General features: G+C 39.3%; 2 protein-coding genes across 2 annotated transcripts; one reads left to right on the top strand and one right to left on the bottom strand.

Moving 5' to 3' along the window:
• Positions 1 to 831: 831 nt before the first annotated feature.
• On the top strand, positions 832 to 38,615 carry LOC134226872 (lamin Dm0-like). The gene is made up of 6 exons (XM_062707926.1): positions 832 to 1,603; positions 35,578 to 36,025; positions 36,094 to 36,552; positions 36,616 to 36,837; positions 36,905 to 37,009; positions 37,357 to 38,615. Exons 1-6 carry the CDS (start codon positions 1,200 to 1,202, stop codon positions 37,393 to 37,395), a joined length of 1,677 nt encoding a protein of 558 aa, XP_062563910.1. The 5' UTR covers positions 832 to 1,199; the 3' UTR covers positions 37,396 to 38,615.
• A 14,840-nt stretch (positions 38,616 to 53,455) lies between these two features.
• Positions 53,456 to 56,809, bottom strand: LOC134223003 (uncharacterized protein K02A2.6-like). The gene is made up of 2 exons (XM_062702142.1): positions 55,975 to 56,809; positions 53,456 to 55,914 (listed from the first exon to the last, which is right to left on the bottom strand). The coding sequence occupies exons 1-2, from the start codon at positions 56,378 to 56,380 to the stop codon at positions 53,456 to 53,458; spliced, it is 2,865 nt and encodes a 954-aa protein (XP_062558126.1). The 5' UTR covers positions 56,381 to 56,809.
• Between the last annotated feature and the right edge of the window lie 4,139 nt (positions 56,810 to 60,948).

The raw sequence follows: 60,948 nt of genomic DNA, 5'->3' as shown, positions 1-60,948 counted from the left end.
CCGAAATGTAGGCAATAAGCACTGCATTTACAACATTAATTCAAGACAAAATTTTCAAAACGACTTATCCGCTTTTGTAAACAAAGCTTCTAACGACGATTTGACGAATCTGATAGCTCTCCCACGCAAACCAACACCATCAATAGGTAGGTGATGGTTTCCGCTACTTGTTGATGGTGTTGTTTTGCTTGGGAGAGTTATCAGATTCGTCAAATCGTCGTTAGAATCTTTGTTTACAAAATCAGTTAAGTCGTTTTGAAAATTTTGTCTTGAATTCGAATTCAACATATCGAATCGAGAAAGGCATCATCACCACTTGTGGATAAATTTGGGTTTTTTTTTATTCCTTTCTTTATTTGGTAGGCACTCTGTGTTACTTAACCGCAATACCTCCGAGAAGAACAAGTTGTCAGTAGTTATCAGGCAGCCGTGACGGCGCGCACCCCAATACACCACCGCATAGGCTGCGCATCCGGCAACTGACGAGGGTTTTGGTGGAGGGACTGGGAATCGAACCCATGACCATTCGCTTCTAACTGTTTAAGCTAACTGTTTGCTTTTAACTGGTTTAAGCACTAAGCGGAGGTGAAGAAATTGGCCCTTAGACATATCAAGTTAATTAACGACATTCGACATTCTTCACACCTGTTTTGTTAAACTTTTCAATTAAAATTTAAATCCGTAATTTCTGAGTGAACCTTAACTGTGTTGGTGTGCGTGTTTATGAATAATTCGAATTCAGCGAATTCAGAAAGAGAAAGTATGTGAGAGAATCGAATAAACGAACATTCATTTTCGAGCAGTCTCCGACGATTTCCGAGGCGTGGGTTTTTCTTCAGATCTGTACTTGAGCGCGACGGTGCTGGTGTGAATTTTGCTTGCGTTCGTCGGAAGCCAATTCAAAATCTGGTGGAATTTTATCTCCTGGACCAAACTTGGTAGTTTGTTTAAAAGTGTTTTGTAAAATTCGGAAAAATAGTTTACGTTTTCAACAGTGAAAATATTGATTTTCGTTCGTTTGAGGCCATTAAGGAAGCGCGGTGGCAGACAGAAAATACAATAAACGAAGGATAACAAGAAGAAGCAGCCCGGCAGTGTATTTTTGTGCGGTGGCCCGACGACGGTTTTAGTTTGAGATAGTATTTGTGTGTAAAGTGGAGGAAACAGTGTTCAGTGGCACGAAGAAAACATAATTTGAAATGTCCCAGAAAACGAAGAGATCCGGCGTTTCGACGCCCGTCCCGGTGACGGCCAGCACCCCAGTTCAGGGAGGTTCCTCCGGCATTGGAGCGCGCCCCGCTAGCCCACTGAGCCCCACCCGGCTCACCCGGATGCAGGAGAAGGTTGATCTGATGAACCTGAATGACCGGCTGGCCTGCTACATCGACCGGGTGCGCTTCCTCGAGCAGGAAAATTCCCGCCTAACAATGGAGGTACGCACCTCGCAGGAAACCGTCACCCGGGAGGTCTCCAACATCAAGCAGATGTACGACCACGAGCTGAACGATGCTCGCAAACTGCTGGACGAGACGGCCCGCGAGAAGGCTAAACTCGAGATCGACGCCAAGCGGATATGGGAGGAGAACGAGGACCTCAAAAAAAGGTGAGATATGGATGATTTTTTTTTAAAAAGAAGATTATACTTTTATTTGGTTTAAAACCACAGTGTCGAATGGGGTTTCTTTTTCGGGCGGATGACGTCATTATTAACTGTTACCAACAAGGTTGCCAGATGCTTTGCATCCTAATTCCTATAATTTATTATTATTATGTATTATGTATTATGATTATTATGAATATTATAAATAATTTATTTTCCAATATCACGAGATACTTGAGATCTCTGTCAAAATCTAATTACCCACATTTATTTCTAAAGCGTTTTTGTTTTTGAACCTTTACTGGGAATATAGTCATAGCTTGAAATATATCTCGTTACCGTCATGTAAGTACGAGATGTATTTCTCGAACAAGCATCAATTCCCGAGGGTAAAAACGCAATCCCGTTTGGGGTCTGTTAAAAAAATCACATAATTGGTTTTTCCCTTCTCTTGTAAAATTTCGTATAAAGACCACAAACCATAAAGTTTAAGCTGATTTCCTTCCTTCCTCTACAAACTTCAATACAGTTTTGTTGGCTGATTATATTTTTAGCAGACCCGACAAACTTCGTTTCGCCTAAAATAGATTTATTCTCTGATTAGTTCTCGAGTTATGCATTTGTATGGGAGCCCCCCTTTCCAAAGGAGGGAGGGGTCTCGAACCATTGTAAAAACCTTCCCCAGCCCAAAAAAACCTCTTTATACAAATTTTCACGCCGATCGGTTCAGTAGTTTCAGAAATTAATTTTTATGTATATAGATTTGAACACTAAAATTTAAAATTTAGTTTTTCGATTTTGGAATAAGTACCTAACTAATTTGATGACAGTTTTGTCAATTATGGTATGATCAATTTCAAATTTGAGCAGAAGATGCTTCGATTTGCAAATAATGTATATGGCATGAAATATAGGGCAATATCGTCATTTTGCTTTTTATAGATCTGGAATGAAAATAAAATTATTATTGATTTTCTAATTATATTTCTTACTATGGTCTACTGAAATATCTAGATGAAATAACATTTACCTATACAAAAATTTAAAGATTTAAACACAGAAGCTATACATGGCATCCCTGTTTTTCAACCTTGCTTTTATTTACAACCGACTTGAAGGCGGTGTTTCACGTATTTTACGATGAATAAATTCCATCAACACAGTCACATAGTGAGATTTTTCACAATTCGACTAAGGCAGGTATTTGAATTAGTAAAATCAAACAAGGCATGACGAAAACCTTTGAAAACGGTACCCATGTAGTGGAGGACATAACGCACATCGCAATGGCTGTTGGATCAAAAATCTGAATGCAAACAAAACGGTGATGTCACCCGCAATCTTGTCGAGATGGTCGGTCGGACGCTTGGTTTATGACGTTTGCCTTGAACGGGGTCGTGGAGCGGGATGTTTTGGTTTCAGTGAATATCTAGAATGACGTAATCCAGTGGGAAAATGGAGTTTTAGCCAGTCAGTAGAAATAACACAAAGTCGAATCAAAGATAGCATAACACTTGGGATGAAATTCATTATCTTGAGGAACAACTCAAATAAATAACAAAGCGAATTTGAAGAAAATAGCATTTTAATAGCCCAATCCTTCAGGTAGATCTCAGATTGAAAAAAAAATCATCAGTCCAGATTTTCTTTTTTTATGTGGACTGGTGAGGGCTGGACTCATATGGTTTTGAAAACAAAACAATATTTTTTTTTTGATATTTGTTTAGTGAAAGACGGGCTTTTTATTGAGCTCAAAGTACGAATGTGTAAAGTTACAATCAAGTAGTTGAATGACATGGAATAGTATACCACCTCGTCTTACGTCATGTAATAATAACCGATGCAGTGATTCCATATCTTGATTTATCTACATTGTTCCATCGATTAGTATTTGTGATCTTGAAAATAACAATCTAATCACTTAATCAAGTGCAAAGCTGCACAAGTCCAACAGAAATGGGTATACGCATACCTAGTCGCATGGCTCGGGCCGTGTTGGTTACAACAACTGCTAAGGAACACCGGTTGAGTTGCTTGAGATAACACATCAGCTTTCATGTTGAGATTCTGCCGCCTATTGCATTCGCTCTTCCTCTCGCGCCGGAGAAGATGATATCATGCTTAACCTTCGCATATAGGCTTTGCTGCTGGTGTGTTTACATTACTGGTACCAAGCATTTCCAAGAAACCCTCCAAATTCCATATCGTTCGTTTACACTGCGTTACACGTTATTAGTTTCCAAATCAAGTCGGAATCTTATCCGGGGCTATTCGAGAATTATTATTCATGGATGTATGGATGGAACCTACCGCGTGGCAGAAAGCGAACTTCACAACGTGATGTCATCTGAATATTTTAAGGCATTGCTCTCATACCTGTTATGAGTCTGATCACGGCACTTTATGTCTGAACGGTGTCGTCATCCTACGGTCAACACTTTTTTAGTGTCATTGATCGGTGATGACGATGATCGGGAGATATGTAGATTGAGCCTAGCGGTAAGATGTACGACTACAAAGCAAGACCATGCTGGAGTTGATTGGTTTCGATTTCCGGAGGATTATTCTGGGATTGAAGATTTCTTCGCTTTTTCTGGCAATAATAGACGCCGTATTGTTATTACCTATTTAGACTACTAGCTTTATCACTAGAAATAGAATATCTTGATATAAAACTTTATATCTATGAACTTTTTGATCAAATGGGAGGGAAGGATTGATTTTCACCTTGAATTTCGGAACAAATCATCATTTCGCCAATCGAACCGTCAAAAAATAGCAGTCAATCGAGCAAGAGATCTGTCAAGCAGCCAAAGCATCGGCTCAAATATTGATAATGGCTAAATTTGATTTAATACCATTTATGAATGAACAAATTTTGAATGAATTTTACTTTTGTTATCAATAATATATGCAAATCAATGATAAATTATGAAATGCAATTGTTTTGTTTATTGGATTCTATTGTCAAGTGATGTGAAAACATTAAATAGCGATATGTAAAATATTACCTGGATAAACAATTTCTTCCTTTTCATCTGTTGTTCTTTAATGAAGAAGATTGACTGCATGGCAGAGTTACATTTTCTATCCGCGTTTCTCTTATCAAGGCCTCTAGTCCAGGGTGTCGAGAAAGTTTCCCACCCACAACCGACCGAGAATCGAAATTTCCATCTCCGAATAGGCAATCCTACGCCTTTGCTCACAAGGGTAACTGGATACCCCAATTGTGCGATTAGTGCCTAGATTAGATTGTAGAAAATTCAGTACCAAGTGAAATCCAGCAACCTCAGAGATCATTACAAGATTTCAGCACGTATTATATTCTTCAGTAGGGAATTTACGGCTGAATGCTGTTACAAAGTGGGCAGTTTCAGACGGTTTTAAAATATCTGCCGAAAAAATCTCTCATCCAGATATGTTTTGTTAATCACCGTTCACCAAAAAAGGCCGCCACAGCTCTCGGCATTCTCATACTTTTTAAAAAATCACTTTGAATCATCGGCGTACGAGTAGATCACCAACTTTCTTTTAGCGATCATTGTGACGACATCAGAAAGGAATGTCGTATAATTTTGAATCTATTGAATGTCTGTACAAGAAAGCACAACCACTCTTAAAAGTCTTCCAGGTAATCATCGAGAGCAAATTCGTAATGATTCTAACATGAAAGTTTTCTGATATTATTATTAATTTCATCTTCGAAATTAATTAACGAGCCCTGATGAATACCCTACCCGAGCAGAGAATGAAAACAAACTGAAAACTTATTTTGATATTTTGATACTTTCATTTGCAATATCAAATTTTGGTGACCCTGTGGTCGAGTTAATAGTAATCACATCAAAAGTTGAGAACTGAATGTTGTATCCAAATAAACAAAATGATAACAATTTTTGATATCACGGAAAAAAGACTTATTTTGGTATTGGGCAAATTTTCTACGGTTTACATAATGAGTTTTCATTGTGATAATGACTATATCGAGCAAAAACAAAAAATCTCAATTTGCTATTATTTTGATTCATGGATCATGAAGTGATATCAAAATACTGCAATGAGATAACAGAACTGTGCAATAAAAATCCTATTCGACTAAATGCTGATGTCATATTAGAAATTTGGAGACAGTACTCGTCGATAGCAAATCCTTCCGCACGCGATGGCATATGAGCAAGTCAAACCACCTTCCTTTTGCCAGTGGAGATATATCAGCTTCCACACTGATATTCTTCCTCCCCTTCATACGGGAGCTTGGCAGAAGGAAGGTCGTGCGATATATGCCATCACAAATATTGCCTCCGCTCGCTTTCAAATCGACTTCTATAAAACATTCTTCATGCCTGCCGTATCCTAACGGAACTATCAATTCTATACTTTCGCCTCTAATGCTATCATGAACATGTACGTCCAAGTTTGGAAGATGATATTAGCATTTCTATATCATTGTAAATCGTTTAACTTCACGTAGAAGTAACACACACGAAATCATTAATTTAGCATAAAGTGTTATCAAAATACTGATATCTTATTTAGTTACTCGTTTGATTGAATACATATTATGCAATATCAAGATTTACAAACTAGATTAGTTATCATTTAGTTATTTTCTATAAGTCTTGATATGAGAAAAATATCTAATTCAGTTTCTGTTTTGTTTTAATTTATTTGAGATGATATCAAAATAAAAATATCAAAATAAGTTTGACTTTTGGTGTTGAATCATTTTATGTCATTATTATTCAGTCTTATCAGTTATCGAGATAATAGAAAATAATTTTATCTCGATTTATTGCTTATGACGTAATTAATAAGCTTCTTGTAGTTCGAAGCCACTTTGATGGCTGCAGAATGATCGTCGTGCAGGAGATATCATAATTTATCTTTTCAATCCGTAAGAAAAATCTTCATATAACGTGTAACGGAAAATAATTTCTATTCATATAGAAGATAGGAATCGTACTTTTATTATGTATGAGATTTTTCTGGATTTTTCAACCGCCCTTTCCCAATGTTAGATTTCCTTCAATAACTTTTTTTTTGCAAATAACTTTGGGCGTCATTTTTTCGTACAGGGGGTGGGGTTAAATCGGCTGTCATTTGAGATTTCTATGAAGGCACCAAAAAAGTGAAAAAAAAAAATAAAAATTATTCTAGATCCCCCGTTAGAACATTTTAGTTTACCCACTAGGGGAAACCGCCAAATGTTGAACGGCTAATTTTGTCGCCTATTGTTGAACTCCCATAAGAAATGCACGTGCGTTCAACAATAAACGAAGAAATTAGCCGTTCAATATTTGGCGAATTACCCTATATGGAAGAGGAGAGCATATTCGGAACTGATTTGCGATTTGGGCGTAACTTATATTGTAAACAAACATTGGAAGGCGAATTTCTGCTAAAGCAAGCATTTCCTGTGAAAACCACGGTATGTATTCGACAGAATAAGCTTTCCGCTAGCAGTTATGGGAATTAGTTTTACAAAATAAGTTACGCCCAAATCGCAAATCGGTTCCGATATACTTTCGCGTGATGGGTGTTTTAGAAATACTGATTTTTGAAAAATAATATTTCCCATAGAAACTCCGTGACTCTATTTATTATTTTCAGTTATTAAAATAATATCAAAATATGATATTCGCTAGAGTACTCTGCAATTCTATATCAAAATATGTTATAGTTATGATATCAAAAACTCAATTTGTTATCACTTTGATAATATTTTGATAGCGGACTCTGCTCGGGTACCCAAACACCCGGATCGAAACGTTTTCTATGGTTCATTATTTTCAACATTTTCAACATGGGACTGAAAGACTTATTTGTATTGTTTTATCCAAATGATAAAACTCGTAGTCTGAATAGGCTATACAGCCCACAATCGCATATTTGCCCCATACGAATAGGAAATCCAACAAAAATGGGACTGATATGTGATCATAGGCAGTATACGTCCAAGCAAAACTGACTTTCAAATTCAGCCAAAATACGTGATGGATATTTCACAGACAATTGAAATGTTTCCGAGGCCTGTAATTGCATGACTTTTTATCTAGCGAAAGGAGGGGGTCCAAACTTCAGCTTATATCATTTGGGCTCCCATACATTTTCAAAGAGGGGAGGGGCCTCGAACTATCTTACGAACCTTCGCCGGCCCCAAAAACCTCTGCACACAAATTTTAACGCAGATCGGTTCAGTAGTTTCCGAGTCTATAAGAGTCAGACAGACAGAAATTCATGTTTATGTATATAGATTACGCGATCAGGGCGGGCGATGTGTTACACCGCGGGTCGGTGGCGGTCAACATATTTGCAACTGCGATGAAAATACGAGAGAAATTCGGAGACGCATAGTGGCTGGAAATCGTACGTACTTTGGACTCCGCAAGACAGAGTTCGATCGAATAGAGTTCGCCGCCGTACCAAATTGACTATCTACAAAACGCTTATTAGATCGGTAGTTCTCGATGGTCACGAGACCTGGACGGTGCTCGTGGAGGACCAACGCGCAATTGGAGCCGAATGGAGAAGACTCTTATATACCGCACAGGCCACTTCGGCCTTAGTCTGAATAAATAATAATAATAATAATGAAAATACGTCGGTGGACGTGAACGCTGGCGTTGATGGCCTGGAGATCGTCAGGAAGCAGTACTGGACTCCGCCGGCTAGTAGATGACGCACCGGTCAACTTGTATGGTCATCAGACCCGGCGATGCTACTAGGCGGGAGCTATTCGATTGCCGGGCGTTAGCTGGAATGGGAGGGGGATTGGCTCCCAAAATAGCGTTCGGGTGATGTTATTTGTAGCACGAGGTAGCCAGACGACGATGACAATGGCGGTCGTACCGTAGGTTCGATTGACGGGGATCACCCGTCAGAACCGTTAGCGAACATGAAAACTGGAGCGGTCGTCGGATGGTTCAACGGCGCCTATCTTGTCATTTTTCTGTATGCACACACTGGTTACTCAATGTAGGCTAACGGTGAACATGGACATCGTGATATTTAAAATGAGGAAGGCAAGACGGATGCTTTAAAAGAAGGCGTCATCAATTCTTTTGCCTTATCCCGAGCAATCGCGTAATATAAAAGAAAGAATGACCTTCCTTTTGCATTGCGCCGAGCAAACGAGTGCTTCAAAAGAAGGCATCAACTTTTTTGCCTTTTCCCTAGCAACCTCGTAATTTTAAAGGGAAGGAAGAGTTTGTTACTGACAAACGCACCTGGCGACAAACCTTTATCAGAAACCGAACACAATATGACAAGAATCATTTGCCTTGCATGCTCTGATATTTCCGAAAATACGATGCTAATTTTGTAATCATTGTTCGATTCTCGATTATTTCAATAAAAGCAGAAACTATGATTGCCTAAATCCAAATTTGCTTTAAAAGAAAAAAAAAAGCAAAATAACGGGATGAAAAGTTAGCAACAAGATTGTCTTCTTTTTTGTTGCTGACAAAATTTTTCGGATCTTTGTCATTATTATCTCCGACAAAAACGAAGCTTTGTCGTTGGTTCTCTTTTGTCGCTTGTTTCGCATGTGCATTCAAAAAAAAAAAATGATTCCCTGAATCTGAAAAAATTGAAATTCTTTCTGAATATGTATAGGTATGTTATTTTTAATTAATTGTGACAAAAGAATAATATGCCAAATTATTTTAGGCCAAACGAGTTCATGCCAAACGGCGTACCTTCGTTGTCGATAACTTTACAATAAGTTCCCTGAATTCCCATGCCAGTCGTATATTAAAGTAAGTAAGTAGGTTGTTCAGATGGCGTTGGGTCGCAGGCAAATCACAAATTGATCAATGATAATCTTGAAGATCATTAACGTAAAATGTGTTGGCTATTGGGTATCTACAAAGGACCAGACTCATTAAGAACTAGATTGTTTGCAATTAATTAAGGAACTTTCTCTGGAAAATAGATGCAGTAGCGGACAGAAATGACTATAAAGTCTGAGGATTGTACAAATTGATTAATATATGGTGTGATGTACGTCAATTGGAGAATGGAGTTATCGTCACTGCATAATTCATATTGAAGCAGGGGGAGTACAGAGGAGCTGCGGGATTCTGCTTCGTGTGCTTATAAAAGTACCTAGTTGGAGAGATTACATTGTATATTGACCACCCATCTATCGCGAGCAGTAGACCGTCGGATTCGCAACCACCAACCATGATTTCCAATGACGTTTCAATTGCTGTAATAATGTTTGACATTGCAAGACCAAAAGAATGACAAAGAAACGAAAAATTTTGAATCGCGAAATTGTAGAAAGGTTTTTAATGATGCTCTAAGTAACTACTGAGTCCTGGCGGATTCTACGTTTTTGAAACACAGCCATAAATGTGCCAGAATATACCAGGCGCTTAGTCTGATATTTCCAGAATCTTGTTCAAGAAATCCCACCCTCTTCCTTCCTCCAGGATCCGTCCAGGATCTTGTTAAAAAAATCCTGAAGATTTCTTCCAGGCGATAAAACTGCGTGGTTACATACAAGACTATAGTCTACTGAAGGTGTTTGGGTTTGATTCATGATATAGTGAAATTTTTTTTCGGACTTGCAGCTGAGCATCATCGAGTTAGTCTTATGACATAGGAATGCAAAAATGGTGAATAGGCAATGCCACATAACAGTGGCATCACTATTAGGTAAGGAATTCTGAGAAAGAAATCTACCAAAACACCAGTGTTGGCACGAGCTAACTCGCTTGCGATTCTGTAGGAACAGCACCGCGCTTGAGTTTCTCGGACAGAATCGCATCGCTTCGCTCACTCGCCGTATTAAGATGACTTCGCTCGAAAAAGCAATCGTGGTGTATGTTTTGTTCACATATGCATTTACAGTGTTGACCCGATTTTGTCACTCACCGATTTTGCATACCCCCAATTTTATCACGTTTTCGACTCGATTTTGTCACCCCAAAAAAATTTGAAAATTTTAGTCGTTATTTTTGTAAATAATACTGTAAACAACAAAGATTTTCAAGAAATTAATTCAACTTTTAATTTTTAATTCAACTTTTCAATATGGATCTATAAAAATGGCTCATAATCTGTAAGCCAAGGGTATGAAATAACAAAAACTCCACTTTTTATTCCATTTCGAGTCATTAAAGTAAAAGTCTATTTTTCTGTCAATCAAAAAATGGCGGGGTAAGATGGGTCAAACAGCGGGGCAAGATGGGTCACCTTTAAATACTGCAATTAATATTGTTTTTATTCCCAATATTGAATTACACACAGATAGATAGCTTTACTGCCAATGATTATATTGAATAAAAAATAATTTTGAAGCCTTGGATGAAGAAATGGCTCTACATTAAAAAATGTCTGCAAATTCTTATGAAAACAAGCCGTCTAAGTATTGCTTTCTTAAAGACAAAAAATAGATATTTTCAATAAACAAATTAACATCATTATGTCAAAAGTAACCTTAAAATGATTAAACCAGCAATGGAAAATATGTTTTGAATACGAACTATGCCCTTCAGTATGTGCTGACCCATCTTGCCCCATTTGTAAGTTCATGTTAGAATGTCTAATTTTCGATCAAATTTATTTATTTTAACGCAGTTAGTATAACATCACCTACATTACTTATAATACGTTCACTATGTTACTAAAAATGTTTAAATTTTACATTGCTCGACGAAATTACATGTTTTATAGAAAGTGTGTTTCGCATAAGAAACAATGCTGAAAAATATTTTACCTTGCCATACTCTACCAAAATAAAATTTTATCATCAAATCGAGTGATAATAATATAGAACCAAATTATTCCTCCTACAAAGTCATAATCTCCACATGAAAATGTACACGATGCTCAAAAACGGCCCTGACCCATCTTACCCCGTGACCCATCTTGCCCCGCCTAACCCTACCTGTGAAGGATTATGTAATCCGTTTAAACAAGAAATACCGGGTATCGTGTACGCATTTTGCCTTCCCAAGTCATAAATTGATTTGATCATTTGAAAATTGAAATTGATCATATCCGATTTTGTCACATGCCCTATTTTATCACCCCAAAACTCACCAAGGGGTGATAAAATCGGGACATTACTGTATTAACCATTGTATTAAGCGACAAAAGTTAATTCAATGCATTCAGCAATGAAAAACCCGTAAAAATTATGCAATGATGCACATCGCGATTTGACTCACGCATGATTTGAATCGCCGATGAGATTTGAGAGTTTGAGATTTTACCAACACTGCAAAACACTTGGATAGGAATTTCATTAGAATTCTTGGAGAAAGAACTCCCCAGAACTTTATTTAACAAGTGATAAAGCCTGTAGTTTGATTAGGCCATTAGTAATGCAAGGACCTATTTTATTATAAACAATGAAATTAGTTCTGCTTTGCCATTCAAAATATTATACGGCATACATTATTATTTTTTTTATATTGATTGATCAAAGTATCGATAGATTGAAAGCAGCAGTGTTGAATTATTGCCTTGAAATGTGATTCTACATGATAAGACCATTATTTTTGTTCGTCGCGGTTTTGTTTTTGCAGTCACGGATTTCTTTTTGTTAGTCGCGGATTTCGCGGATTGGAATTTGCTTAGTTTGTAACAGCCCTGTAAATAACAATCCGCTAGACAAGCTTTTTTAATTCAAACAATAATTGTTATTAAAAATTGTTTACATTATTTGTACTCATTATACAAAAATACTTTGTTACACACTATTATGCAATAATCAATTTTCTCCAATGCATAAATAGCTTCAATTCAAAGTTGCTCCATTCAATGATTGGAAACACGCAAACAGTAGATTTTATCACCTCTGATAGCCTTTAACTGTTGCTGCTAGTTGTTGGAGACCTGCTTGTTACAGTATGTCGGAGGGGGCGGAATCTTGCACTCCCAAGGTGAAATGTTCCCACCATTTCGTTTTCGTTCTTCACCTACCGTTCGTGGTGTGCGATACAACTGGATGACCTCATTCGAAGGAAATGATTGCGTCCCCCCGCGCAAGTATACGTTATTCAAATTCATAAGAACACGACGCTGATTAATAGCCGTCCGGCAACAACCGTTCATCAACGGGCATTTCTCACACACCCGGCATGAGGATGCGCCACGCAGATCAAATACTACGGGCCAGGGTTTCTCGGTAAAGTTTTAATTTATCAACATTTATTTTTAACAGCAATTTGAATGATAAAAATAATTGTATTGTGTTTCAATGAAATCTACCTATATGGTTTTACAAATCTGAAATTAAATGCTGAGATATTTTAAAATTTCACCTGCAAAGGTGATGATGCATGTGTATTGTACATTCTCTTTTTCAGCAGCAAATTCTTACGTTTCGTCAGACCTTTCCGAAAACTTGAGAACCACTGTTGTAAACGATCTTACTCCTCAATATTATGTCTGTGTGTAGTTGATTCGTTGACTCTCGTTTCGAATATAAACAATGAGCCAACAAATTTAACATCCATTAAACCGTTCAATGTGGCCTTATAGTCCGAGTAGGCTGCCTTACGCATATTTAATCAAATTGGTGAATCTCCCCCATCGTGCAAGTTTGACCGTTGGCAGCACGCGTTTCAAGCACCGATTTCGAGTAGTAGCGCTACTCCATCAAATTAGTTAAAACGTTAGCGTTCCTACCTACTATGCTGGTTGCACTGCACGCTACGATGGTGGCTAAAAAAATCGCCATGTGCTGCCGTAAACTAAATACTGCTTTCCTTGGAGAGATTATATCGACCACCACATGGCTACATGCGGTCTGTCTCCTTCGCCTGTAGGTTCTGAATTCCCCCTTCGTTGATGACGGTCGATGGTTGCGTTTCGACATGGTCGTTCCTGACTAACAGACGACTGTGCACATATACGTTAGGCATAGTTCTAATCTTAGTAACGATACTTTGTTTTACATATGTGTTTAATGATTTTTCATCTTGCAATGTAGTGACTAAGAATGAAGGCATTTAGCAAACCTGATATGGAGCTATCCATAAACCATGTAGGCTCTTGAAGGGGGGGGGGGGGGGGTCAAAAAAGTCTACGAAGAGGGCCATGGTATATCGAACGTAGACTTTTTATCTCATTCAATTTTTTTTAACAGTCTACAGCACCTTTGTGCGGAGTGGACGCAAACGAAATAACAGAAGTATTCGGGATTGATTGAAGACTTGTGGACTTGATTTTTATTGCGTTAATTCGTTTGACTTTTCTTAAGATTCTTTCCGGATTTTTTTGCAAGATTTTATCGGAAGAATCTTTTAAATTTCTTCATAAAATTATAATCAATTTCACTGAAGTAAGTTTGAACTTCGGTTTAAAAAGTAGAAGCATAAGTATTAGAACGCTATTTCCCATACAGCTATTGTGATCAACTTGGTTCAGACATAGTATTAACTAGGATTTTGCAAAAAGGGTTTGGTCGGTACCTTGAATGTCAAATTTATTGTTTTGGTTTGGCATGCGCTCAAGTATCAACATGGGAATCCTATGATGAAAAACATGAACATCTAATACATAATTTATGAACTTTGAAAGTGCCATCTTGAATAAAACATGTTGATCACAAGATTTGAAGCGCCACTAGCAATTTGTTTAAAACCATCATTCATAGCTTTCACCGACAAATTCTTCTGTGCTGAGCATTCTCAGTAATAGCTGAGTATTCTATAAAATACTTCGATTTTTTTTTCAAAATTTCCACAGATTGCAGATTCTACTAGAATATCTTTTGATACTTCTTTGGAAATCACAAGTAATTCTTAAGAATTTTCACGGGAAATTATGTCATAATTGAACAGAAAATTATCCAAAGGAAGCTTTTTGAAAATTTCGAGAAAAAGTCTTTGAAGTTTCCAAATGTCAGGTCAAATTATTTTAATTTCCCACCAAAAACACTTTGCGTTTCCATAATAAAACTTTACAATTTCTATAGAAAAGCTTTTGTAATTCCCATGGGAATTTCATGTTTTTTGCAGGAGACTGGGACTACGCACAAAACGGAATAAATATTATGCACAATTATGACTAGGGGGACTAGGGGCATTATGGACACCCTTAGCATTTTGGCAAGTTTCACTTATTGTAAATTAACTTACTTCTGATCAATACCATCTACATGCTTTTGTAACTAATTTGATATAAGTTAGATATGAAAACTAGTTAAAAATATACATAAATTCAATTCAAAAAGCCAACTTAAAATTTAACATTTTTGATAACGTCGTGAGATACCCGGGGTAAAATGGACACCCCCATGGGGCAGAATGGACACCTTCAAGAAAATTCAATAATACGTGCCTACCAGTGCCCAACTATCAGTGACTATTAGAGGGAATTAGTTTTGAACTAAACATACATAAAAAGTAAATTCAATTCTCTTTATTGACCAAAAAAAAAAATAACAAAGGAAAATAACAGTATTACACATCGAGTCAACTTTGGATAAAAACAAATGTGTTCACTTACAAATATGGCAATGGGCTTCATTGCAGTCATGATACCAAGTGTTACAGTCCGGGCACTTATGCCACCCTTGGCCTCCATTAGAGGTACTGAAAATTGCACCACATAATTCGCAAAGGGAATCTTGAAGAAGTTTTGCTTTTTTCATCGCTGAACCTTTTGGGCGTCCTCGAGCACGCTTTGGTGTTTCGGAAACTGTTTTGGAACGCACATTAGTTTGCTGCTGATATCCTTTTTGGAGGTCACTAATATCCTTCGCAGCCAGTGATTTTTGCAGCTCATCCCTGTATGGACTTGCTGTTATGTTGGCGGTCTTTCCCTTTCGTCTATTACGTGTGACCTTCCTGGTAGTTGTTTTTGCTAATGGAAGAATCGCTTCCGGTGACACTTTGAAAGCTTTAGTAGTCGGCGGCTGTTTGTTAGCTGTGTGACACAGATGAGGTAAGTCTTCTACTGGACGGACTTGTGATGTTGCATGTTGAATGTTTGAAGTGAACTCAACAGGTGCTTGTACAGACGGCATTCCATTCATATCATCTTCGAATCCTAAAAATGGTCCATCGGAATCACCATCATCTTCTATTGGAACATCCGTTACCATAGAAGGAGCGAAGTCGGTTTCGTTAAATATATACTTATTGAATGGCACGATGACAGTTTTTCTGAATCCGTTTATAGCAGTGGCAGGAACAGCTGTCTGTGAAAAAGCATTTCCAACCAAACTGCTGATTTCGTTCAACGTTACAACCTTTCCAGGATTCTGTTTCAAATATTTTTCAATAGATATTGAAACATTAGTTTTGAAAGGGCCCATAAAGGCCGCATCTAAAGGCTGCAGATTGTGGCTGCAGTGAGGCAGAAAACAGAGGATGGTAACATTGTTATTACGAGCTTTTTCAATAAGTGTCAAATTTTTAACGTGGGATGCATGACCGTCCAATAGAAGCAACACAGGAGCCTGTGGACTAGGACGGGTATGTGCCAAAAAATGATTAAACCATATGTTGAAATCTGCTATGGTCATCCATCCCGATCCATTACAGCTGAAAACGCTCTCCGCGGGTGCTCCTTTCTTTAACTGATCCGTTAAGCGTGATCGTGGGAAGATCAGCATGGGTGGAAGGAAATTTCCCGCTGCCGAAACGCACATACATGCAGTCGACAGAACCCCTCGATCCGCGGAAGTAATACAACCTACTTGTCTCCTTCCTTTGAGGGCGAGCACTTTCGATTTCTTAGTTTGTACCTGTAAATAGTAATTAGCAATAAGAAAACTATTATTAAATAATCTTTTTTTCAACTTACTGTCAACACGGAGGTTTCATCGACATTGTAAATACGACTCGGAGGAAATTTTCCCGATTCCAAGTGTTTCTCCAGCAGCTCGAAAAAGGAATTAACGGACACTCGATTGAATCCTTGAGCTCGGGCAGCCGATGTTGCCTTTGGTGTGCGTAATGAAAGCTCCGAATGTCGTTTTCTAAAAGATTGCAACCAGTCGGTACCTGCTAGCATTGTGGACTTGTTGAACGGATGTTTTTTATTGTTTTTCTCCGCGAGTTGATACGCCAAGCTTCTCGCATCCTTAGCAGTAATTCCGTAGCAAGTAGACTCCGCAGCAATTAAATGTTGCATCAATTCGTTTTCTTCAGCCGGCGTAAAAACAGGCCCGAAAGCTCCCAGTGCTTGTATTTCTTCCTCCCGCTGAAGGTATCGAATCAGAGTCGCACGGGGAATTCCATATGCTCGAGCAGCTCCTTTTTTTGACGTACCTTCATATTTTACCGGCTTCCAATGCAGTATTGGTCCACTTCCGGCGTTTTTGAGTCGATTTATAGTTCCGCACCATAACTATTGATTCTAACTTCAAGATTTCTCGAAGCTGAAAATATGCGACTAAATAACCGTCATTTATTTGCTAGGTCTTATTTGCTGAAATGATGAAAATTATAATTTTGTAGTGTCAAAGAAAACTTCTCGCTTAACAATTGATTAGGGCCTACAATGAAAAGTAAACAAATTCAATTTTAACACCCTTCGATAGTATTCTCTAATAGTTACTATTAGTATAAAAATATTCCGCATCTTCAATTAAATAACTTAGAAAAACTAATTTTTGATTGGGCCTATAACGTGTTATTTCCAAAATATCTGTGGTCCACCCTAAAAAACGGCCAAGCCACTCGTTTTTTTCTGTCTGGGATAAGCCTTCTCCAATTTCGGGCCGATAACGGGATTTTTTTCCGAACCGTCATCGGCCCGACCTCGGAGAGAGAAAATTTCCCCTCCCGAAAAGCCTTATCCCGTGTTTACTTTCGAAAAATGCCATAAACAAAGGGTCTATGAATGACAAGCAAATGCAGAATGACTTATCAAGAGGGCCTATTCTGGAGAAAAATATGAAAATAGACTTAAAATTTTATTTGAACGATTTCGACAAATGTTTGCATGTTTTCGATGCAATTAAGGTTATGGATGGATAGATAGTGTTTATTATGTGCTTTTGGGAGTTTTTGCTGCTTAAAATAACATAAACCTGGGAAATAGGAATAGAAATTGTGATGCATTTTTTCGAACAGCATTTTCTCAATGTTTACGTTTTGGCTGTAGGCCCTTTTCAAATGTTACGCGAGACTTGCGGATATTTTCAATAAAACTTATTGCGAGAAGATAGAAAAATTCGAACGAGGGTCCGACGGTCGACCGTCGGAAAGTTGTTCCGCAAACGTCAAATCACTTGATGCACGGAAAATAATGTTGGTTGATATTTTCGGTGTGATTGTTGATTATTGAAATCAAAGAAAATATGTAACTTTAAACGAGTGTTACATGCCGCTATATATTTTGAATAAGTTTTATGGTTCTTTTAAGGCATTTCGGAATGTATTTATGCGATTTTGAAACATTTTAGACTTCTCGAATATTCTTGATATCAAGGAATATCAACACTTTTCGCACAGTGCATGCCATTTGAAGTTTCCGACACTCAGTCTTCTTCTTCTTCTTTGCTCCGCAAAATTAGAAGTTTTCTCTGTTCTCGTAATATTGAATTATGACATATTTTAACAAGAATATGGAATAAATTAAATACTAATTAGAAAAATGAACCAGTGGCATTTAAAGTATTGTTTTTTATACATTTCAAAAGATACAAGGGGTGTCCATAATGCCCCCAGGTCCCCTATCTATCAAATGATTAACTTTTATGCATACAAACAGGAAAAATGTGTAAAACTCATGCTTTTTATATATAAAATTTAACTCCTTTTATGGGTAGTCCCATTATCCAGCAAAAAAACATACTTCTGGCTAAAAGAGCATACTTTTACCTTTGCGTGCAGAGAAAGCATGGACGAGTGTGGCATCTACCGATTTTTCCGGGATACAACCTAGAAAGGTACGTATCGTGTGGAATGCTGCCACTGAGTTCGGTACTCTTCACTGGTCCCGATCAGATGGCGTCGTAGGTTGGCATTCTGTATCAGTTTCGTGAGCATCGAGTCTGCCTTTTTGGCGACATACGGAAAATGTTCCACCGGGATTTTTACGGAAGATTGGCATTGACAGCGGCTTCTGTGGCGCACTATAGCGAGGACCTACGTCATGCAAGTAATGACCCTCAAAGCAAGCTTCTCCCCCTCTACAGCCCAGTTCATGAAGACCAGAAACGCAGAAAAATTCGTTGACGAATATCAGAAAAAAATAGCGGTGGATAGGAAACGAAACTAAGACTTTCTTAGTCATCGTGCCGTCTGAATCTGTGCGTTATATTCACATATAAGGTAGATTTAACCCATTGAATCCCAAGGTGTCTCACAATTGGATTTTGGTGTTTTTAAAGTTTTGAATAATGATATTCTATTGAAATAGAACGTATTCCACCGAAAAATTTAGATTCTATGGAGCCGTTCCGAAAAAAATCTTCAATGTTTTCTCAAAAATCATGTTATTAGACTAGACCAGAGTGCTTCTATTGACCAGAATGGGGCTACTCCGCTAGAGGTCACTTCTGAAAAGTCCATCATTGCGCTGGTTGATCTGTAGGTCTTTACTGTAAGGAGTTCTTGGCTGACCTTCAAACTTTGTGAATGAGGATAAACCATCCATCGTGCTTCTATGGACCAGAATGGGGCTACTTCACTAGAAGTCACATCTGGAAAATCGCTAGCTACGCTGGTTGATCTGTACGTGTATACTCCAAGGAGTTCTTGGATGACTTACAAACATTGGAATACAAACAATTAGAATTAACCATCCAGCGTGCTTCTATGGACCAGAATGGATCTACCTCACTAGAAGTCACAAGTGAGAAGTCCATCGTTACGCTGGTTGCTCCGTAGTCTATTCTTCAAGGACTTATTGACCTGACCTTTAAACCTTATAAATGATGATAAACCAATTAAAGTGTTTTTATGGACCAGAATGGGGCTACTCCGCTAGATGTCACACATGATAAGTGCATCATTACGCTGGTTGATCTGTAGGTCTATACTCCAAAGAGTTCTTGGATGACCCGCACACTTTGAAAATAATTATAAACCACCCAGCGTGTTTCTGTGGATCAGAATGGAGCTATTTCGCCAGAATTCGCAGGTTCGAAGTCCATCGTTATGCTGGTTGATCAGTAGGTCTATTCTTCAAGAAGTTCTTGGGTCATCTAAGCTGCCTATAAGGCTGATCTGGCCCTTATGGACACACACTCATGCAGATATTGGAATCTCATGCTTCAAATGACAGTATAACTATTGTAATGATAAATGAATCACAATAATCAATTTAACATACCTGCAAATAATTTCAATGAGACGCGTTTTTTTATGTTTGTGTGCCACCTGTTGAGTAAATTTCGAAACAAAATGACCACCGAGTTAAACGCAAGTATCTAGTGAAAACCGTATCTCGAAATATTGTTCTAAACCCGCGAAATCAACATTACAAGTATCAACATCCTATATACAGAATACTGGGACTTTAAAGCATCTGTCCTATTTTTGTTACGTTGGGATAATATGAGTTAAAATCCGTAACTGGGTTCACAACTCACCGTTGGTGCTTTCTAAAATGACTTCCGAACTAGCGAGCCAGAAAATTCTGGTCATGGAGAGGGGACGCTTAACGATGTGTTCAAGTACAGGATCTGCTGGACGAGATTTGAACCAGCGCTAGAAGTCATTGTCCTACCAAACGAGAGGCACCGATGAAATACGCCTCAATCTCACGGTTAGAGCCACAAGCCGCACTTCATGAATTTGGGGTGGTTGCCAACGTAACACAAAACCTGACGATGAACATCTCTAAGCGTACGTTTTTACAAGCGTTACAGTGCATTCGCCGGTATCAGGCCATAAGGCTGAAGGTCATTAGGACGAATAAGAAGTAAGAAATGAGGAGTGAAGAATGACAAGTTAGTAGTCATTCCTTCTTCTTTCTTTCTTCATTATTCTCCCTTTTTTCTTTTTTCATCATCCTTTTTCCTACTTCAACTTTTTTTCCTTCTTCATTCTTTCATCTTTCTTCAGTTACACTTCTGACTTCTTGCTTCTTTTTTCTTTTTATTGTTTCCTTCTTCCTTTTTTCAGTTTTACTTTGTGCTTCTGTTTTATTCCTTTTTCCCGAAATTTGATTGTTGAACATCATATAGCAGGCAAAAGCTACCGTGATATTGCCGATATTGTCCAGCTTCAGAAGGACACGGTTGCTAGGATTGTACAGATGTATAAAAAGCGTGGTTCTGTCTCACCAGCTAAGCGATCGGGGCGTCCTTCAAAAACAACTGGTCGGATTGATAGAATTATTATGAAGAAGGCAGAACCAAAAATTGCGAAACAGATTGAAAGCGAGTTTTCCATTCAACTGACGTCACAATCTGTACGAAATCGCCTTCATAAGACAGGTCTTAAGGGTAGAGTACCCGATCAGGAATACATAACAAAATTATAACTCAATTCTATCAATGGTTGTTATTTAAAACAACGTGTGTTATAATTAGATAATTCGATAAAAATGTGTCTTTGGCCAGTTTTATTTCATATCAAAATTATAACAACATTAGTTATGTATATTTACACAAAATAATTGCCTACATTTTTTGATATTGGAAAAAAGCGGAGGTAATCACCTTCAGTATAACTTGAATCAATGTTCGATGTTAATAGCTAGTACAAAGTTAATTGCCTACATTATGGATGGAAATCCGGCGTTGTAGCGTACCACATTTTTATACGTGATGTAGGCAATTACCATGAAAGTAGATTTTTGTACCTCATAATCATATCAACGGTTGTTATAATGTTGAAATGAAGGTAACAACCTCTGATATAATTATGTTACGGCTAGAGGGAATTTTGATATAATTTTTGTTATTTTAACAACTAACCAGCCAATTTTATAACACATTTTGTTACATTATTTTTCTGAAATAAATAACTCTCCTTGTTATAATTTTGTTATGCATTCTTGATCGGGATAGCACTTAAAAAGCCATGGTTGTCCGCAAAAAATATAAAAAAAATTGAAGTGGGCCCAGGATCACATTTCTTGGACCAGTGATGACAGGAATAAGGTGATTTGGTCAGACGAGACGAAAGTGATGCTAAGTGATACAAAACCTGACGATGAACATCTCTAAGCGTACGTTTTTACAAGCGTTACAGTGCATTCGTCGGTATCAGGCCATAAGGCTGAAGGTCATTAGGACGAATAAGAAGTAAGAAATGAGGAGTGAAGAATGACAAGTTAGTAGTCATTCCTTCTTCTTTCTTTCTTCATTATTCTCCCTTTTTTCTTTTTTCATCATCCTTTTTCCTACTTCAACTTTTTTTCCTTCTTCATTCTTTCATCTTTCTTCAGTTACACTTCTGACTTCTTGCTTCTTTTTTCTTTTTATTGTTTCCTTCTTCCTTTTTTCAGTTTTACTTTGTGCTTCTGTTTTATTCCTTTTTCCCGTAACTCTGGGTAGACACCTTTGCGTGGTGTGTTACGGTGTAAGATCTACCACGGTCACATTGTCAGCTACAGGCAATCCTGACCCAACGAATACCTTCCCCAATATCCATCCTCGTGGTACTTATGAGGATGTCGCTGAGTCGGGGGCCTCTCGTTAAGTAAGTACTACACTTCCTTCCCCTCCCAAGCTACGGTGAAGATGGGCGTGGCCAGGAGTGGTAATCCTCATGCTTTTGTGATTTTTATCCAAGATTGAATCAAGGAAAAACAAAACAAACAAAACAAAAGAAAAACATGAGTATCACTAGTGTCCAATCTACGAAGTACACGAAGTACGACCAGAAAATGTTTTTTCAAAACGCATATGCAATAAACTCACTCATTTTTCGGGCAATTGACCTTAACCGATCCCATTTGCTTGCATTCAGTTGCATTCGGCGGGGAATACTGCCCCATTGATTCCTAATTAAAATAGACCTAATCAAACTATGGGATTAAAACTTATGGCCATAATATTAAACTATATGGCCATCAAAACCTGTACAGGAAGAATCACTTCTCAGTAGACAATTGGACAATGAGTATTAACAAATGTGAAAAATTAGGCATATCCAGATATAAGCGTTATTTTAGACTTTAAGATATAAATACTTCTCAACCATTTTAAACGAACGAGAAAAGCGTCATCACCACTAGGTGGAATAATTTGGGTTTTTTGAATTTCTCTAACACAATCTGAAAGAGTTTATTTTTAAATCTAATCTTTTCGAAATGAAATATGATAAATATGAATATTTCATTTGGTCCTCCCGTGCAGTATACAGTATGCAAAAAAAAGTTTATCCACCCCCTATCAATTTGCATATTTTTTGTTTTTTTTTGTAGGAAATCAGTTTGTTTTGATGAGTGTTCCTCCATGATTTATCAATGGATCAATCAAGGTAACTCATTTTGCACTCACCGCATCAAAACAACGGCGACACTGTATACGCAAATTTCTATTCGTGTTGTTTTGACAGAACATGTCTACGGTGGCTCGATCTGTTCGTTTCATAGCGGCAGTTTTTGCTTATTGATTGATCCATTTGTGTTTATTTATCACGTTGCCAATCAAAATACAGCATTTATATCATTTATATATATATTATAAAAAGGGTAAACAATTACGCAAAAAAAGTTTATCCACCCCCAAACGGACATTACGATTTAAATATGATTTACAAAGTCTTAGTGTGTATTCCATAATTTATCGAATGTAAACATTGTGTCTAGCTGTCATTTAGTGCTCTTGAAGTTTTCGTGCTTGAAATCTCAGTTTTATATTTAAGGTCTTAAGGGTAGAGTAGCACTTAAAAAGCCATGGTTGTCAGCAAAAAATATTTAAAAAAATTGAAGTGGGCCCAGGATCACATTTCTTGGACCAGTGATGACAGGAATAAGGTGATTTGGTCAGACGAGACGAAAGTGATGCTATTTGGGTCTGATAGAATAACCAGGAAGTGGCGACGAACCGGTGAAAGTTTTAAGAAGGAGTGTTTGCGGCCTACAGTCAAGCATGGTGGTGAATCACTTTACCAACATTGATTTTTCAACCAACTGAGCCTGACTTAATTTTTTCCCTGCAGGTTGAGTCATGGTGTGGGGATCTATGGCTGCTTCTGGCGTTGGAGAACTTGAACTCGATGGAATCATGTCCAAGGAGGGTTATTTGGACATTTTGAAGCAAAAAGTACCAAAAGTTGGGGGGCAGATATACGTTCCAACAAGACGGAGATCCGAAGCATACCTCAAAGCTGGTTTCGCAGTGGTTCAAGGAAAAGCGTATCAAGGTTATGGAGTGGCCAGCACAGAATCCGACCTCAATCCGATCGAGCATCTCTGGTCAATTTTGAAAATTAAGGTCCAGGAGCAAAAACCAACAAGCCTCCAGCAATTGCGGCAGGTAATATCTACTGAATGGGACAAAATCACCCCGGAAACAACTGTTAAGCTCGTTGAGTCGATGCCACGACGATGCCGAGCAGTTATTGAAGCCAAAGGTGGTCACACGAAGTACTAAAACTATGTGAGTCAGAGGGGTGGATATACTTTTTTTGCGTTATTTTTTCCCTTTTTTTCAACATCATGTCTCTAATGCAAGAAAATTTGTTTTTTGTTTTGAACTCGCGTAAATTGGCTTTATTTTTACATGAATAATTATAAATTGACCAAAAATTAACCGTATTTTAATTTTCTGGTGGGTTTTTGGAAAGAAATCTAATTTTTTACTGGGGGTGGATAAACTTTTTTTGCATACTGTATCTAGGGGAAACCGCCAAATGTTGAACGGCTAATTTTGTCGCCTATTGTTGAACTCCCATAAGAAATGCACGTGCGTTCAACAATAAACGAAGAAATTAGCCGTTCAATATTTGGCGAATTATCCTATAAAAATTATAAAATAAATAAAAGATGATTATCTAATAAAATCAGCTAATATAACAATTTTAGTGTCAGTTCCACCAACCGAGAATCTGAAAATTGATTCTGAATGTGCCCTCTGTCACTTCTTACTTGTTACTATTTACTACTCTCTCCTTAGCCGTGCGGTAAGACGCGCGGCTACAAAGCAAGACATTTTCGGATTGGAAATTGTCTCGACTTCCCTGGGCATAAAAGTATCATCGTGCTAGCCTCATGATATACGAATGCAAAAAAATGGTAACCTGGCTTAGAAACCTCGCAGTTAATAACTGTGGAAGTGCTTAACTGAACACTAAGCTGCGAGGCTTCTCTGTCCCAGTGTGGGGATGTAATGCCAATAAGAAAAAGAAGAAGAAGAATTTACTACTCACGATTCACTTTTCACTTCACATTCCTTCTCATTCGGCCCAATTATCATTCGGTCTTATGATTCAGCACTCCTTTCTTTGGATCAAGAATTAGCGAAATGTTGGAATCTGCCGACATCCACGATTGGCGATAGTTCGTATCGATGTAACGATCTAATGATGGGAACACATGAAAAGATCGACCCGACCTATCTTCGGAGAGCCTGCATCTAAGGGTTTGGAGTATATGAGAGCGTTTCCCAAACGGGAGATAAACACTTGCCACGGTCCGTAGTAAATGCCAGTGGTCCAAAAATCGCAACGCCGTAGATCTTCCAGGAGCCATACTGTCCGTACGAAATCGTTCACTTATGTGGAGGTCGAATATTTTGGTTGTGGGTCGATGGTTCTTGAAAAGTGGGAGATTTCTACTAACTTGTTTGACGATAAAGACCGTCCACTTAGGGGTAGTTCATTTTTTAACAAGTTTCTGCATAACGGCATTGAGGGACTTCGCCGCACGAAAAGCTACGTCACTCAGCTTCAACAGCGATAAGGACACACATTTTGTAGGTTCCAAGCAATTTCTGCTGGAGTTCTACCAAGCGATTAACTGGACTTAGCTTATGTATGATTCACGTATTTTTTATTGATTCATGGGCATACATCAGTTTTTTTGTTATTTCTGAACACCTCAGTAGGAGTACTGAGTAGACCTACACCAAGTCAATACAGACAAGCACGAACCGGCCGGCATTTTCCTGTTGCTACTAATCTTACCACACGCGAGTTAGTTATTGCCTACTCTGGGTACACATTTATACTTGTAACCGTTTTTGCGGAGCATCCAAGTGGTTTCGCCGACACACGACTATGGGTAAAGCGCTGAGAGACGCACAAGGCAGGAGTGTTTGGAACGCGCTTATAATGTACGTGCGTATATAAACACTATCACTTTTATGTGGATGAAGGCGAAGAAGAAATGCGCGCGCATTTTCGAGCGATTTTGAACTCGCAACGGCCGAATGATCGCGTTGATTCAATGATGGTTATTGAAAGTTGTGATAGAGATGTTAGTTCCTTTTTATCATATATCGCTTGTTTGCTATAGATTTTAGAAGAAGTTTGTGATCAATAAGTGAGAGGGGTAATCTAAAATTAATATACAAACTGAAAATTATTAGCGTTTTACTTTCTTCCTATATTTAGATTTAGTCCCAGTTCAGTGAACTTAAACTGTATGTTATATTCGTAACAATCAAAAATCAAGCTCGTACCAAGCTATGCTGCCGATCATTATTTTTCTTGGTACATGCAACGCCTACAACAATAACCGCTTTTCCCCCTTATGCGTTTTTGGATAATGCACTATCGCCGCATGGGTATAATATTCCCGGGTGTTGAGCAAGTTTCTCCCACATAAACAGGTTTTACGACTTGACAGAGCGGGAAGGGAACCAACACAAGTCAGTAACGCATACCACAGAAGTTTAAAAGTAAAGAGGGGATCTTCTGTTTGTTGTTGCACACGTGCTCGTTTCCCCGTAGAAGTGCCAAACTTTTTTTTTCTCTGTATACATAATTCCAATTCGACTCTAGCGTGAAAAAGTGTCGATCATGAATCAGTGACCCCGTCCGGTCGTCACACGATCGCATTTTTCCCTTTTCCGACTATTTTATTCCCGCTCTTCTTTTTTGCCCATGCTTTCGATGTTGATTGATTTGAACACTACCAACTGCTGCGCTGTGCACTAATGCATGAATATGATGTCATTCATTGGCTTACTCCCCCGGTTCTCCGTCAATCGATGGATTCCATTCCACGCTACGTACGTATGTTTTGAGTTAGGAATGATATTTTCGCGATGACTCGTTGCCGTCAGTTGATGATACATATGCCATTCGAGATACGTCTGACCGTAAGAAATGAGAATCGCGTGTTAATGGCTTAGAATGGTAATATGGGAGTCCGTGACATTAAACTTGTTGGCGGTTGTTGTTGTTAGGGACACATTTGCGCACAGAGATAGTGTTGCCGATTGATGAGAAAGTCAGTTTATATATTTGGAGAATGAGTTCAAATAAATCTATCTACCTCGATATTGGGTGTTCAACTACGTTGCCGGAATTGGGTGATGTTTTTCCATTTTTTCCGAGAGTCATCAGATCCGCTTTTATCTTGGCCAGCCGGTGTGCTAGTCAGTGGCCTTTCACTACCTTTATCCGCTCGTTTGTTATTATTTTGCAATTTTTTTTTGTGTGATATTCGCACTAAGTGAGTCTGTCATATTTTATTTGAATCACCAAATTTAATTTTCTTTTTATATAGTTAATACAATTCGTGAAATAACATGTGTGCCACATACTAGTTTTTGGTAGTTGTTCGCATTGCTCAAAAATATCGAATCTGTATCTTTGAACGTCGAAGATTTGTGTTCGAAATCTTTTCGTATGAAGCGGAGAATTCATCAATAGAAGGCCACTGAATGCATAAGGTGTCAGGCCATTTAGCCGAATGCCATTTGGCCGAACGGGTTGTGCGTGAGAAGTGAATATTAATGAGAAGTAGGAAGTGATAAGTGAAAAGTGGAAAGAGAAAAGTGAACTGAGAACAGAGAACTTCTTCCTTCGTCCTTGTTTCTTCTTTCTTGCTTCTCTCGTCTCGTCTCGTCTTCTTCCTTGTTATTATTTTTGTCTTTATTAACGCTAGGCCAACATTTGAAAAGGGCGTAACAGCCAAAATGAATTCCTCCTGATTCTTTGTCCACATATATATATATATGTAGACGAAGAATCAGAAGGAATAAATTTTGGCTGTTACGCCCTTTTCAAATGTTGGTCAAGAACGAAATTTTCGGCCCTTAGCTTTTTCCATCTTCTTCATCTTTTTTCTTCCTTTTTCCTTATTCCTTCTTCCCTCTTTCTTCTAGGTTTTTCCTTATTTTACGTAAACTACGTCTAAGGGGAAGACTCGGATACAGGGTGACAAATGAAAATTTCCAAATTCGAAACCGTCACGAAATTAGGATAGATTTCAAACGCTAATAGCTCCTTTATCTTTCGATGGATTTTCGAGCTTTTATTATCAATCGAATCGGAAACTCTCCAGCAATTTTTGTGTCCTTTTGAACTATTGATTATTATCGTAAAAACATTGAAAATTCCCATTCTTCACAAATCCAGTAAAATTTCAGAGTTTCGTCGGAGACGAGCCAGCCTCGGGCTGAAAGTCTCTTTAATAAAGACACAAAAAAAAAGAGTTTCGTTACGGCCGCCATCTGGTGCGGTTGGTTCTTGCGCTCTACTTTTGTGCGGTGATTTGCCCAAAAACTAGAACAAAAGAACCAAAGCCATGACCGCGGTCGAAGCGAAAGAGTAATGTTTATGAAAAAGTGCTTTAGGTGCTGGACATGTTCGTGTAAGCAACGCCCTTGCTAATATTTTTTTTTTAACTATTTTTTTTGCTAATTATCTACTACATGCATTCATCTCTTAGACTAGGTGTTCCGTGTTTTCTTAACACTATCATCCTTATTTGCTATGTTACTTTTTAGTTATTATTAATACATTTCAATTGCCTCTGGCAGTTAGAATTTTTTTTCCTCTGGTTGAATTGAACCATGTAGGAATTACAATGTTTTCAACTTAAACTAAACTTAACCTATTTTATACTAAGGGTACAAGGAGTTAATCGTTGCAATAGAAGATTTGTTATTTTCATATTTTGAGTTACGTCAATTTTGTTCGAAATCAGTAACATAAGTAATAAAAGAATGCGATCGAACATGATTTAGATGTGCAGAACAGTCTCAAGACTCGCTTTATTTTGTTCTGCTGTGTGCGGTCGAAATAGTAGTTTGTGTTGTGCAACAAGTTGCAAAAAGATATTTTTTTCAGCACGAGTTAGTAATTGACCGAGGCTTGCCGAGTTGGATAAATACTTCTTCTTCTTCTTCTTATTGGCATTACATCCCCACACTGGGACAGAGCCGCCTCGCAGCTTAGTGTTCATTAAGCACTTCCACAGTTATTATAACTGCGAGGTTTCTAAGCCAGGTTACCATTTTTGCATTCGTATATCATGAGGCTAACACGATGATACTTTTATGCCCAGGGAAGTCGAGACAATTTCCAATCCGAAAATTGCCTAGACCGGCACCGGGAATCGAACCCAGCCACCCTCAGCATGGTCTTGCTTTGTAGCCGCGCGTCTTACCGCACGGCTTAGGAGACGCAGAGAATCCACTATTTGAACACTTACCCAAGCTAATTCAGCTAAATGTAGTCATGTAACTACTGTTGTTGGTTTTTCATTATAGCACACCCGAATGAGTGTTATAATGAATATTATGCAACCCATTTGAGTTGCATAGTGTTCATTAAAGCACCAATTTCGTTGATATGGAAAAGTAGGCCGTTTTATGACAACGGCGGCGAACTGTAAACCAAATATTATGATCAGGAATTGCAAAAGGTTAATTACAGTCGCCTTTCCACATCTCGATATTGAAGGGACCATAAGGAGAGATCGAGGAATGGAAGGAAAATTGAAATGGGTAGTACATGGAAAAAAAGCTCGTTGCTATGAAAAACGGTAGAAAACCAAATGTCATTTCTTGTGTTTGCCCCAAGGTTGTCTAGTAGCCTAGAAACTTGAATATATCGACATAGAGAGAGTGAATCCTGTACAAAACATGATCAGAACGCATCGAGATAGAGATACCGAGATTAGGAGGTTATCGAGATGCAGAAAGCAAAAATATATGTAGTTCGTAGGGACGCAGAAAAGGGACATAGGAAGATATATGGAGATATAGAACATCGAGATGTAGTGTCGACGGTAATAAGGTAGCATTCCAAACGATTAATGCAAGGGATGGCGTTTTTTTCAGTGGTAGTAAAATCGAAATTTCGTCACTATAAAATTACTAATCAGTGCAACCTAAGTGCAGGAGATAATCTTTTCACCTCATACTTCATTCCTTATCCCTACTTTCTTTTAAAACACCCCCTTTTCCATAAATTAGCGAAATACCTGATTTTTCCATACATTTTATCGATTTCCAACTACCATTCTTCCATGAGCTCATTGTGAAAATTGTGAAAATCTCAGAACATAGAGTAGCAGATTTCGGCACCAACATTTCAAAAGGGCGAAACTGCTTTGGTAAACAACAGCTTCTCACGTCGTTGGTGGCCTAATTTGAGCCCACCCACAACATCCAGCACCAATTGATAGAAGAGGATTCGCTGCTTCTATCAGTGGCGTTGGATTGCGTGAGTGGGCTCAAATTAGCCCACCAGCGACGTGAGAAGCTCTTGTTTACCAAAGCAGTTTCGCCCTTTTGAAATGTTGATGCCGATTTAACAAAACAGATAGGGTCGCCGGTATCGCCACTCAGTGATGAGCACCGTAAACACAGTGCACGGAAGGTTCTTGTCCACACTTTTTACGGCTGCTGCACCCTGGAAGTAAGGCTTATGCCATACTGGGAGAGAAGAGGGGCGATTAGAGGAGTTGAGAGAGAAGCGAAGCGTCCGCGTGCAAGCTACCTCAATGAGCGAGTATGGAAATCGCTAATACCTGGCATAAAGGAAGCGATTAGAAGAGGTGAGAAGCGGTAGCCAAAGAGGTGAAGCAGTTCGTAGAGTGCTTCGCCGCGCGAGATCGCAAAGGATCAATTCTGTATGTTTGTTGATTTGAGTTTACGCTCGTTCGCTCTTGTGTAAAATGACTGTGGGTGAAAATTATTGCTGGAGGAGCGAGCAACATTGTTTATTTGTTGGTTTTCAATTGATATATTCTATAAATCTTCCCAACACTTTTCTTCTTTGTGCTAAATGTGTTTCGAGAAGCAAAATATTCTCCATCTGACGAAATCCATGTTTTACACAATTGTTTGTTGTAAGGCCGACGGAGGTCCTTCGTAGCTTAGTTGGTTAAAGCACCAGTCTAGCGTACTGTAGGGTCATGGGTTCGAGTCCCATCGAAGGGAAAGTGGTTACCTGTTACCTCCAATACATTTTCTAAATCAATATCTTCCACATAACGTACATATTCACATATAAGTTTTCATAACATTGTAAATTAACGTCCAAGTCGGGTGGTTTAATCCCCGGAAATTGGCAATTAACTTTGATTGAACCCCCCACAATTGTTTTTGTTGCGAGATCAACACTCTGAAAAACGCTTTCAGTATGTCATGACTCGCTTTGATCGCCGCTTCACTTCGCTTTGCTTATCTGCAACTTCTTTGCTTCGCTTCTCTCAGCTCCCAGTATCCCCATCAGATGGCAGATGGTGAGTCTGCAAGTTGTACTCCAGGAATTTATCAAGAATCATCCGCAGGCTACACATCTGATCCGTCGTTGATCGGCCCTCATGAAAACCTGCGAAGGACTCGAAGGACCCCTCTCCTCAGTCTGTTAAACAAGATACACGACAGGATTTTGTACGCTTAGTTCAGAAGGGTGATCCCTCTCTAATTGGCACACTCTAGTCTGTGCCCTTTCTTAAAGATTTGACATATAAGGTCATCCGGCACGGCACGCAGTTCTTCATCCTCTCATATTTCTAAATAATGTGGTGGATTGGTTGATGCAGCTGCTCACTTCCGTGTTTGAGAAGCTCAACTGGGATGTCATCCTTCCCAGCAGCGTTACTGCTTTCAGCTCATTTGGAGCCTTCTTAACCTAATCCAGCGTTGGTGGTTCCAGCTTGACCGTGGCCGACTATGTCCATCCTGATCTTTAATACACCTTAATTTCCACCGTTCAACAAATCTTCAAACTGCTCCTTCGACCTGGCTGACACCATAGTCTTGTCTGTCAGCAAATTCCCTTCTCGGTCATTGCACATGGCGGACACTGGCGCAGTCTTATGCCGCGTTCCATTGACAGTTGCGTAAAACCTCCGCATATCGTTTCTATTCAAGTACTCCAGCGCTTCTGCAATCACACTCTCTTCGTGTTGCATTTTTTTTTTGCTGCGGTGGATTCGTTTCTCTTTTACCCTTGCTACACTGTACCGCTCTCTGTTGGAACGTTAAAATCTATCCTGGTGAATTACGGATGCAATCAATCAACATCTTTTGTGACCTCCAAGTGTCACAGAAACGGTCCTCCGGAAGATCCAGAAGATCCATAAAAATGGCCAGTTCCAAAAATTCATCGCAGAGCTACGCGATTTTTTTGTAACCATCCATTCTGGCAAATTCTGGGTGCAATCAATACTGAATTCTTCAGTGGCCTCTAAATGCTCCAGGAACGGTCATCCGGATATTCCGGAAAATCCGTAAAATGGCCAGTTCCGAAAATTCATCCCATAGCTTTGCGATTTTTTCGAAACCATTCATACCGACGAATTGTGTATGTAATCAATAGTGGAAGTGCTTTGAGACCAAATGCTCCCAAAACGGTGCTTCGGAAGATTCGGAACATCCGTAAGAATGACCAATTCCAAAGGTTTATCCCAGAGATTCGTATTATTTCGTATAATCCATTCTGACGAATTATGGATGCAATCAATACTGAAAGTCTTCCGTGACCCCAAACGGTCATCCTAAAGATCCAGAGCATGCACACTTAGCTCAGCTCGGCATTTTTTTTTATTCTTTTGTCGAGATCCGCACAGCCGAGCGCTCGGTTCGTTACTTTCTGCTGCACCATTTAACGTAGGGACGTTCCGATACTTCAAAATATCGATATTTGATTCGAAACGATAATCGAATCAAAGTATCGATATCACCGGTATAATATCGATATATTGGAAAATCAAATGATATTTCAAAAATGAAAATATTTAAAATATATTTGATGTGTTTATTCATTTACTATCGTATTACCGTATTACCAATTTACAATAATTATTAGAAATGACTTTTTTCTGTTACTTAATCCAATCTGCTTCTACAGTGTGCCAGTCCAACAATCATCGGCGGCACCGTGCGTCGTAATTTTAACCAGAAGAGACGGCTTTTACGGCACTTCACTGACCTCACTATTTTCCGTTTGCTAGAAAAAATCAACTGAAGTTTCGATAAATTGGCTGAATTTTTTTCTGTATTTTTCCTCGGGTTATTCTGATTTTTGACAATATTAAATTTTCTCTTCAGGATTTCCAAGGAAGTTTTATAAATTTTAAATTTAATTTTTTAAGAAAATTCAGAATTTTCCCAAGAAAATCCATTAAAATATTCTTAACTAAAAAGGAAATTCTCTTAAACTTTCACAAGAAATTATCTTTTTGTTTTACATGGAATTCTCTTGAATTTCTTCAGGAAATTCTCTTCGATTTTCACGGGCATTCCTCAAAATTAACGCAAAATTGTCATCAGGAAACCCGTAGAAATATTTAAAAGACATTCTCTTTATTTCCTACGGGGAATTATTTTGAAGGAAATTTTCATATGTTTTCCGATACTTTTTAATTCGCATTTCCACAAATCTCTTCCTAATTTCTAAAGTTAATTTATCTAACTTATCATGGGAACACGCCAAATAGAGAAGCGGGCTTGGTAGTCATATGCCTACTGCTTCTGCCTCATACGCAGGAGGTCGTGGGTTCAATCCCAGGTCCGTTCCATTCTCCTACTTTGTATCTTTCTCTTTATTTCTCATGTTCTAGCAATCGCTAGGACTGGAAATTGACTTCCATACCGTTTCCATTACTATTCCTATACCCTTCGAGTATTCTAACAGTAATCTGCTAGAATTGGAAATGAACTATAGAGCTCGTTTCCTACATCCAATTAGGGAATTCCATCAGTTACCTTATCCTATCTATCACATTGGCAGCTCGTTAACCAAGACGGACCTCTGCCTCTCCAACCTAACCCAGAAATTCCAACAAATTCCGCATGAACTCGTGGCAAGTGCAGAGGTATATTCGGCTTGCAGTGGGCGAGTGATTGCATCATCATTTCCTCCCCATTCCCTACTACTTGCATTCTGACGTGGTAGGCGCCAGTATGACCTAACAAATGAGATCACCAGTACTTGTACATTGAAGATGTGTGCTAGTCCCAAGCAAACATCTGTTGGTTCCCTGTGCGAGAACAGCTGATCTGGTCATAATGGAGTAGCAACTACGAGTAGTCAATCAAGCTCAAGCTCAAGCTCAAGCTTATCATGGGAACACGCCAAATAGATAATTGCATTCGCGAAAGGACCAGCGGCCTGACAGATGTTGCACAACGGCGCGTCAATGCAATGTGTTGAGTTGCCAAAACTATTCGTGGTGGCAGCGCACATCTTACTCCATCCGCGCTACCGAGAAAAATCCTCTAAATTATTAAAAATATCGCGTTTCAGATCCATTTTGAAAGAGGTATTTTTTCTTCACAAAATACAATACAATTATTGTTATATTTGTGTTACTACGTTCTGTCTGATTCAATATATCGATATCGAAAGTAAAAATATCGATATGACCGATATATTGAAAGCTAAATATCGATACAAAAATATTGAATATCGAAACCAAAATATCGATATTCCGATATGTCGGAAGTATCGGAACGTCCCTAATTTAACGTATTTGATTATATATGACCGTGCTCTTCTGGCTGAAAAAAATCTTAAATCAGAAGAGAAAACATGTGACTGATAAAAAGAATTGCCACGGATGTTGTCAGTGGTGTTTGTGGATGTTTTTACCTGTAAATAAGCTAAAGTTTTAGGGGTTTTCGTCGCTTTATTCAGCGAACCTAATATTTCAATGATATTGACTTGATTAAGCTTCTCTGACGATTTTCATATACTTTCTACAGTTGGTTCGCTATGAGACGCTGTGCAGCTGCCGAAAGATTTGGACAGTAGCTGGTGTGATCTATACTGCTTGTTCTTATATCTAGCTAAGATAACAAAGTTCACTTTTGTGTTATTAATTTTTCGTTTTAACCGGACACTTTTTTGAAGGAATGCTTCATTAACCCTTAAATGCGCAATGTTGTTTTAAAACAACAAACCGAAAACACGTTCAATGTTAATGATTTTAATGGTTGTTCACGTTAAACATATTTTCGTCGATTTCTAAAAAAATCGCCTTGCGCCTTTAAGGGTTAAACTTTAATTTTTGTAGCATGAATCTATAGACAAATTAAGCAGTTGGCATCACTGTTCGCGTTACGTCGATGATTGCTTCCAATCGACCGTTGGTAAATTGCATCTTTTCATTCAAATTGTTATTTTTTCAACCTTATCTATTCCCTTGCAATGACTATCAAGTGTTAAATTTTTGAATATATTTTTTAATGAATTGTAAGTAGTCGTATTTCAATTTATGCAATTTATGTAACAAATTCTATTACATCTAAAAACATTGAGACCAATGTTCATTCAAAGCAAATAAAAGCCATTCAGGCCGTGTATACAACATATGTTTAGCTTTAAAAACACCCATAAATGCGATAAGCACTAGTTTATGATCGTTGTAAACGTATGAATAGAGCCATAATGTCTTAACGTAGAGAGACGAATTAGTCAACTTTGTAATGAAATCACGTATGCCGATGTCCCATTACAATTGAACAAATCGAAATGATCAACACCATTTCCATCAGCCGTACATTGTTGATCTAATCGCAATAAAATTGAATCGATGACGCAAGCGACAGTATTTCGACTTTCACATACAAGCACAGTGGTGCACATCTCACTTAAAACCGATCTCTGTAATTAATATGCAAGTTGACGTGTGTTGGTCTACTTTATTGATTCATCCAACGTTAAACAACATTTTTTTATCTTTTCCCGCAGATTCGATCGTAAGGCAAAGGAAGCCGCCGATTACGAACGCAATGCCCGTGCCCAGGAATCCCGCGCCAATGAGCTGGCGGCCAAGTATGGCACTGCATTGTCTGAACGTAAGAAAGCCCAGGACGAGCTGAAGGAGCTGGAAAAGGAAGTGGCCCGTCTGAAGAAACAGGTCGAAACACTGCGAAAGAACCTGGAGGAGGAAACACTGGCCCGAGTCGATCTGGAAAATGCCGTCCAGAGTTTGCGCGAGGAGCTCACCTTCAAGGATCAGATTCACCAGCAGGAACTCACCGAAACCAAATCCCGCCGACAGGTCGAGATCAGCGAAATCGATGGTATGCTGTCGGAGCAGTACGAAGCCAAACTGCAGCAGACGCTACAGGAGCTACGCGATCAGTATGATGGACAGATGCGCGCCAATCGGGATGAGATTTCCGGATTGTATGAAGTAAGCATATTCTTTGGGATTTTTTGAAAATCTGACCGTTTTATGTACTAACTCAAATGTTTTTTTAGTCTCGTCTGCGCGATTTGGAGCTACAAATGAGCGCCGAACGGATGCGCCATGCCGAAGAAAAGAGTAAACTGCAGGACGAGATCGAGCGGCTGCGAAACCAGATCTCACAACAACTCCAGGAGTACCAAGATCTGATGGACATCAAAATCACACTGGATATGGAAATTGCCGCATACGACAAACTGCTTTCCTCCGAAGAAGTCCGTCTCAATATCACCCCCGGAAGCCAGACTACTATCTTCCAAACATCGTCCAGCAGTTCCAGTGGAGTACGATCTGGGGCACTGCGTCGTACACCGCAGCGTGCTGCTGCCAAGCGTAAGCGCACCATGCTGGAGGAATCAGATGAGCGCAGTGTGTCGGACTTCTCGGTCACTTCGTCTGCCAAGGGAGACATCGAGATCTCCGAAGTAGATTCGGAGGGTAAGTTCGTCAAGCTGCACAACAAATCAGCTAAGGTATGGTCACTTCTTGAAAAACATTCTCGTACAGACGTTTTATGTTGATAATTGATGTTTCAGGAAGCTCAACTTGGAGGCTGGACGTTAATTCGCAAAGTCGGAACCAACGAAACCGTTTTCAAGTTCCACCGATCGCTGAAGGTCGATGGTGGTTCTTTCGTCACTGTGTGGTCTTCGGATCTGGGGCACACTCATGAACCACCGAGCACAATAGTTATGAAGGGCCAGAAGTGGTTTGCCGGAGATAATATGACCACTCAGCTGCTGAACGGTGAAGGAGAGGTGTGTAATGAACAAAGCATGTGGTTTATTGTTGGGGTGTTAATGGCGTTATTGTTTCGCTTTTTAGGAAGTAGCAGCGTCGGAACGTGTGAAGCGTGTCTTATCCACTGCCGCGTCACGTCATCGGGAGTACCTCGGTTCTTACAGCGGAGAAGAGCTGTATCATCAACAGGTACGTTCGATTTGAATTATTTTGAAAAATAGTAGTGAAGGTATTCACTCGCAGGTCGCGAAACAACAATAAAACTTGCCTTATGGATATACGGTGGAAGCATTAACGAAGCAGACTTCCTGCAACTGTATTTCAACATAAAACTGCAAAAAAACACTACTTCATAAACACTGTTCAGATGTGCAGCTGCTAGTGGGGAGCGTAACAGAATACTGTTTATTTGATTAAATCCTACGTCACATCCACAGTTCGAAGAATTGAATCCTCTCCAATTAGCTCGGTTTCCATATTTAGAAAATTCCTATAACCGTTCAAGGCTAATAATGATTAACATCTTTTATTTCTAGGGGGAACCTAAAGGCGAAGAAAAGTGTCGTATCATGTGAAACTAAGGCGGAGTGCATGTGCCCAAAATTCGCCTTTTAGCAAGGTAGTAGAATCGCGTAGTTCACAAACCTACACAAAACGGACGGTCTGCTGTGTCATGCTCTGTTCTGTTACCCTAATCGTCGGGTTCAAAAGAGAGAGAGAGATGGACTAATGTGGACAAATAGATGTAGGAATAAGAGAAAGATAAACCCAAACTACTTCAAAAACCATGCAAACGAAATTCACCACAACTTGAAACTGGTAGAAGTAGTTCATAATTCTAGTATTTGGTTAGAAAAGCAGTTCACAAGACGAAACTACTTAACAAACGAATGTTGTCCTATGGAAGAAAAAACGGAAGCAGCACAATTACTAATATCTTACTGTTAGTACTAAATAACTTATCTGGAAATATCTTGCAATGTTTAATTGGATCTTGTAAAACCGGTCACTTATAATAGCATTTACAAAATAATATCGAATCAATAAGTAAAAATGCCATAAATTGTAAAGAGCAAGGAGGACAAAAAGTTTATTTTTTCTTTAAGTTTATCCAATTTCGGTTTGCCGAAGAATAGAATAAAGGAGAACATCAATGTTGATGTACTAATCCTGTTCGGTGGCTATTTATGCTTTACCATTAAAAACTTATTTTTTGTCAGTGTATCGTCCGTATGTAGCTTATCTATTTATGATTGTTTCCAGCGTTCCATAGTGGAACTCAAAAGAGAAAAAAGTAGCGTGTGTCTTTGAAGAAACGCGCGTTTGTTGCCTTTGTGACCATCCTACGATAACTACACAACACCAGTTAACTAATGTTTAAAAAGAACAAACAGAAACTGCATTTTTTATTTTTTTGCCGGTTTTCTTTTTGCTATTCAAAAGAGGATAGGTAAAAGAGATATATATTTTTAATACTAAGGATAAAAACTATTCAATCGTTTAGCTTCCGAATAATTGTACCATCAAATGTGTGTTGTTTTAGAATAACTCTAACATCTACCGTTTAGTTCGTAAAAGAAGAATAACCACATAGAAATCATGATTCGTCTATCAATTACCCAATGATAATTTTCCATTTTTAAATATTTGGTAGAAAGGTTTTCTAAAGATCGAATAGATTAACACAAACTGATACATTTATTTCTGTTGTCCTATATTTTCGTACCGTCATAAATGCGAGTCATGCAAACATTAAAAAAAGAATTTTAAATAAATATAAACGCCCAAAAACAAATTGTAGTAATGGCATTACATTTATCCGAAATAATGATTTAAATTTCCTTATACCGTGGTCATTTGGACCATTCATATTATTACTATTTTACCTGGTTTGTTTTATTTATGCAAAAAGTGTTCATATAGACTGTTAGATCGTTTCAAAATCTAACGTATAATGACAGGTCCGGTGGCGCATACTGTTGGATAACAATCTATACAGTTCAATGAATGAAGATAATCACACATATTCTTGTTTAAGAACGAGCTATTCAGCTATAATCAACAAACGATGCAAAGATTTCCTGTTTCCAAGTCTCATTTCCATCTGTGGTTTGCGATCTTCAAAGGAAACGGATATCAGGACCAGATTGCTCTCAAAGCTAGAATTGGATGGAGATGACGAATGTAAATTGGAAAAAAATAAAGCACTTCACCGCGATCAAGCAAAATCCATTATTGGCAGCCTCGGTCTGTGCGGTCAAGAAAAATGGTATCAAATTATATATACAGAAGTATCAATTAGGCCGTTACAAATATTTAATTAACTTTTTGTCCTACTGGTCTCCGAAAGGTTAAGGGGGGATAATAAAAAATAAATATTAAAATCAAAAAACTCCTCGGATTTGTTAAAGAATGTTTTGAAAATCCTTAAAAATATCCAAATTTTGTTTTGCTGCCCCCTCAAAATATTATTTTTTGGCAAAAAAAATCCGAGGGGGGTAGACAAAAAAAGAATTATAAATATTTGTATGGGCCTTAATAATATAAAATAAAATCTAGCTTTGAAGCTTTGCATAATGGACAATGTTGTCAAGCAGGTTTCATTCGAGCCAGAGGAAAACCATCGCACTAATGCGTATTCTGCGTCTCGTATGACTTGAGAATTGTCGATTTTGACACGTCTCACGTGAGACGACCGTGCATTTCAAATGGGAGGTTTTTCCCGGAGGTGAGCCAGCCAAGGGCTGAAAGCCTCCTTAATAAAGATATATAAAAAAATGGGAGGTATAGACAATTCTTATTTTAATCGAAACGTCTCACCACATACAAGACGTAGCATGGTATTGATTTGGGTACATGATATGTATTCAAGGAACGGTAACCTTAATTGGAGAACTATCATATCCAATCGATTTTGGAGGTGTTGTCAAAGGCGGAACCTGTTTCGTGATTGTTCATCCTAAGTTCAATTTATTTGATCTTGATTGGATTGAACTATTCGACCTCTGGCCAAGGCCTCTCTATGCGATTTGCAATGAAGTTCGTTCCACATTGTCTCCTCACATTGTTTTTGAGCCGAAGCATACAGTCACATTCACGCCAATTCCAAAAGTCAACTTGGGTCGGAGACGAGCCAGCCTAGGGCTGAAAGTCTCCTTAATAAAGACACAAAAAAAAAATCAAAATTTGTATGTCCTGTGGACATTCACCATAGCCGCCCTCTCCTAAACTGTCCACATGATATGTGGGCAGCCCTTAAGGAAGCCCAATGGAAAAGTTCGCATTTGTACTGATTATTCGACAGGATTAAATGCTGCACAAGAAGCAAATAATTACCCGCTGCCTGTTCCGGCCGATATATTTACAAAGTTGAACGGATGCAAATTTGTCAGCATCATCGATTTATCTGATGCCTATCTTCAAGTTGATGCTGATGACAAATCGAAGGAACTCCTCACAATCAATACGCATCGAGGATTTTATCGTTTCAATAGATTGATACCAGGAGTGAAGTCTGCTCCAAGAGCTTTCCAACAGTTGATGAATAACATGATAGCGGATCTCGAAGGAGTTGAATCGTTCCAGGATGACATCAAACCAGATGAAGACTTCATCATTGCCGCCGTGAAGCTCTCGCTGTTGTTTAAGAATGTGTGATGATGATAATATCATATTATCTGGATCGTTTGGTAATACCATGCCATTTTCGTCCAGGGTGTCGACTACCTGGAAAAACCTGGAAAGTCAGGGAAAGTCAGGGAATTTCAATTTGGACCTGGAATGTCAGGGAAAGTCAGGGAATTTTGATTAAGGTCAGGGAAAAAATCACAAAACCCAATATTGAAAAATTTATTGTGATTTTTTTTTAATTCGAGCAATATACTAAACTAAGGACACCTATGCACCGAGCAATATACTAATTGAGGACACTGAAACATCGGATCAGAATTAATATAGCGTTTTTGGTGGTCATCAGACTGCATGGCCAATAAACAATACTCCGAGGCAGTTACAGTCGACAACTACCTCCACTATCAAGCCTCTAAAAGGCTTTTTCTGTGTGACCGTTGGCAGTCTCTAGACTAAAAGTCTACCCTGGGCCCTTTTCATGATCCCCGTTTTAATCGAGTTTGTTTCAATTAAAGTATCTGCATCATACAAGTAACGCAATACTCCTACCTTTAAGAACCTTGTGCTCGATTGGAACTACCGATTTCACAGCAAACGCGCTGTTCTAAATTTTGACACTGCGCCTCGTTTGTTTTTATTAATCTCTAGGCGGCCACGTTGCTCAAATGGTCACTGTTTAGACCTGATCCTAATAGCTTTTTACCCTTCTTACACCCTAAGAAGGGTATAAAGATCGCTTGAAAAACCGACTTTTTATCCGAGGCTCGGAGACCCAAGTCGTATATACCAATCAACTCAGCTCGACGAACTGAGCACATGTATGTATGTGTGTGTGTGTGTGTGCGTGTGTGCGTATGTGTGTGCGTTACAAAAATCTCACATCAAGATCTCACATGTATGTATGTGTGTGTGTGTGTGTGCGTGTGTGCGTATGTGTGTGCGTTACAAAAATCTCACATCAAGATCTCAGCCGTCCGTGGACCGATTTGCACGATTTTAACACTAAACGAAAGCTATGACTTTGTCATTGTACGAGTTCAATTTTTTTTGCAATCGGACATTTGGTTCTAGAGATATGTGAGAAATACGAACATGAAGTGCATTTTCAGAAAACTAACATAATAGTGTCACATGAGGTATATGTTACGATCGTTCTGTGTCACTTCCTCTTGCAGCTTCAACACTGGTTGATGGTTTTGATTTCCTCAATATGATGCAAGGTAACTCTGAGTACAATCACCTTGGTAGAGTGCTCGATCTGGTTTACTTCTCATGTGACAATGACGTTAATGTAACGAGAGCGGTTTCTACTCTATTACCAATTGACCTACATCATCCTCCGTTAGATGTTGCGGTTACTATTCCTTCTGTAAGAAACATTCCGCTTTGTCATGATAACATTCGACGTTTAAATTATCGTCGTATCAACTTCGAAGCACTAACAGAGTATTTATCAAACATTGACTGGGCTACAATATTCCAAGACTCTAACGATGTAGACGAAATCACTGTGCGTTTCTGCGATACCTTGTGCGCGTGGCTTAATGAGAACCTACCGACGATTAGACCACCTGGTAAACCAGCTTGGGGCACCCCGGAGCTACGTAAATTGAAACGTCAGCGAAATGCCAAACAAAGGTTACTGCGAAAAAATCGGTCATATGTTAATCAACAAGCGTTTAAACTAGCTAGTGATGCATATCGTCAGATGAATGCTAACTTATATAAATCGCATGTGATGCGTATACAGTTCAGCTTGCGAAGAAATCCAAAAAGTTTTTGGAGCTTCATAAACTCGAAAAGAAAAAGCTCTTCCATCCCGTCGCACGTCTTTCTGGACGATTCTGAATCGATGTCAGCACAAGAGTCTTGTGCAATGTTTGCCAAACATTTCGCATCAGTTTTTTCTCCTCACATCACGTCCAAAACGGAAGCTAATGCGGCAGCGTCTAGTCTACCTGCTGACGCTGTTGATATTGACGTATTTTCAATTTCTGCGGATATGATCATCGCTGCCTCAAAGAAACTAAAAAACTCCTACTCGCCTGGACCAGACGGTGTACCAGCCGTTATTTTTCGTCGCTGTGCTGCTCCTTTAGCTACCCCGATGGCCTTTATCTTCAATAAATCGTTTGAGCAAAAGATGTTTCCCACAGTTTGGAAGCAAACATTCATGTTTCCTGTGCACAAGAAAGGAGATAAGCGAAACGTGAGGAACTATAGAGGAATTACCAGTCTCTCCGCAGGATCAAAACTCTTCGAAATAATAGTAACCAATGCCATGCTAAGTGCCACAAGGAGCTACATTTCATCCAATCAACACGGATTTATGCCCGGTCGTTCCGTTTCAACTAACTTGCTGGAATTTACTAATACTTGTATATCGCAGATTGAAGCCAAGGCGCAAGTGGATGCCGTGTATACGGACCTGAAAGCTGCCTTTGACGTGATACGTTTTACGCTGTGGCTGGAAAGCTATCTTTCGAATCGTGTTCTGCGCGTTAAAATCGACTCGTGTGTATCCCGTCCGTTTAGTAATAAATCAGGTGTACCACAAGGTAGCAATCTGGGTCCATTGCTATTTACGCTGTTCTTCAACGATGTTACATTGCTGCTAGGATCGAAATGTGTGCTAGTCTACGCTGATGATCTGAAGATTTACTTGGTTGTCAAGACAATAGAAGATTGTTATCGACTACAAGGGCTATTGAATACCTTTGCTGAATGGTGTAAACTGAACAAACTTGTTGTTAGCGTTGACAAATGCGTGGTGATTACGTTTCATAGACTGAGAACTCCTATCACGTTCGAATACAGCATTGACGGAAATGCCCTCGAGCGCGTCGATCAGGTCAGCGATTTGGGCGTTCTTCTGGACGCAGGACTTACATTCAATCAGCACATTTCTTCCATTATATCCAAAGCTTCACGTCAATTGGGATTCATCACGAAAGTGTCCCGTGATTTCACCGACCCTCATTGCCTCAAAGCACTTTATTGTGCATTAGTACGACCAATACTGGAAAACTCAGCTGTTGTGTGGACTCCTTACCATCTATTGTGGATTGCCAGAATTGAAAGCGTTCAACGAAGATTCATCCGCATTGCGCTAAGAGATCTACCATGGAGAGATTCGCTAAATCTTCCTCCGTACGTAGAGCGTTGTCGGCTTCTGGGACTCGATACGCTGCTTCGACGCCGAAAGATTCAGCAGGCTTCACTAGTTGCTAAAATGTTAATAGGTGAGATTGATGCTTCTGAACTCCTGTCCCACATCGAATTCCGTACCATTGGTACACAACTGCGATCTTCGTCTTTGCTGACGACCAGATTCCATTGAACGACATATGGATTCCACGAACCGCTTACATCGTGTGTTCGAATTTTCTCTTCAGTAGACGATCTCTTCGATTTTGGGGAAAATAGTAGATTGTTCATTAGTAGGGTAGAAAGGTCCGGAAGACTAAATTAGTTATCTAAGACATTCATGTAGACTGCTGTCAGATGAATTAAATAAATAATAATAATAATAATGAATATCTCAGCCGTCTGTAAACCAATTTGCATGATTTTATCTTTAAACGAAAGCTATGACTTTGCCATTGAACCCATTGTATTTTGTTTTTGCAATTAGACATTGGGTTCCGGAGATATCTCTGAAATACGAACATAAAGCATTAGACGTATCAACTTCACACATTGGTAAAATATGTCCCAACAAGATCTCAATCGTCCTTGGACCGATTTGTGCGATTTTATCTTTAAACGAAAGCTATGTTTTTGTCATTGGACTCATTATTTTTTTTCTGCAATCGGAAATTCGGTTTCAGAGATATCTGTGAAATACGAATATGAGACATATTTTCAGACTACTAATGAAAAATTGTCACACCAATATCTTAGCCGTCTATGACCCGATTTGAACTCTTTCGGGCTTAAACAGAAGCTGTAATATTGCCATTTAAGGCGGCAAATCAAATCTGCAGCCTTTTTGTATTTTTTAAAAATTGTTAAATTTTCAGAAATATCCCTTTTACCCTTCTTACACCCTAAGAAGGGTATAAAGATCGCTTGAAAAACCGACTTTTATCCGAGGCTCGGAGACCCAAGTCGTATATACCAATCAACTCAGCTCGACGAACTGAGCACATGTATGTATGTGTGTGTGTGTGTGTGCGTGTGTGCGTGTGTGCGTATGTGTGTGCGTTACAAAAATCTCACATCAAGATCTCAGACGTCCGTGGACCGATTTGCACGATTTTAACACTAAACGAAAGCTATGACTTTGTCATTGTACGAGTTCAATTTTTTTTGCAATCGGACATTTGGTTCCAGAGATATGTGAGAAATACGAACATGAAGTGCATTTTCAGAAAACTAACATAATAATGTCACATGAATATCTCAGCCGTCTGTAAACCAATTTGCATGATTTTATCTTTAAACGAAAGCTATGACTTTGCCATTGAACCCATTGTATTTTGTTTTTGCAATTAGACATTGGGTTCCGGAGATATCTCTGAAATACGAACATAAAGCATTAGACGTATCAACTTCACACATTGGTAAAATATGTCCCATCAAGATCTCAGTCGTCCTTGGACCGATTTATGCGATTTTATCTTTAAACGAAAGCTATGTTTTTGTCATTGGACCCATTCATTTTTTTTCTGCAATTGGAAATTTGGTTTCAGAGATATCTGTGAAATACGAATATGAGACATATTTTCAGACTACTAATGAAGAATTGTCACACCAATATCTCAGCCGTCTATGACCCGATTTGAACTCTTTTGGGCTTAAACAGAAGCTGTAATATTGCCATTTAAGGCGGCAAATCAAATCTGCAGTCTTTTTGTATTTTTTAAAAATTGTTAAATTTCCAGAAATATCCCTTTTTTTTATTTTGAAATCGTTAAAAGCATGATAATATCAGTTATTTTACATTCAATTGAAGGTCATATGCATAGAAATTGTAATATGCACTGGGCACACACAACCATTCAAAAGTGTAAGAAGGGTTGCGTTCACTGTAGGTGGATTAAGTCGGGTTTTTTTTTTTATAAAAAGTCCCCTTCAATATTTGAGATTGTTTGAATGGTTTTGTGTGGGAGTCGTTTTGAATTTTTTGCAGTTTCCTCGTCAGTAGCGCTTCAGTATGTTTCCATCAAACAAAAGAAATTCTTTCAAATACTTCATCATCAACCGCGAGAGTCAGTGTTAAAAAAAATATGTTGATGTGCTTATGATAAAGGAAATCAATACCAAATTTGTAAACAAAGATTCAAACGTCGATTTGACAATTCTGATAGCACCCCCACACAAGCCAACATCATCAATACATAGGAGGAGGGCCTGGAGGCCTCTGCTACTTGTTGAATACTATCTTTGTGGATCTATGACGGCACTCCACACCATCGGTATGATCTCCAAACAAGATTCTGTAGGTAATGTTTCAAAACATTTCGTGAATTTGATAATGGACTTTAGTCATTGGTCTGTCCTCACGTCGTCATGTTGAAGTCATTTAATAGTCATGTGGAAAGAATGATAGAGGATAAAAGCATCATACCCTGCAAAAAATTAAAGCCGAATAGACTAGCTTTTTTTTATTTTGGAGAGGACTATTTTTGGTCGAATAAGCGCTTTATCAACTTCGAATGATTGTTGGGTATGGTCTACCTCATGTACGTAGGTGGCGATTGTCTCAATTAAACGTTACTCGATACTTCATAATCATACTCGGATGCAAAAGGAGAATTAATGTTTTTGTCAATGGCAATGTTTCAGTTTAACATTCGCTGCTTTGATGTTTATAAAACAATTTTATCAGGAAATTTTGTGGTTGATCTTCGAGCATTTTGTCCAAAAATAACTTCAATGAAAATGCTTTAGGATATCTTGTGAAGATAATTATTCCCTTCACAAAATGTCCCAAATTATTTCAGAATTCTTACTTAAACATAAAAGAAAATCCCAAAGGATAAAAGAGCACTCTTAATAGTTTTTATCCTGGAGCTCCTCGATGGATGTTCAGTAACTTTTTTCAAAGCCTCTGCTCCAAAAAATTGGTTTTTATTCAAGTTCTAATTGAAATGTCTTCGTGGAGGGATTCATACAAAAATATACCAAGGTATCTTCAAACATGTTTCCACGAGTTCTTCAAAAATTGGATGTTCCTTATAAAGTTTCATTGCTAGCTGCAGTTGTCTATCATCTAGTTTAGTTGATAGTAGTTGAAATTTCTATAAATAAAACAATGATGGAATTCCAAGACTATCTATTCACTTTTGGTCAACAATAAAACTAAGGGGAGTATGTATAGCTAAAAGATATTTTAGTTACCAGATAAATATTGTCGCTGTCGTCGCTGTCCGGAACATCTTTTGCTGGCGAGGATAGAGGAGCTAAATGTCAAAGAAGGAAAATCCATACGATTTGACAGCTTGGTACCCAACATGTTCCGGACAGCAGAACAAAGGGAACCGAAGTGACAATCTTTATCTAGTAACTAAAATATCTTTTGTATAGCTCCTCTTAGCATTTGAGACTAGTTATGCCACTTCTTCACAAACACTACCTATTTTTTCTGGTTATTTTTTTCCATGGGGCCATTGCTTCATTTAAATCGAAGGCCACCATCGACAAAAATTAAACGACCTGAGTGTATTCAGACCAAAATATTTAAAGTATTGCAGTTGTTATGCATGGATTTATGTAAGCTTCTTGGGATTGAATTCTCGATTATCGGGAAGATTGCATGCAGTCCGTAACTATTTTTAGAAGATCATAATCTTCACAGAGAGCGAATAAGAATTCTTACTCCGTAAGTATATTTAAGAGCCAATGAAGGTTTCTCAATTCATGAAAATACCTAATCTGTAAGGTTTTTTAACAGATTTAGAAGGATTTCTAGAAGTTCCCACGATTGTTTGAAAAGAGTTCTAAAGTCGTGTCAAAAGAAACTCAATTTTCCAGAAAGATAATGAAAACTTCAACAATTTAAAGAAGTCCGTCAGTAGTCTTGAAGATCTATTGCGACTTCAAGGAGTCCCAATGGTGGATAAAGGCACCAGGAACTTCATAACATTAATTGGAGTCAACTTTTGAAAAGATGTGAATGATCAAAACCTTTCAGGAGTTCTACGCATTACCTTGAATATTTGTTAACGTCTAGAATTACCAACGATGTCCTACAAATCTGTTTTTTTTTTGTATCTATATTAAGGAGACTTCCAGCCTAGGGCTCGTCTGCGGGAAATACAAATCCTTAATGTTCTGTTGCTAGAAGTGATTAAATAGGCTCAGTAACTCAGGAACTCATGGACTTCAAGGATTCATACATGCAGAGATTTTCATATGCTTCTAGGAATTGAAACAAACATTTTTTCATATCTGAAATTTTCTGAGAAATGGTCTGAAAGGTCAGGGAAAGTCAGGGAATTTTATTTTCAATTTTTAGTCGACACCCTGTCGTCATAAAATTCTGAAGCAACTAGATAGAGGTCATCCTAACATCTAGAATGAAAGCGGTAGCTCGCAGTTATGTGTTTTGACCGAATATTGACAACTCAATAGAAGATTTTGTTAAACAATACTCCAATTGTGCATATCATTAGAAAAGTCCACGCAAGGTTCCGCTGCAGTCATGGCCTCAAACTACTAATCTATTTATTTATTTAATCAGACTAAGGCCGAAGTGGCCTGTGCGGTATGTAAGAGTCTTCTCCATTCGGCTCGGTCCATGGCTACACGTCGCCAACCACGCAGTCTACGGAGGGTCCGCAAGTCATCTTCCACCTGATCGATCCACCTTGCCCGCTGCGCACCTCGCCTTCTTGTGCCCGTCGGATCGTTGTCGAGAACCATTTTCACCGGGTTACTGTCCGACATTGTGGCTACGTGCCCGGCCCATCGCAGTCGTCCGATTTTCGCGGTGTGAACGATGGATGGTTCTCCCAACAGCTGATGCAATTCGTGGTTCATTCGCCTCCTCCACGTACCGTCCGCCATCTGCACCCCACCATAGATGGTACGCAGCACTTTCCTTCCGAAAACTCCAAGTGCGCGTTGGTCCTCCACGAGCATCGTCCAGGTCTCGTGTCCGTAGAGGACTACCGGTCTAATTAGCGTTTTGTAGATTGTCAGTTGCTGGCCGGGATACGAGCAACCTTAGGGAAGATCGGGTAACCAACCCCGGTGGGAACTATGGTCGTATGCTGACAGGGAAGGGGGGGTTTGCTCCTCTCCGGAGGTGCAAATCTTATTGAGCGTCTATTCTCCATGTCAGGATCGGCTCACAACAGCGTCTGTTCTCCATGTTAGGGGCGGCTGATCATCGTCCGAGTGCCAGCGAGGGACTCTAAGTGAAACTGTGCACCATGGTCCACCGGAAATAAGGAGGAATGGTCCTCCGGAAATTTAGGGGGTTTGGTGTCAGGCCCTGCAAGCCAGCCTTTAAAAAATCATAAGCAACGAACAATCAACAAGAGAGTACGGACCGGAACCATCGGCGAAGACCACTGCGACGAAAAGGGACTAGCGATTGGAAACTCGGTTCGTGGAACTGCAAATCTCTCAACTTCATCGGGAGCACACGCATACTCGCCGATGTGCTCAAGGACCGTGGATTCGGCATCGTAGCGCTGCAGGAGGTTTGTTGGAAGGGATCAATGGTGCGAACGTTTAGAGGTAATCATACCATCTACCAGAGCTGCGGCAACACACACGAGCTGGGAACAGCTTTCATAGTGATGGGCGATATGCAAAGGCGCGTGATCGGGTGGTGGCCGATCAATGAAAGAATGTGCAGGTTGAGGATCAAAGGCCGGTTCTTCAACTTCAGCATAATCAACGTCCATAGCCCACACTCCGGAAGCACTGATGATGATAAGGACGCATTCTACTCGCAGCTGGAACGTGAGTACGACAGCTGCCCAAGACACGACGTCAAAATCATCATAGGAGATTTGAACGCTCAGGTTGGCCAAGAGGAGGAATTTAGACCGACTATTGGAAAGTTCAGCGCTCACCGGCTGACGAACGAAAACGGCCTACGACTAATTGATTTCGCCGCCTCCAAGAATATGGCCATTCGTAGCACCTACTTCCAACACAGCCTCCCGTATCGGTACACCTGGAGATCACCACTGCAGACAGAATCACAAATCGACCACGTTCTGATTGATGGACGGCACTTCTCCGACATTATCGACGTCAGGACATATCGTGGCGCTAACATCGACTCTGACCACTATCTGGTGATGGTTAAACTGCGCCCAAAACTATCCGTCATCAACAATGTTCGGTACCGACGACCGCCGCGGTACGACCTAGAGCGACTGAAGCAACCTGATGTCGCCACTGCATACGCGCAGCATCTCGAGGCAGCGTTGCCGGAAGAGGGGGAGCTCGATGGGGCCCCTCTTGAGGACTGCTGGAGTACAGTTAAAGCAGCCATTAACGACGCAGCGGAGAACAACGTCGGGTATATGGGTCGAAGTCGACGGAACGATTGGTTCGACGAAGAGTGCAGACAGATTCTGGAGGAGAAGGACGCACCGCGGGCGGTCGCGCTGCAGCAAGGTACCCGGCAGAACGTGGAACGTTATAGACGGAAGCGGAGACAGCAGACCCGCCTTTTTCAGGAGAAGAAACGCCGCCTGGAAGAAGCGGAGTGCGAGGAAATGGAACAGCTGTGCCGTTCTCAAGAAACACGCAAGTTCTACCAGAAGCTCAACGCATCCCGCAAAGGCTTCGTGCCGCGAGCCGAAATGTGCCGGGATAAGGATGGGAGCATCTTGACGGACGAACGTGTGGTGATCGAAAGGTGGAAGCAGCACTACGAGGAACATCTGAATGGCGCTGAGAGTACAGGCAGTGAAAGTCAAGGCAGCGGAGGAGATGACTACGTCAGTTCAGCGGACGATGGAAGCCAACCAGCCCCCACCTTGAGGGAAGTTAAGGATGCCATTCAACAGCTAAAGACCAACAAAGCAGCTGGTAAGGATGGTATCGGAGCTGAGCTCATCAAGATGGGCCCGGAAAAGCTGGCCACTTGCCTGCACAAACTGATAGTCAGAATCTGGGAAACCGAACAGCTACCGGAGGAGTGGAAGGAAGGGGTTATATGCCCCATCTACAAGAAAGGCGACAAACTGGAGTGTGAGAACTTTCGAGCGATCACCATCCTTAATGCCGCCTACAAAGTGATATCCCAGATCATCTTCCGTCGTCTGTCACCATTAGTGAACGAGTTCGTGGGAAGTTATCAAGCCGGCTTCGTTGACGGCCGCTCGACAACGGACCAGGTCTTTACTGTACGGCAAATCCTTCGAAAATGCCGTGAATACCAGGTCCCAACGCACCATCTGTTCGTAGATTTCAAGGCGGCATACGACAGTATAGACCGCGTAGAGCTATGGAAAATTATGGACGAGAACAGCTTCCCTGGGAAGCTTACCAGACTGATCAAAGCAACGGTGGATGGTGTGCAAAACTGTGTGAAGATTTCGGGCGAACACTCCAGTTCGTTCGAATCGCGCCGGGGACTAAGACAAGGTGATGGACTTTCGTGCCTGTTGTTCAACATTGCGCTAGAAGGTGTCATGCGGAGAGCCGGGTGTAACAGCCGGGGTACGATTTTCAACAGATCCAGTCAATTTATTTGCTTCGCGGATGACATGGACATTGTCGGCCGAACATTTGCAAAGGTGGCAGAACTGTACACCCGCCTGAAACGTGAAGCAACAAAAGTTGGACTGGTGGTGAATGCGTCAAAGACAAAGTACATGCTTGTGGGCGGAACCGAGCGCGACAGGGCCCGCCTGGGAAGCAGTGTTACGATAGACGGGGATACCTTCGAGGTGGTCGAGGAATTCGTCTACCTCGGATCCTTGCTAACGGCTGACAACAACGTTAGTCGTGAAATACGAAGGCGCATCATCTGTGGAAGTCGGGCCTACTACGGGCTCCAGAAGAAACTGCGGTCGAAAGAGATTCGCCACCGCACCAAATGTGTCATGTACAAGACGTTAATAAGACCGGTAGTCCTCTACGGACATGAAACATGGACAATGCTCGAGGAGGACTTGCAAGCACTCGGAGTATTCGAGAGACGGGTGCTTAGGACCATCTTTGGCGGTGTGCAAGAAGACTGTGTGTGGCGGCGAAGAATAAACCATGAGCTTGCCCAACTCTACGGTGAACCCAGAATCCAGAAGGTAGCTAAAGCCGGAAGGGTACGATGGGCAGGACATGTTGCAAGGAATGCCGAAAAGCAACCCTGCAAAGATGGTGTTCGCTTCCGATCCGGCAGGTACGAGACGGCGTGGAGCGCAGCGAGCGAGATGGGCAGACCAGGTGCAGAACGACTTGGCGAGCGTGGGGCGTATCCGAGGATGGAGAGATGCGGCCTCGAACCGTGCATTGTGGCGTCAAATTGTTGATTCAGTGTTATCTGTTTAGATGTTAACTAAATAAATGAAAATGAAGATTGTCAGTTTGTACGGCGGCGAACTCTATTCGATCGGAGCGTCTTGCGGAGTCCAAAGTACGTACGATTTCCAGCCACTATGCGTCTCCGAATTTCTCTGCTGGTGTCATTTTCGGCAGTCACCAGTGAGCCCAAGTACACAAATTCTTCTACCACCTCGATTTCGTCACCACCGATGCAAACTCGCGGTGGGTGGCTCACATTGTCTTCTCTTGAACCTCTTCCTATCATGTACTTCGTCTTCGACGTGTTGATGACTAGTCCGATCCGCTTAGCTTCCCTCTTCAGTCTGATGTAGGCTTCCTCCATCTTCTCAAAGTTACGTGCCATAATATCTATGTCGTCGGCGAAACCAAATAGCTGGACGGACTTATTGAAAATTGTACCACTCGTGTTAATCCCTGCTCTTCTATGGCAACTAATTTACATAGATTTTGCAGGACCATTCTTTGATCAACATTTTCTAGTTCAGAAAAATTATTTAGGATCTTTTAGTGGAATGTCTTCAACTGTCTAAGACGAGTTTAGTTTATTCCTTTTATTTCCGCTACGTTTTGTTATCTATACAGATACGAATATTTCGACCAAACTACCAAAAAACATGCACCTGTCCAACGATCATTCACGGTTGGCGATAAAGTCTACGCCAAAGATTTACAGTTCCAATAAATGGACTTGATTCATGGGCGTATCCAGGATTTCGAGAAGGGGGGGGGGGCAACTTTTTCGGTCTTCTAAATCGTAGTTTTATAAAAACACATGAATATTAACACATGAAACCAAATCCAAACCAAATCGAAACAATAATGATTAAAACAATAATGGATTTAAAAATGTGTGATTTATTGCTCATCAAATAATTTTAAATAAAGTCAGAAAAATATTAACGAAATTAGTATTCAGAAAGAATATAAAATCGGCTTTAACAATTATTATAAAAATCCTGCATTCTTTAGAAAACTAGAACCATACATCTGAATTTCTAAGCAAATCCTCTCTGAAATAATTTTTTTTTAAAAATAGGCAGAAAAATCAATATGCAAGCTTTCTCCAGGAATTCCTTCGACAATTGCTTCTGGCATCCCATCCGAAATTCTATCAGGGATTCTTTAGGAATGCCTCCAGCAACTTCTTTGGCAGTGTCTTCAGGAATTCCACCATAAATTTGGCCGGGAATTGATCCGAAAACTCCACCATTATGTTATAATGCTTAATACACAATAGAGATGAAATGCTAATTTGGAAATATTCTTTTTAATAATTAATAAGGATTTAGATTTGCCTCCGCTCTTATCTACGGCTCACGTTCGAATGACTTTATTGAAAATCATCTCTCTACGAGAGGGTTTAAACATTTGATTTTACCGAGTACACTCTAAAGTATTTTGTTCAGAGAAGCTGAATATTACAGTTCTCCTTACGGAATTTATTTATATATTTCTGAACACAAGACATTTACTTGCTTTTAAAATAATTCTCTATAATTTCATACATATTCGATTTCGCACTATTTAGCGATTCATTTTTATTATATTTATATTTATTCGTTTAATAAATTTTGCTTCCAACCATCTTTGTAAATCTTTTTTGTTATAATTTTTATAGAACAACTTATCCCCTGTCACTAGCTTATCGAAATTATCAGGAATTAGTGTTCCTACGTCAAAAGTCACTGCCTTTCCAGAGGGCATATCTGATTTATTATCATGTTTATAGTTTTTCGGTGGTTTTAATAAATCAATAAGCATTTTAGGCTTGAAATTTAGTACGTTTTCTGAAGGAACCTTTCCTTCTGTGCCAAGATAACTATTTCTATAGTTGATTAGGAATAAATTTAATCGATCTTCTATATCCAAAGATCTCGTCTTTTCATCTAAAAGATATTTTTTTAATACATCCTTAGCTACCCTCACCATACGTTCTGCCTGCCCATTGCTGGCAGGATTGTAGGGCGGACTTTTTAAAACTTTGATTCCCTGATGCTCCAAGAAGCTTATAAACTCGTTAGAATTGAAAGGCGGACCACCATCTGTAACAACCACATCTGGCAGTCCGAACCTTGCGAATAGTGGAATGAATTTTCTTATGACTGATTTTGCATTAGTACCATAGCGCATGATTTCCACTTCAAGCCACTTTGAATGGCTATCCACGATAAGAAGAAAGGTTTTCTTATCGAAATAAAAAAAATCCGCATGTATACGGCTAAACGGACGACTAGTAGGTATCCAAGATGTCATAGATTTTGGCTTAGGTACAACTGCCATTTTTATACACGGTTCACAAGTTTTAACAAAATCTTCTATATTCGAGTTAAGCCCTGGCCAGTATATAGATCTTCTAGCTAACTGCTTCATCTTGACTAGTCCACTGTGACTGTCGTGTAATAGTTTAAGTATATCCTTTCTTAATTTCTCAGGTACAACTACTCTATTTTCCATCATAAGAATGTCATCTACCATCTCTAATTTCTCTTTCACAGCAAACCAATTCCTAAATTGCTTTGGCACATTTTTCGGCCATTCTGTCCTAACAAATTCTATAACTTCTGTCAGAAATTTATCTGATTTTATTTCTTTTGAAATTGAAGCGAAGTCAATAGGTAATTCATTAGTAAAATTCAAACTGTTAACAGCTTCATAATCTACCCCTCTAGGAATTTTTTGATCAAGTGGGAAACGGCTGCAGAAATCTGCGTTACCCATTTTAGATCCTGGCCTATACTCTATGTCAAAGTTATAAATAGAGAGCTCCATAATATACCTTTGCAATCTTGTCACGTACACTGATTGCTTGCCCTGCTTGCCAAATATTCCTAGTAGAGGTTTATGGTCAGTGAATACTGTAAATTTTTGACCGAAAAGAAACTTGTGAAACTTTTTAATCACACAAACGAGTGCCAGAGCTTCCAGGTGCAAAATTGGATACTTTTTCTGTGCCGTATTTAACGAAAAAGAAGTGAAGCAGACAGGTTTTTCAACTCCATCTGAAATTTGCGCTAATACCCCTCCTAAACCGTATGAGGAGGCATCCGTTACTACTACTAAAGGCTTAGCAGGGTCATAAAAATCAAGTATATTTGCTGTCAACAAACTTTTCTTGCTCTGTTGAAACGAGTCCTCACATTCCTTTGTCCATAAATATTTTTCATCCTTTTTTAACAAATTGTAAAGACATCTCAAGTTTGATGACATATTTGGAATGAATTTATTGTAGTAATTAATTAATCCCAAATAAGCTTTGAGTTCAGTTTCATTTTGAGGTGATTTTGCTTTATCAATTGTAGAAAGCTTTTCAGTGGATGGTAACAATCCATCTTTTGTTATCAAATGACCTAAATAGGGTAAGGATTCTACGAAAAATTTGCATTTTTTATAATTCACGCGCACATTAGCATTTGCCAGTCTTTCTAAAACTTGAATCAACTTGTCATAACATTCTTCCAAGGTTTTTCCTGCTATCAGGACGTCGTCAATATAGCAACATACGCCATCGATTCCTTTCAGGACCTGATCCATGACCTGCTGAAACAACGCCGCACTAGACGATGCTCCTTGCGGTAAACGATTGAATGTATAAAGGCCTTTGACTGTATTAATCACTACGAATTTCTTGGAACGATTGGATAGCTCAAGCTGTGTATATGCCCCAGTTAAATCTAACGAACAAAACACTTTGCATCCTGCAAGTGATGCAAATATATCCTGCGCTAGCGGTAGAGGATAAGTGTCTGGTATAATAACCTTATTTAAAGACACCTTGCAGTCTATCACCATACGTATTTCCCCATCTTTCTTCAGAACTGCAATCACTGGTGACGCCCACTCACTGGCGTTTATAGGAGAAATTACCCCTTGCTCTTCAAGCATGTCAAGATGAGTCAAAAAAGTTTCCTTTAGTTTGTATGGAACCTGGTAGGCACGTTTAAATATCGGTTGCTCTGATTTAAGTGTCAAATCAGCTTTAAATCCTACAATTGGTTCAGAAAAGTCTTTACTAAACACTTTAATAAACTTTTGTTGAATATTACCCAAAGCTTCATCTCGAAATTTGACTTGTATTAGATTGTTGACGATTGATGAGTTCTGGAAATTTAACTTCCAATCAGGGTAAAAGGTCTCCAACCAGTCTCGCCCCAGGAGAGGCGTGAAGTCCTTATCACTTTTTAATATTATCATTTTCTCTATACTGTTTAGTCCATTCAGCATTACTTCTACCTGTAGCTGTCCAACCACTATAAGCCTCGATCCATTGACTACAACTAGCCTCTTATTGCACTGCATTATTGCACACGAACGGTATAACTTTTTATAAACTAGTTCGCTAATAACCGTAACTGCGGAGCCAGTGTCGATTTCCATCTCAAGTTTATGACCCTGAACATTGGCTTCTATTAAACAAGGTTCGCTAACCCTGTTCGCTCCTCCTATCTTCATACAGGTTATATCCGAATCATCACTAGCTTCGTCTATACGTATGCGGTTAAATTTATCAAAAGGTGCTTCCTCAACAGATTCTTCTTGTTTAACGAATTTAACTGAATTTTTGGTAAGAAACCAGCAATTTTTTTTTATATGGCCCACACGTTTGCAATGATTGCATACTGCATTGCTATGTCCATTCCAATCACGTTCCCTTCCGCTACGATAAAACGCATTGTTATGTTCTCTGCTTCTTGAACGACTTCCTGAACCATCTCTACTTCTACTTCTAGAACGGAATCTGCCTCGCTGCTCCAAGCGTCTGCTACTGTAATTATTCTGATTGTGGCCTAAACGGTGTTTGACTGATAAAACCGCTCCAACATCATTTGGGTCAACAATTTCTTTGGTTCTTTCTCCTGCTTCTTCGTGACTAATAATCAATTTTTCTACCGCATCAACCGATATTTCATCTTCCATTAATATTTTTCGTTGCAAATTCTTATCACGAAGACCTATAATGAGTCTATCTCTAACTGCCTCATCCTTGAACTCTCTAAAATTGCAGCTTTCCGCTAACAACTTTACTGCTAGAACAAAGTTCTCAGCACTTTCACGTTGACCTTGATATTTATTATAAAATTTGTATCTATGCATGAGAGCGGGCTCAGTCTTATCGAAACGACACTTGAGCTTGTTGATAATTTCATCGTAGTCTAAATCGTTTACATCTTTCTTAGGAAACAATAATTTTATCTCGTCAAATACTTCATCACCACTTTCGCCTGCCTGTACCTGAAGAAACTCCCGAAAAAATACCTGTAAGAATTTCTGGGGAAATACTTGGACGAATTCCAGGAGAAATTCATGTAGATATTTCTAGAGGATTTCTTTAAGGATATTCTGAAGAAATTGCGAAAAGAATTCCAGATTGGAATACTAGATGATTTTGCTATTGAATGTTTGGAGGTATTCCCGGGAAATTTCCTGGAAGTAATCCCGGAGGAAGATTTTCGAGAGGAATGCCCGGAGAAGTTCCTAGAAGAATTTCCGAAGGAATTTCTTATAGATTTACAAGTGAAATTATGGAGCTAAATCGGAGGATTTCCGTCATAAATTTTTGAAGAAACTTCTGGTAGAATTTTGGGAAGAAATTCCGTATGTATTCTTGACGGAACTCTCGAATACATTCCTGAAGGATATGCCGGATTCTTTCTGAAGAGAGAATAGCCGAAGAAATATCTAGACGTAAATCTTGGAGAAGAAAAGAAATCTTCAAGGAGTTTCCTCGTAAATTTCCTCGAGGAATTACAATTACATGAGAAGGATTTTCGAATTTGGAATTTGTGGATAACTTTCCGGAGGAATTCAGAAGTTCCCATGGGAGCTTCTAGAAGGATTTCAAGGAGAATTTTTGAGCCCGACATGTTTCGAGTTGTTTTGAACTTTCATATATTATGGATCCTGGATGTCCTAATAAGTTTTGGGAATCTTTTGAATTTCAACCACCTATTTCTGTATATGATTGGATTGTAAAGTGAACATGTTTGAGGAATTCATTTCAGTACCCGTTCAATCTTTCCACAATTTAGGGGCGTTAGCCCCCGGTCCAAGATTGCTTACCTATTGAAAAACATACCTGTTTGTGATCCATTCCTAAACAGAGAAGCCTATATTAACAAGGAAAAAAAAAATTTGGCATTCTGTTATAATCGAAGAACGTTAATTTAGGCTATTTGGGACTGCTCTAATCAATAGCCAATAATGGAAGTGGACATTTTTTTATAGTTCTTTGTTTGCTTCCTAACAGTTAGGTACCAACGGTTGCCAAGCCCCATAAGCCTGGATATGAGATGCAAATAAAAGACAAATACTCGGAGGATATTATTGGGTTGCTAGCGGAGCTTGGACCCTCATGGAAGCCGTCGATGATTCAGTAGACCATTTGCTTCACACTTCAGGACAATTTTAGGAACCTACAGCATCTCATATGACTGGACGTCTCAAACGCAAATACAAGAGAAATATTCGGAGGACATTATTGGGTTGATACCACGACTGTGAACATCATGGAAGTCGTGGTTGATTTGGTAGACCATTTGATTCAAACTCCAGGACAATTCAGAAATCCTACAACATCTCATATGCCTTTATTTGACACGCAAATGAAAGACAAATATTTGGAGGACATGATGAGGTTGATACCGCGGCTGGGGACATTTTTTAAGACGTGTTTAATTCGGTAGACCATTTGATTCAAACTCCAGGACAATTTGGAGATCCTATATCATCTTGTCTGATATTTGTTTCGCATTTTTCTGAACAAACGTTCCTGTAAATTCGATATATCTCGGGTACTTTTTCAAATTGGCGTATGTAACATTTTGATAAAGCTGAGAAAATGAGCTTGGAAGTTTTCAGATTTTATTTTTATTCCTTCACGACCACGGCTTCACGACCTTCACGAGTAATTTTGAAAACGTGATAGGACTGTCAGTAACTAGGATGAGTCACTACTTGGGCCTATGGACCCGATTCCCGGCTTACTACATAGAAAACTAATGATTCATACTGTTTGGAAGCCGTAGGTTTATGATTGATGATTTTAAAAAAGTCTTCCATTTATCTCGTACAATATTAAATATTTTTTAACCATTTATTTTACTCCTAAGTGATTCAATTATAGAAAATAAAAATGTAGATTTCAAATTTTCGCTCTTCGTTGCAACACCACTGAGCCGGAGTGAACCTTCTACTTTTACAAAACGGTATTCAAATAAACACCTACCGTGCTGTGCCCTTATTCCGTTCACCTAAGACAATGCGCTATGTCTAAAAGCTCTAAAAAATAGTCGTTTAGTATTTTGAAGCTGCAATTTCGCTACATAGCGTCATTTTCTATATACAATTGAAAATAAAATATGTTGGGAAGCATTCTCAGACTTAGGCTCCACTAGTGAAAACAATATTGACCAATCATGTGGTCCTAATTCCAATCATCTGAAATGGCATTGTTCCTAATTCCGTTCATTCGTGTTCCTAATTCCAATCACCCGAAAAACATTTGATTTCTTGGAGATGCTAATAACAGGCATCATTTTTCTCACAAATCCACCTTTTCATTTATTATAATATTGCAAAGAAAAAGCTTAAAATGTAATTTCCTTCCAAATTTAAATTACACTGAATTATATTTCCTTAGTATAGCCAAGTTGACTGTTTTTTTGTTTGTTTCACTTACCATTCGAGATATATTCAACATAAACATTGATGCTAGCTGCCCAGTTGCATGAGGTACCACAGAATAGGACAGATACGATTTCTTATCGGAGTTTTTCACCTTATCCTCAACGTAATTTTGACTAGAGCCTGGATACTAGGCCTTTAATTCTTAATCTTTCCTTCCAAAACAATGTCTCTGTTTGTTTGGAATTGTTCGTACCACTGTTTCGTTCAAATTGGATATTCTTTAAAGTTCCGGTTCTTTAAAGTACCGAATAACCCTACTTCTACGAAGTGTTCACGGATTTCGGTAAAACATAACCTTATTTGCAGCTCAGAGAGGGCAGTGTTTTTTATAGAAAGAAATTTCCGGATAAAGCTTTTAAACAAGAACGTCGCAATTATGGATTGTGCTGTTTAAAACTGTTCGTATTCTCCGGAAACCCTTTCTTAACATTGTCCAGCATTTACTTTATAAATCATCATTAAATCATTAACTGAAAAAACTGTACTTTCCCGGCACGAGTTGAAAAAGGTCCCATATTTTTTTCGAGTAGAGTCGTTAACGGAATTCCTTTCGGTCTGCCTGCTGGCGGGATAGAATTTCAAATGTTCACCATTCATATTATAGATAGTGGAATATATAGATGAGCGAAGATAAATCCTCTGTCTCCAAACGAACTGTCAAACGTGTCTCCAAACGAGCATGACGTCACGATTTCAATGGAAACGTTAAGGGCTGTGACGTCATATGCGCGTGTGCACGGGCAAAAAAATCGACTCAGCCATGCTTTCGCGCATCTATAGGTGCTGCTATCTATAATTCATATGGCTTCATGTACGATGGATAGATACTGGAATATATAGATGAGCGAAGATAAATCCTCTGTCTCCAAACGAACTGTCAAACGTGTCTCCAAACGAGCATGACGTCACGATTTCAATGGAAACGTTAAGGGCTGTGACGTCATATACGCGTGTGCACGGGCAAAAAAATCGACTCAGCCATGCTTTTGCTCATCTATAGATTCTACTATCTATAGTACGATGTACCTTTTCTTGCTCATAAGTTATATTCTCAAACACGGGATTTTCGGAATCCATCCTCCAAACCCAATGAACGGAATAAGGAACGAGTAGATTTAGTTGTACCTATAGATAGTAGAATCTATAGATGAGCGAAAGCATGGCTGAGTCGATTTTTTTGCCCGTGCACACGCGCATATGACGTCACAGCCCTTAACGTTTCCATTGAAATCGTGACGTCATGCTCGTTTGGAGACACGTTTGACAGTTCGTTTGGAGACAGAGGATTTATCTTCGCTCATCTATATATTCCACTATCTATAGTTGTACCCTTA

This window comes from Armigeres subalbatus, chromosome 3, assembly GCF_024139115.2.
Source record: "Armigeres subalbatus isolate Guangzhou_Male chromosome 3, GZ_Asu_2, whole genome shotgun sequence".
In the NCBI taxonomy this organism is placed as follows: Eukaryota; Metazoa; Arthropoda; class Insecta; order Diptera; family Culicidae; genus Armigeres; species Armigeres subalbatus.
This window is presented reverse-complemented; position numbering and strand designations above follow the sequence as displayed.

What these genes read in the sequence shown, in the direction of transcription:
- LOC134223003 (XM_062702142.1), bottom strand. Translation starts at nt 56,380, where the DNA reads ATGAAGATAGGAGGAGCGAACAGGGTTAGCGAACCTTGTTTAATAGAA. An exon ending in ATTTCGAGATGAAGCTTTGG is followed by an intron (nt 55,915 to 55,974) that starts GTAATATTCAAC and finishes AACCAATTGTAG; the next exon opens with GATTTAAAGCTGATTTGACA.
- LOC134226872 (XM_062707926.1), top strand. Translation starts at nt 1,200, where the DNA reads ATGTCCCAGAAAACGAAGAGATCCGGCGTTTCGACGCCCGTCCCGGTG. An exon ending in AGATTTCCGGATTGTATGAA is followed by an intron (nt 36,026 to 36,093) that starts GTAAGCATATTC and finishes ATGTTTTTTTAG; the next exon opens with TCTCGTCTGCGCGATTTGGA. An exon ending in TGCACAACAAATCAGCTAAG is followed by an intron (nt 36,553 to 36,615) that starts GTATGGTCACTT and finishes TTGATGTTTCAG; the next exon opens with GAAGCTCAACTTGGAGGCTG.